At 57.9% G+C, this 66,678-nt stretch overlaps 2 protein-coding genes and 1 long non-coding RNA gene across 8 annotated transcripts; all 3 read left to right on the top strand.

Annotated features, from left to right (window-relative positions):
* The first annotated feature begins 790 nt into the window (after positions 1 to 790).
* Positions 791 to 1,486, top strand: LOC135191572 (uncharacterized). Its single transcript, XR_010308850.1, has 2 exons — positions 791 to 906; positions 1,104 to 1,486. It is a non-coding gene; the product is annotated as an uncharacterized LOC135191572 (long non-coding RNA).
* A 12,159-nt stretch (positions 1,487 to 13,645) lies between these two features.
* LOC135191579 (potassium voltage-gated channel subfamily A member 3-like) lies at positions 13,646 to 26,996 on the top strand. Of its 2 annotated transcripts, none has more exons than XM_064174004.1 (2): positions 13,646 to 15,970; positions 26,870 to 26,996. In XM_064174004.1, exon 1 carries the CDS (start codon positions 13,792 to 13,794, stop codon positions 15,562 to 15,564), a length of 1,773 nt encoding a protein of 590 aa, XP_064030074.1. In that variant the 5' UTR covers positions 13,646 to 13,791; the 3' UTR covers positions 15,565 to 15,970; positions 26,870 to 26,996. The 2 variants fall into 2 exon arrangements, 1 of the variants encoding a protein (XP_064030074.1); XR_010308851.1 differs by lacking the exon at positions 13,646 to 15,970 and adding an exon at positions 17,336 to 18,140.
* Positions 26,997 to 36,211: 9,215 nt separating this feature from the next.
* Positions 36,212 to 57,776, top strand: KCNA2 (potassium voltage-gated channel subfamily A member 2). 5 transcript variants are annotated; one of them, XR_010308845.1, is made up of 4 exons: positions 36,212 to 36,286; positions 37,648 to 37,892; positions 38,823 to 41,845; positions 57,759 to 57,776. XR_010308845.1 is itself a non-coding variant. In XM_064173926.1 (4 exons), the coding sequence occupies exon 4, from the start codon at positions 40,208 to 40,210 to the stop codon at positions 41,705 to 41,707; it is 1,500 nt and encodes a 499-aa protein (XP_064029996.1). In that variant the 5' UTR covers positions 36,212 to 36,286; positions 37,648 to 37,892; positions 38,823 to 39,214; positions 39,913 to 40,207; the 3' UTR covers positions 41,708 to 48,271. The 5 variants fall into 5 exon arrangements, 3 of the variants coding, with proteins under 3 accessions (XP_064029996.1, XP_064029997.1, XP_064029995.1); XR_010308844.1 differs by lacking the exon at positions 57,759 to 57,776 and adding an exon at positions 43,263 to 48,271; XM_064173926.1 differs by lacking the exon at positions 57,759 to 57,776 and having other exon boundaries at positions 38,823 to 39,214; positions 39,913 to 48,271.
* Positions 57,777 to 66,678: the final 8,902 nt, after the last annotated feature.

Raw genomic sequence — 66,678 nt, forward strand, 5'->3', positions numbered from 1 at the left:
GGATTCTGCCCCTCTGCTCTGCTCAGAGCCCACCTGCAGCACTGCCTCCAGTTCTGGGGCCCCCAGCATGAGGATCACAGAGTGGCAGGGGCTGGAAGGGACCTCCAAAGCTCATCCAGCCCAACCCCCCAGCCAGAGCAGGATCTCCTGTACCAGATCACACAGGAACACATCCAGGTGGGTTTGGAGTATCTGCAGAGGGAGACTCCACAGCCCCCCTGGGCAGCCTGCTCCAGGGCTCTGGCACCCTCACAGGGGGAAAAACTCCTCCTCGTGTTTCTGTGAAGCTTCCTCTGCCTCAGCTTCCACCACGGCCTCTTGCCTGGCACTGGGCATCACCCACGGGGCACTTAGTGCCAGGGCTTAGCTAATCAGCAGGTGCTGGGTGATAGGTTGGACTCGGTGATCTGTGAGGTCCTTTCCAGCCTGGTTAGCTCCGTGACTCTGTGGGAGGAGAACCTCTCTGAACCTGCCAATGCACACAGACACACAGAACGCCCAGCAGAGGCTCTCGGTGGCTCCAGGCACCCACCCTGGCACTGCTGTCTCCTGATCAGCATCGCTGTTTGCAGCTCCCTCCCGCCGGGGCGCAGGGCTGGGAGCTCACCCTGCAGGGTTTGGGTTAGGGAGAAGCGGAGCAGCTGCGGGGGAGGGCGGTGGGGAGGGCTGCTCCAGCTGCCTGCCATCCATTCACAAAGTCGCTGTGGCAGCTCCTAAAGACAGAGAGCAGAAAGCAGAAGGGAGCAGCTGAAGGGGCTGTTAGCCAGAGCACATCCCCGAGAGGCTGAGAGCCTCCGGAGCCACCAGCGGCTGCAGAGCAGAGAGAGAAAAGCTTTGAGCTGCCTCTGCCCGAGGCTGGGAACCCAGGCACAGCTGCGGTGGGCTCTGGGCTGCCTCTAGGGTGGGGTAAGTCACGGTGATCCCCACCCATAGCCACGGCTTCCCTGCGTGCCAGGGCGCTCCACAAGGGCATTTAGTGCCGTGGGCTGGTGGATTGGCCAGGGCTGGGGGCTAGGTTGGGCTGGAGGAGCTTGGAGGTCTCCTCCAACCTGGCTGATTCTCTGATTCTAGGGCAAGGTTGATGCCTGCAGCCTCTTTTGCAGCTAAGGAGACCTGAGGCACCTTCCCCTGGCTGCTTGGCCTGGAGCAACCTGAGCTGGTGGAGATGTCCCTGCCCAGTGAAGGGGCTTGGAACTGGATGGTCGTCAAGGTCCCTTCCCAGCCAAACCCTTCTGGGATTCTATGAAGCAGTGCCAGACTTGGCTGCTTGGTGGACTAAGGCAGACACAGGTGTGGGCAGTGGCTGAGCCTCCTGGCTGCTCCCTGACCCGAATTTGCAGTTCAGGTATCTGCAAACAGAGAAGGAGGCTCCAAAAGGCAGATCCTGCTCCCGGCGGCACCTCCGCGCTCGGCACTGCCTTCCCATGGCTCTGGCCAGGAGGGAAAAGCTGTGGGAACAGGCAAAACCCCCAAGGGATTTCCTCTCTCTTAGCTCTTTTGGACCTCATTTTGTGCTTCCCCAAGAGAAGGAGGGGAACAAAGCAGGAGGGGAAGCACAGGATTGGTGTTTAAAAAGCAGAGCAGCAGCAGAGGAGGAAGGTGGAGGGGAGAGACTTGCAGGCATCTGGGGGAGAATTCTCCTTTTAAAGGTCTTCTCATCTTCCCCTCCCTCCCTCACTACCTCCAGGCTGTTAATAATTCAGTGATTTATATTTGCAGCTGAACCTCCTGTGTCAGGAGCCACTGCTGCCTGCAATGACTCCAGGGAATGGATGGTGGCAGCCGCCCCTGGACCCCACATCCTCCCTCCCCCAGCTCAGCTTCCCCTTGGCAGTCACCCGGACTGGTTTCTGGTCTCATCTGTCCTCTCCTAATTGAGGTTTCTTAATTCTTGCTTAAGGGGAGGGTTAGGGAGGAGGAAGAGCAGGAGGACTCTTGCAGCAGTGCTTGCAGGGAAGGCTGAGCTGCCGAAGCCGAGCAGGCAGTGAGTCAGCATCCTCTGCTGCCTCTGCCCGCAGCAGAGCTGTTGCTGGGTGACTGTCACAGGTGACAGAGTGCATCAGCCTCCCTGGTGGCCCCGGGCAGAGCCAGGGCCTCGCTTCTCCTGACATATCAAAGGGAGAAACAGAACCAAACCAACCCCAAACCAACCAACCCAGGCTCCAGGAGGCATCCCCAGCTGCAGAGAGAGCCTCCCCAGGTCACAGAATCCCCCAGGCTGGCACAGCCCCTGGGCAGCACCAAGCCCAGCCCAGAGCCCTGCTCTGCAGCGTTCACCTCGACCCACAGCCCCAAGCACCACATCCCAACCACCCTGGAGCACAGCCAGGCTGGGGGGCTCCAGCACCCCCCTGGGCAGCTCACCCCAGTCCCTGACCACTCTCTCCTGGTGTCCAATCTGAACCTCCCCAGCCGCAGCCTGAGGCCATTCCCCCTTGTGCTGCCTGCAGCTCCTGTGAGCAGAGCCCAGCAGCAGCCTCTGCAGTGTCCCTCCAGGCAGCTGCAGACAGCAGTGAGCTCTGCCCTCAGCCTCCTCTTCCTCACACTACCCATCCCCAGCTCCCTCAGTCTCTCCTCAGCAGATTTATTCTCCAGGCCCTTTCCCAGCTTCGTTGCCCTCCTCTAGACCTGCTCCAGCACCTCCACAGCTCTCTTGTACTGAAGAGAGTGGGTCCTGAAGTGCCCAAAACTGAGCACAACACTGCAGTGTGGCCTCAGCAGAGGGTTGGGGTTGTCTGGGGGGCTGAGAGCAGTGGACAAGAGGCAGGTGGTGGCTTTGGCTTTGGCCTTGGAGGGTGCACAAGAAAATTGACCTGAATGGCTCTTGCAGGAGCTGCCAGCACAACCTGTCTGTCCCTGCCAGCTGTTGCAAAGCAAACCTGGCCCCCCTCAGCCAGCACTGCAGCCTTTGGCCCCAACGGGAGGTCTGAAGGAGGCAGAGCAGTGACTCAGCTGCTCCCTTTGGACCCATTTTTGGTGCCTTCCTCCTTGCAACCCTCCTCCCCTCCCCCCCTGTGGTACAAGGGGATTTCTGAGCAGCTCCTCAGGGTTTCTCAGAAGCCAGCTGAGCTGGAAGGGGGAGCCCAGAGCAGTGCTGCAGCTGAGCAGCAGGAAAGCTGCTCAGAAACAGACCCCAGGGCTGAGCTGCAGAGCTCAGCTCCCTGAGCCCTTCTGCAGGCTCCTCCATGATGCTGCACAGATTGCTCTGCTCCAGCGTTTTGCTGGGTTTGGGTTTCCCAGCATGAAGCCTTTGCCTGTTGGCTGAGAAGTGTTAAGGAGCTCCTGCTCTACCTGCAGGCTTTGCAGCTCTCCCAGCATCCAGATGTTGCAGCTAAATGCAGCTCTGCCAGGATCCAGATGTTACAGCTAAGCACAAACAAAACCATTGCCTGTGCTTGGGAACCACAAATGTGTTGTCCCTGCAGGAGCTTCCAGAGCCTGGGGGGGCTTGGAAGAGGCCTCTGGAGAGCATCAATTCCAGCCCCCTGCAGCTTGCCCAGGGGCACAGTGCCCAGGGGGGTTGGAAGCTCTGCACACAAGGAGGCTCCACAGCCTCTCTGGGCAGCCTGCTCCAGGCTCCAGCACCCTCACACCACACAACTTTCTCCTCCTGGGCTCCAGTCTGTGCCCACTGCCCCTTGGCCTGGCCCTGGGCACCACTGAGCAGAGCCTGGCCCCAGCCTCTTGCCCCCACAGCTGCTTTAGCTCTTGCTGAGCACTGCTCAGCTCCCCTCTGGGGCTGCTCTGCTGCAGGCTCAGCCCCAGGGCTCAGCCTCTGCTCCTGCCAGAGCTGCCTCAGGCCCTGAGCAGCTCAGCAACCTCCTCTGGACTAGCCTGCTCTAGTGTGAGGCTTTCCTGCTCCCTGCCGCTGGGGTGCAGCTCCTCTCCCCCTTTTCACCTTGGTGATGACCATGGGTGAAGGTTGCCCTCTTGTCTCTCTGGCTGTGTGGTTAAATTGCTCTGTCAGATGTAATCTTAGCTCCTCATGGCCAAAGAGTGGAGTGCAACAGGAGCTGCGGAAGAGGTCCTCGGGTATCACTTTGCTGTCCCTGTGGAGGCCTGGGAACTTGATGCCTGTTCCAGTGCAATCTGCACTGACATCGTTTGCCCACCCTAACCCCACCCAGCAAATCACATCTTTAGCACAGTGAAATAGGCCTGAGTGAGTCTCGAGTTGTAAGGGCCAGGTGGGGATTTAGCTCAAGTGGCTCCACTAAAGCCAGCAGAGTCACCAGGGGAAATAAGGGAGGGATGCAGAGGAGCTTGGCTGAGGCACACAGCATCCCCAGCATGGTGGAGACCACCCAGTCCAACCCCCCCTGCCCCAGCAGGGCACCCACAGCAGCCACGGGGGTTGGAAGCTCTGCACACAAGGAGGCTCCACAGCCTCTCTGGGCAGCCTGCTCCAGGCTCCAGCACCCTCACAACAAACAACTTTCTCCTCCTGGGCTCCAGTCTGTGCCCACTGCCCCTTGGCCTGGCCCTGGGCACCACTGAGCAGAGTCTGGCCCCAGCCTCTTGCCCCCACAGCTGCTTTAGCTCTTGCTGAGCACTGCTCAGCTCCCCTCTGGGGCTGCTCTCCTGCAGGCTCAGCCCCAGGGCTCAGCCTCTGCTCCTGCCAGAGCTGCTCCAGGCCCTCAGCAGCTTCGTGGCCCCCACTTGGACTCTCTCCAGCCCTTCCCTGTCTCTCTTGACCTGGTTTGCCCAGAAGTGGACAGAGCTCTTCTCCAGCTTGCACCACCCCAGATCTCTCAGACTCTCCTCACCAGAGAGCTGCTCCAGTCCCCTTTCCTGGCCCAGACACACTCCTGCTCTCTCCACAGCACCGTGGACTTAACACGAGCAGCAGCTGCGCTCTGTGCTCACTGCTTTGGCTCAGCCTTCACTCCCCTCACCCATTCCCACCAAGAGCTGCCATCTAGAGCCATGCTGCCCTCAGTGGCTGGGCTGCAGCAGCGGGAGAGGGTCCTGCTCTGATGCTAGATGCTGAGTACCCCACAGGAGGGAGGTGTCAGTGACCCCTGGGGAGCTGCCCACGATGCTCTGTACCTGAGCTGAGGGCTGAGCAGGCTGCTGTGTTCAGACAGGGCTGAATTTTCCTCCTTCTTCCACATCCCAAAAACTTCCTCATTTTCTGCCACTGTGAGTGCAGCAAAAGGCTTCTGCTGGAGGATTTAAATAGCCTGGAGGTGGGAGGCGAGAAAGAGTCCCTTAAAGTGCAGATGGGAAACTGAGGCACAGAGGGGCTGAGGCAGTCACTCCAGACTGAGTTATCCTGGGAAAGTGACTAAGCCAGGGACAGGAATAGGGACAGAGAGAGAGCACCAAATTCATCCTGGGAAACGAAGGTTTCAGGGGAGGTTGGTGTGAGGTGGGTGTGGGTCTCTCCTCCTGAGTTACCAGAGGCAGAACAAGAGGGAATGGCCTCAGGCTGCACCAGGAGAGGTTTAGGTTGGACCTCAGGAAAGATCTTTTCAGGGAGAGGGTTGTCAGGCACGGGAAGAGGCTGCCCAGGGAGGCAGTGGAGTCACCATCTCCTTGGAGATGAGGTGCCTGGGGATGGGCTCAGTGGTGGAGATGGTAGAGTAGGAGCAGAGGTTGGACCTGATGGTCTGGAAGAGCTTTTCCAACCTGACTGATCCTATGATTCCATGATTCAGTTCCCACTCCTCCTGCTGCCTTCCTGAGTGGTGCTGGTGGAGAATCATCACTCCACTGAGGGGTAGCTCTCATCAGATGCTCCTGGGGCTTGGTTGGGACACAAGCTGGGATCCCTGATTTCTGGGAATGGGGTCAGTGACCTCATTTTGCTGCATCCTGGCTCTGCTGGAAGGCTGAGAGCCTCAGGGACTGCAGGCTGCCCCCGGGAGGAAGAAGGGCAGGAGGGCAGGACTGGGCAGCCTGGAGCTGGAGGTCTCTTTGTTTTCCTCAATCCCTGAGCAAATCATCCCAATCAAATCAGAAGTCTTCTGGATGGGAAGGACCAGTTGAAAGGCGCAGGGAGGGCAAGCAGCTGGATGTGGCTGAAGCAAGCTGGGCAGAGCAGAGTCAGAGCATCTGCTCAGCTGGCTTAGCTGCACCACTGTGCTCCAGCTGTGCAGCTCAGCTCTGCAAGCCAGGAGTTAGCTATGGGATGCATATTTTAGCTCTGTGATACATAATTTACCTGGCTGACACAGGTTTTACCCAGATAAGGTACATTTTTACCTAGATACTGTGTATTTTACCTCCACAATGCATATTTTACCTGGATACTGTGTATTTTACCTAGATATTGTGTATTTTACCTCCACAATGCACATTTTACCTAGAAAATGCATATTTCACTCAGAATAGATACATGTATTTTACCTAGATGTGTATTTTTCCCTAGCTAATGTGCATTTTACCTAGAATAGATATATATTACCTAGATAATGTGTGGGTTTGCCTAGAAAATCTATATTTTAACCTATATAATATGTATTTTTACCTAGATAATGCATATTTTTACCTAGACAATGTATTTTTTCACCTGGGAAATGTGTATATTTACCTAGGTAATGTATATTTTACTTAGATAATGCATTTTTTACCTAGACAATGTGTATTTTTCCCTAGCTAATGTGTATTTTACCTAGAATAGATATATATTACCTAGATAATGTGTAGTTTTGCCTAGAAAATGTATATTTTAACCTATAAAATATATATTTTTACCTAGACAATGCATATTTTACCTAGATAATGTATTTTTTACCTGGACAATGTCTATTTTTCCCTAGTTAATGTGTATTTTACCTAGAATATATCTATATATTACCTAGATAATATCTATTTTACCTAGAAAATACATCTTTTACCTAGATAATATATTTCTTACCTAGATAATGTATGCTTTAACCTAGACAATGTGTGGTTTTACCTGGAAAATGTACATTTTAACCTAGATAATGTGTTTTTTTACCTAGATAATGTGCTTTTTTACCTAATGTGCTTTTTTACCTAGATAATGTGTATTTTTTACCTAGATAACGTGCTTTTTTACCTAGAAAATGTAGCTTTTCCTTAGATAATGTATCTTTTACCTAGAATATGCATATATTTTACAAAGATGTGCATTTTTCCCTAGCTAATCTGTATTTTACCTAGAATATACATATACATTACCTAGATAATGTGTGGTTTTACCAAGAAAAGCTGTATTTTTACCCAGACAATGCATTTTTTACCCAGATAATGCATTTTTTACTCAGACAATGTATTTTTTACCCAGATAACATCTTTTTTACCCAGATAATGCATTTTTTTACCTACATAATGCATATTTTAACCTAGATAATGTGTGGTTTTACCTGGAAAATGTATTTTTTACCTAGAAGAGGTATATTTTACCTAGAAAATGTGTATTTTAACCTAGATAATGTATATTTTAACCCAGATAATGTGTATTTTTACCTAGAAAATGTATATTTTACCTAGAAAATGTGTATTTTAACCTAGATAATGTATATTTTAACCCAGATAATGTGTATTTTTACCTAGAAAATGTATATTTTACCTAGAAAATGTATATTTTAACCCAGATAATGTGTATTTTTACCTAGAAAATGTATATTTTACCTAGAAAATGTGTATTTTAACCTAGATAATGTGTATATTTACCTAGATGGTGTGTCTTTTCCCCCAGATAATGTGTCTTTTCCCCTAGAAGATGTCTATTTTAACCTAGATAATGTGTGGTTTTACCTAGAAAATGTGTATTTTCCCTAGCTAGTGTGTTTTTTACCTAGAAAATGCATATTTGAGCTCAGATAATGTGTATATTTCCCTAGATGCTGTATTTTTCCCTAGATGATGCATATTTCCCCTAGATAATCTCTTTTTTCCCTAGAAAAATGTGCTTTTTCCCCCAGAATCTGTGTGTTTCCCCCCGAAGCTGCCTATTGTCACCTCGATACTGTGTTTTCCCTAGCGCATACCGATAGGAGCTGGGGGGGCAGTGTTCTCCCTCCACCATGTGCATCCCCCCCCCCTCCCCAGAGGGTCCGAGCTCTACCAGCCACGTTTCAGCCCTACAGAAGGGGACTCGCCCCACGTTAACCTCGGGGACTCAGCTCCTGAGCTCCCCTTCTGCTGCTGACCTTCCCTGCGGAGCTGCCAGGCGCTGCTCAGTGCCCCAGGTGCTGCCCCCCCTGCCTGCTTTGCCCACCCGGTGAGCTCCGGGTGCCCAGATGCCAGGGGGAAGCTCTGCGGCCGGTGGGGTCTGCGCTGCCCGCGGGCAGCAGCTGGCGCCTTGCGCGGTCCCCGAGGCGGGCGGGGGGCAGGCAGCGCAGCCGCTGCGGTAAGGGATTACCCTTCCAGCCCTGGCGCTGGGGGGGCTCTGATCCCCCCGCTCAGGAGCGGCTGCTCTGCCCTGGATTTCTCAATGGAAGCTGCTTCCCGTTCAGCCGCCAGGGAGGAGCGCAGGGGAGATGCTGCTCGCCGCAGCAGCCGGGCTGGACCCGGACCCGGACCCAGCCTCCTGGGGCTACGGGAGGGCAAAAAAGGGACTGGCGGGAGAAAGACCCCCCCGAAAATGCTGCTCGAGAGGTGATGGCGACCAGGTGGAGCCACAGACTCACAGAATCGGTTTGGTTGGAAATGACCTTCACAACCCTTGGGTCCAACCATCAGCTGACTGTGCCAGTCCTGGTGCTAAACCCTGGCCCCCAGCACCACAGCTCCAGGGCTCTGAAACCCCTTCAGGGCTGGGGACTCCACCACCACTCTGGGCCAGACTTTGAGAACCCTCTCAGGGAAGGAGTTTCGTCTCATATCCAATTTAAACCTCTGGTGCAACCTGAGGCCATTTCTCTCATCCCATCACTTCTTACCTGGGAGCAGAGCCCAGCCCCCAGCTGGCTCCAACAACTCCCTGAAAGGAGGCAGAGAGCAATGAGGTCTCCTCTCAGCCTCCTCCAGGCTGAACCCCCCCAGCTCCCCCAGCTGCTGCTCCCCAGCTCTGTTCTCCAGACCCTTCCCCACCTTTGTTGCCCTTCTCTGGACCTGCTCCAGCCTCTCAATGTCCTTCTTGCAATGAGGACCTCAAAACTGAGCCCAGCACTCAAGGTGTGGCCTCTGCAGTGCTGAGTGCAGGAGGACAATCCCTGCCCTGCTCCTGCTGGCCACACTCTTGCTGATCCAGGGCAGGATGCTTAAGGCAGCCTCATGCCTGGGAAGAGCTGAGGGTCAGGGTGAAGGTGCTGAGCTGTTTTGTGCAGCCTGTGTTCCCCTGGGGAGAGATGCTGGAGGGGGTTCCCCTCATGGTCTGGGTCTGGTTGTGGGAGGAGGGAAGTTTGTGTCCCCTCTGCTTGGAAGTCTGCCCAGAGGGGGCCACTGAAGAAGGCAAAGTGATGCTTGCTCTGCTCCTTGGCAGGAGCAGCAGCTGCTGCTGCAGGTCAGCCTGCAGAGCATGGCACAGGGGATTTCTCAGATGGGAGTTAGGAGTGAAATTGAATTTGCTGAGAGCAGATGCAGCAGAAGAGACGGATGAAGAACACAGAGGGAGGACAGGGTCGTCTGGTGTGAGACAGGAAAGCCACAGCCCTGAGCAGCTTCCAAGCTGCACCTTGCCCAGCTTGCTCCTGCCTGGCAGCAAAGTGCTGCCCAGGTTGTGCACCACAGAGATGTCCCTTCCTGTGGGCTTGAATCCCCTGCCCCTTGTGCTCAGATCTCCTGGCTTTGGGACATGATCCAGGCCACCTCTGCCTGCCTGATTTTGGGTCTGGGGCAGTGCCTGGAGCCAACCCCCCCAGGGGAGCACTCTGGCTGTGGCTGTTGCCAAGCAGGATGCGATGCTGTGGCTGTGTCCACAGTGCTGAACCAAACCTTGGCTGGGGACCTCAGCAGAAGGATGGAGCTGAGCAGACTTGGCAGGGAGGGAGGAGGTGATCTGCCCCCGGGGCTCTCTGCCTGCAGCGACGCTGCTGGCCTGGCACAGCTTAATTGGCTTTGATAGGATTACAGGGAAGCAGCACAGGGGGAGCCAGGGCCAGGAGGCCACTCCGTGTCTGGGGCTGCTGAAATCCTCTGAGCCAGCACAAGGCTGGGTCAAAGCTACCCAGAGCTCAAGGGTTAATGTCTGCAGCCGATGGGGGGGATTAACCCTCCTCCTCCTCTTGGTTTTCCTAGCAGCATCCCCAAGGATCCTCCTGCTCCACCTCCTGAATTTCCTGGTTTATGGCTGGAGAGCAGCCAGGCAGAGAGGGCCCTGGGGGTGCTGGGAGAGAGGAGCTGAAGCTGAGGCAGCAGTGCCCAGGTGGGCAGCAGAGCCAAGGGCATCCTGGGCTGGCTCAGGAGCAGTGTGGGCAGCAGGACAAGGGAGGTTCTTCTGCCCCTGTGCTCAGCACTGCTCAGGCCACCCCTGCAGTGCTGTGTCCAGCTCTGGGCTCCTCCATTGCAGAGAGATGTTGAGGTGCTGGAAGGTGTCCAGAGCAGGGCAGCAAGGCTGGGGAGGGGCCTGGAGCACAGCCCTGTGAGGAGAGGCTGAGGGAGCTGGGGGGGTGCAGCCTGCAGCAGAGGAGGCTCAGGGCAGAGCTCATTGCTGCCTGCAGCTGCCTGCAGGGAGGCTGTAGCCAGGTGGGGTTGGGCTCTGCTGCCAGGCAGCCAGCAACAGAAGAAGGGGACACAGCCTGAAGTTGTGCCAGGGCAGGTCTAGGCTGGATGTTAGGAAGTTGTTGTCAGAGAGAGTGATTGGCACTGGAATGGGCTGCCCAGGGAGGTGGTGCAGTGCCCATGCCTGGAGGTGTTCAAGGAATGAGTGGATTTGGCTTTTGTTCTGCTTGCAGAAGTGATTTTAAGCTTTGCCTTGGGTTTGCTGCATGGAAGTTGGCTGTGGGACATGGTTTGGTGGCAGTGGTGGGGCTGGGTTGGTAGTTGGACTCAGTGGTCTTAGAGGTCTTCTCCAGTCTTAATGGTTCAGGGATTGGAAAAGGCTGCCCAGGGGAGGCCTCAAAAATGGTCAGAGGGCTGCAGAACCTCCCCTGTGGGGACAGGCTGGAGAGGAAAAGGCTCCAGATAGACCTCAGTGCAGCCTTCCAGTACCTGAAGGGGCTCCAGGAGGGCTGGGGAGGGACTTCTGACAAGGGCTGGCAGTGCCAGGATGAGGGACAATGGTTTGAAGCTCGAGGAGGGGAGATTTAGCTCTGAAACTGGGAGGAAGTTCTTTGCTCTGAGGGTGGTGGAACCCTGGAACACATTGCCCAGGGAGGTGGTGGAGGCCTCGTTCCTGAGTGCATTCAGGGCCAGGCTTGGGGGGGCTCTGAGGAGCCTGCTCTGCTGGCAGGTCCCTGCTGACTGCAGAGGGGCAGGGCTGGATGACCTCTGAATGTCCTTTCCAACCCGATGCATTCTATGGCTGTGTGGTTCTGTGTGTCTGGGCAGGACCTGGAGAGGAGTGTGTCTGTGTGTGACCCTGGATGGATGAATGCTGCCCTCCTGCTGGTGTGGCAGAGCCAGCACTGGCTGTGCCAGCCCCGGGGGGCAGAGCAGGCAGTTTGCCTAAGGGCAAGGCTGGGCTGGGTCCCACAGCCAGGTCTGCCTTTGGGTCTCAGGACCTTGCTGAAGCTCACTGAGCCAGGGCATGCCCTTGACCTCTGGTGGCAGAGGGTTTTGCCACCCCTCTCACCACTGAGGAAGGAGGGCTCAGGTTGTTCCAACCTTGTCCATGCTCTTAATGATAGAATCGTTTGGGTTGGAAGAGACCTTTCAGATTATGGGGTGCAAGCCCCAGCCCAGCAGTGCCAGGACAGCACCAACCCATGCCCCTCTGCACTGCATCTCCACAGCTTTGAAACCCCTCTAGGGCTGGGGACTCCACCACTGTCCTGGGCAGCCTGGGCCAGGCCTTGACAACCCTCAAGGGGAAGAAATTGTTCCTCATGGCCAACCCAAACCTCCCCTGGGGTGACTGGAGGCTGTTTCCTCTTGTCCCTGGGAGAAGAGCCCAACCCCCAACCTGGCTCCAGCCTCCTTGCAGGGAGCTGTAGAGAGCCAGAAGGTCTCCCCTCAGCCTCCTTTTCTGCAGGCTGGACCCCCCCCCCAAGCTCCCTCAGTTGCTCCTCCCCAGCCCTCTTCTCCAGATCCCTTAACCAGCTTTGCTGCCCTACTCTGGACCTGCTCCAGCCCCTCAGTCAGCCAGTTACAGCCTGGAGTCATCTCTCACACCAACATTTATTGGTGTTTTCCCCCAGGATTGTGTATTTCCTGCAGCTTGTTTCTAATTTAACATTTAAATAAGTTTGATCTTTTCATCTGTTTTTCTCCTGCCTTCTGGAGGCTGTGCTGGGTTAAAAATAACTGTGGTGATGAGCTGCAGTGGGGCTGGTGGAGGGAGCCAACCTCCATCCTGGTGGGACCATGGAGGAGAGGAGAGGAGAGGAGAGGAGAGGAGAGGAGAGGAGAGGAGAGGAGAGGAGAGGAGAGGAGAGGAGAGGAGAGGAGAGGAGAGGAGAGGAGAGGAGAGGAGAGGAGAGGAGAGGAGAGGAGAGGAGAGGAGAGGAGAGGAGAGGAGAGGAGAGGAGAGGAGAGGAGAGGAGAGGAGAGGAGAGGAGAGGAGAGGAGAGGAGAGGAGAGGAGAGGAGAGGAGAGGAATGGCTGGGGTGGGAATGGCTGTGCTGTCTCACTGCTCACCTCTCCCAGTCCCCTGTGGTTGGGCTGCTTCCCAAGCCAGGAAATCCCTGGATTCCCTAATGCCCATATGGCACATGGCTGGGGCTTAGAGAGCTGCGGGGGTGGGGGGTGGGAAAACGGAGACCCATCCTGGGGGACACAACCGAGTGAGGAGCTGAGAGGTTGTCCTTGATGCACATCTCCTGGGGACAAGAGTTTTCCAGCACCCCACTTGGAGACTTCTGCCCCCAAACGAATCCCTTTGGACCCAAAGGGAGCCACTTCCATCGGAGCAAGGATGGAAAACCTGGAGCCCTTTGGCCTTCTTGCAGGAAAGTCTGGAGTGCAGATTTTGGGCTGTGGCTGAAGGTGCTCGGGTGAGGGCTGGCTGAGGCTTGGCTCTGTGTTCGGCTGGGGGAGGGGCTGCACAGGCACACACACGTGTGCGCCCCCCCGGCACACACATGTGCACACACAGACACCCCCACAGCAGCTCTGCCTCCTGCTCCGAAAGCAAAAAATCCCAGCTCCAGCCCAAACACTGATTCAAAACAACTGTTGGCAGCTCCGACCGCCGCCGCCGTCTGCTTCCCATTGCCCACAGCCTCGCCGCGGCGTGAGACGGCGACGGGAACCGAGCAGGAAAACCCCCGAATTGAGACCGAAAAAATGGAATTTCCCTTTCCTCAGGGAAGGGCAGAGGAAAAAAAAACAAAACACTTTCTAGGCAAGGGGGGAGAAAAACCTCAAAACCAAACCAAACCCAAACAACTCTCCCTGCTTGCAACCCGCTGGGCGTCAAAGGATGCTCCCGGGAGGGGACCGGAGCCATCGGCGTGTGGCTGCCTGGGTTGTGTCCGCAGCCTGGTTAAGGGCTGGGAAGGGGATGCCCGCAGCTGGCCGGGGGGCTGCGGGGCAGGGCTGGGGGGGCTGGTGGGTGTCTCCGGCAGCGGTGACTGAGCGAGGCGGTGCCAGGGCTGGGGGCGGATTTTTTGAGAAGCTCCTCAGAGCAGCAGCGGCAGCCGCCGGAGGAGTCAGGCGCTGGTTCTGCCTCTCCGCCCGGAGGAGGAGGAAGAAGAAGAAGAGGCTTCGGCTGCCGCCTCTCCGATCCTGCCCCCCCTCCCCTCCCCTTTCCCCTTCCCCCTTCCACCCCACACCTTTATGGACGAGCGCCGGAGCTTGCTCTACTCTCCAGCTGCGTCCTCCACCAGCCGGCATCCTCGGGGAGGCTCAACCGGCAGCCACCACAACCTGGGCTACGCCGAGCAGCTGCCCCCCGCCGCCTCCCAGGCGGTCCCCGACCAAGAAGAGGAAGAAGGTGAAGAAGGGGAGGAAGGCAGCATGACGGTGGTGGGGGGCGGAGGCGGCGGAGACCCTTTGCTAGAAGAACCACAGCATCCTCAGCCCGCGCTCGGGGGGGACCGCTACGACCAGCCCCCAACTCCGGCCGCGGTCCCTGCCGGCCAGGCGGCGGAGGGCGGGGAGCACGAATGCTGCGAGCGGGTGGTGATCAACATCTCGGGCTTGAGGTTCGAGACCCAGCTGAAGACCTTGGCGCAGTTCCCCGAGACGCTGCTGGGGGACCCCCGTAAGCGGATGCGCTACTTCGACCCCCTCCGCAACGAGTACTTCTTCGACCGCAACCGGCCCAGCTTCGACGCCATCCTCTACTACTACCAGTCGGGGGGGCGCATCCGGAGACCTGTCAACGTCCCCATCGACATCTTCTCCGAGGAGATCCGCTTCTACCAGCTGGGGGAGGAGGCCATGGAGAAGTTTCGGGAGGATGAGGGCTTCATCCGGGAGGAGCAGCGGCCGCTTCCCGACAAGGAGTTTCAGCGCCAAGTGTGGCTCCTCTTTGAGTACCCGGAGAGCTCCGGGCCGGCCCGAGGCATTGCCATCGTCTCTGTGCTGGTCATCCTCATCTCTATTGTCATCTTCTGTCTGGAGACCCTGCCTGAATTCAGGGAGGATCATGACTATGAGGGAACCGGAGGGCCCTTTGGGACGGGTGCTGGTGCTGGTGCTGGTGGCCCTCTCCCGCCTGACGTCTTCACCAACTCTTCATCCTCGGCTGCTTCCGTGGTGTCGTCCTTCACCGACCCTTTCTTCGTGGTGGAGACTTTGTGCATCATCTGGTTCTCCTTCGAGCTGTTGGTTCGCTTCTTTGCCTGCCCCAGCAAGGCCACCTTCTCCAAGAACATCATGAACATCATTGACATTGTGGCCATCATCCCCTACTTCATCACGCTGGGCACGGAGCTGGCCGAGAGGCAAGGCAACGGCCAGCAAGCCATGTCCTTGGCCATCCTCCGAGTCATCCGCCTGGTCAGGGTCTTCCGCATCTTCAAGCTCTCCCGGCACTCCAAGGGGCTGCAGATCCTGGGCCAGACCCTCAAGGCCAGCATGCGGGAGCTGGGCCTGCTCATCTTCTTCCTCTTCATCGGCGTCATCCTCTTCTCCAGCGCCGTCTACTTCGCGGAAGCTGACGACCCCAGCTCGGGCTTCAGCAGCATCCCCGACGCCTTCTGGTGGGCCGTGGTGACCATGACCACGGTGGGCTACGGGGACATGCACCCCATCACCATCGGGGGCAAGATCGTGGGCTCCCTCTGCGCCATCGCGGGGGTGCTGACCATCGCCCTGCCCGTGCCTGTCATCGTCTCCAACTTCAACTACTTCTACCACCGGGAGACGGAAGGTGAGGAGCAGGCTCAGTACCTGCACGTCGGCAGCTGCCAGCACCTCTCCTCCAGCGAGGAGATGAGGAAGGCTCGCAGCAATTCCACCCTCAGCAAGTCCGAGTACATGGTGATCGAGGAAGGGGGCATCAACCACAGTGCATTCAAACAGGCTGCCTTTAAGGCGGGCAACTGCACCAGCACGAACAATCCCAACTGCGTGAACATCAAAAAGGTCTTCACGGACGTTTGAAAAGGCACACCCAGGCCAAACCCAACCCAGCCCTGGGGCTGTGGTGGGAAAAGCGAACAAACAACCAAACAAAGAACCGACAACGACCACCAACGACCACCAGAACTGATGCCAAGTGATTGTGTGCTCGGTGTTGCTGTGGACCATGCACTGCACCATCGTCGGTCTCTGTGTCTGTGCCCTCCTTTGGATACCTTTATTTTTTTACATCTTTCCTTTCTAAAGATCCAAAAAGAAACCTCACCAAAAAAAAGCCAACCCCCACCCCCGGCCAAAACAACCCCCCCCCAAAACCAAACCAAACAGCAAGAAAAAAAGAGAAGGATTAAAAATTGTCAGCAGCAGAGGACAGCTGAAGGGTAAAGAGAAGGAAGAGGAAGACAAAAAGGCACTGACGGCCAAACAGGTGTTTGTTCTGCAACGTGTTGCAGGGGGCTGCTTTTGTTTGCGTTGGGCCCGGGGGGGGACACGACGACTTCTTGCTTGGCTCTTGAATTTCTCCCCCCCCCCCCACCCTAACCTCACCACCTCCTCTCCCCTTCCCCTACCGGCAGCGTGGAGCCCGTGTCCCTTCCACCCCACCAGCTCACTTGTTGGATTAACAGCCCCTGGATTGGGGTGGGGAGGAAAACCGCGTTGCAGAGTGTAGTGGAAGGTGGTGTGGGGGGTTGGGAGTGGGGGTTGGGAGGAAAGAAGCATTTAATTTCGAGGGAGTCTCTGTTACCACCTCGTTAAGTGATGTTTAATAGCGAAACGTCTGGCATGCCCTTCCGGGCACGGCACTGGTTCCTTCCCACCCCGAGTTAGATCATTTATGAGATTCCGAGCTGGACAAAGATCGATGCTGATTTAAAGAGACAGAGAAAACAACCCCAAACCCTCATTTCCTAGTCTTAAAGAGAGAAAAAAAACCCAAACCCTCGTTTTCTAGTCTTAAACAGAGGAAATACAACCTCAAATTCTCCCTTTCTAGACTTAAAGGGGGAAAAAAACAACCCCAAACACTCATTTTCTAGCCTCGAAGAGAGAGAAAACAACCCTGAACCCTTTCTAGTCTCAACGAGAGGAAAACAACCCCAAACTCTCCTTTCCTGCTCTTAAAGGGGGAGAAAACAACCCCAAAGCCTCCTTTTCTAGTCTTAAGGAGGGAAAAAACCAACCCCAAAGCCTCCTTTTTAAATCTTAAAGAGAGAAAACCCACCCCAAAGCCTCATTTTCTGGTCTTAAAGAAGGAAAAATCAACCTCAAAGCCTCATTTTTTTAGACATAAAGAAGGGGGAAAAAAAAACCCACCCCCAAACCCTCACTTTCAAGTCTTGAAGAGGGAAAATCCCACCCCCCACCCCTCGTTTTCTAGCCTAAATTCACTTCCCCTGCCACCCTCCAGCGTTATTCCGTCCAAGATCAGGTTTGCGGCCGTGCAGGGGAGGAAGGAGGCAGCAAGGGGAGGAAGGAGGCAGAGAGGGAAGGAAAGAGGCAGCGAGGGAAGGTTGTTTGCAGAAGGCAGCGAGGGAAGGTCTCAGGAGGCAGCAAGGGAAGGATTCAGGAGGCACCAAAAGGAGGTTTCAGGAGGTAGCAAGGGAAGGTTTCAGGAGGCAGCAAGGGAAGGTTTCAGGAGGCACCAAAGGGAGGTTTCAGGAGGCAGCAAGGGAAGGATTCAGGAGGCACCAAAGGGAGGTTTCAGGAGGCACCAAAGGGAGGTTTCAGGAGCCCAGGGGTGCTGCGGGGAGCGCTGCAGGCTCGGAGCAGGGGGCGGGGGGGATGCAGGATCCGCAGTGGGCTCCTGGCTGCGGACGTGCAGCCTCCAAGCACAGGCAGCTGGAGACAAAAGGATGTTTCCTTCCCTGGGTTTGGGGGTTTTTGGGGGTGTGTGTTGTGTGTCTCTGGGAGAGAAGCAGCCGCCCAGCGCGGGGAAATGGAGGCTCCGAGCACTCCTTCCCGCGGAAGTCACTAATTGGGAGCGGAGCCATGCGGTTGCCATGGCGACCCCCCCCCCCCGGTTTCCTGGGAAACCCCCAAAGGTTGTCATGGCATCCCTGCTCCCATCCCCCTTGGTCCTCTCTCTTCGTGCACAAAACAAAACAAAAGAAACCACCCCCCAAAAAACCCCAAACCCTTTCCAGACCGTTCCAACCGCATCGACCCCACAGGTGGCCCTGCCCCACCGGTGGAAGCCCATCCTGGTACCCCATCCTCCCCCCTCCCCAGGCCACGTCCCCTGTGCCTAACAAAGAGCCCACAGGCAATGAGCACAGTCCAAAGCCACCTCTCCCTGGCAGAGGAGCTCACACCTTGGCACTGAAACTTGGGGCTGGAGGCTCAGCTGCCAGCAGGGGCACCTGCTCCACCAAGGACCACCCCACGCTGCGCCTGCACCCCCTGCACCCAGGTGGTTACCCCAAACCCAACGCGGAGCAGCCCCTGGGAAAGCTCAGCTGGGAAATCCCTGCCAGTTCTTGGAACCAAGTGGGACAGAGCCCTTAAAGAGTGGGACTGAGAAGTGACCAAGAGCCCAGCAGGGAGGACACATCAGGCTCAGCTTCACGCCGGGGCCGTGGGACATCTGATGGCATCAGGTGAGCTTGGCTTGGGGTGCAGCTTAATGGCTCCAAGAGGTTGCATTTTTGGGGGTGAACCTCTTGTTTTCCACTGCTTGGTTTGATGCTCCCAGCTCACCCTGCTGCTCTTAGGCACCTGTGTGTGTGAGGTGGGATAGCATCCTCCAGCTCCTCGCCTTGGATCTGCTTTCACTTAGCCCTTTTGTTCTGTGCACAAGAGGGAACTCTGCTGGGCTTGGGGTTGGAGCTGCATTTCTTTAGGTCCCTGCTGAAAACGGGGAGGGGAAAAAGGTTTTTTGCAGCACTTTGAGGGCAACAAAGATGGAGAAAGACCTGGAGAACAAATTTTAGGAGGAGCAGTTGAAGGAACTGAGGTGGTTCAGCCTGGAGACCTCACTGCTCTCTTCAGCTCACTGAAAGGAGGTTGGAGCCAGGTGGGGTCAGGCTCTTCTCCCTGGGATTGGTTGGCAGGAGAGGAACTGGCCTGAAATTGTGCCAGGGGAGGGTTAGGTTGAAGAAGAGGAAAAAAATTCTTTGCTGCAAGAGTGCTCAGGGATTGGCAGAGGCTGCCCAGGGAGATGGTGGAGTCCTCATCCCTGGAGGAGCTCAAGAAAGGTGTGGCCATGACAGCTGGGGACAGGGTTTGGTAGCTGTGGTGGGGTTGAAGGTTGGGCAGAAAAGCCTGGATGAGGCACTTAGTGCCATGGTCTTGTTGACTGGATAGGGCTGGGGGATAGGTTGGACTGGATGAGCTTGGAGGTCTCTTCCAACCAGCTTGATTCTGTGATTCTAAGCTTGGACTGGATGGTCTTAGAGGGCTTCACCAGCCTTAATGAACGATGCTTCAGCCCAGCCCCTGCCATGGATGCAGGCTGAAGGCAGGTCCTGGCTGCTCAGCCTTGAGCACATCAGCAATGAAAGCTGGATTTGGGGTGAAATGACCTCAGAGTCCTTCGAGGCAGGGAATTGCAGAGGTGTGCTGCTAGAGACCTCCTGCCACAAGGAGATTTGGCCCCCAGCTGTGCGAGTCAGCCCCTGCCTGGCTGTGTGGGAAATGGGCACTGTGCTGGGAGGTGCCAGCCAGGCTGAAATGGGATTTGAGCTGGGATTTTGCCCAGGTTTAAAAGGCTCAGGACAGTTCGTGGCACTCTAAAGGCTCAGGACAGTTTGTGGCACTTCGCCTCAGCCCCAGGTGCTAAAAGCCTTTTAGCCAAGACAAGCATCAGAGCAGCCTCTGGGCTAATGACCTGTGACAGCTTCCCTGTCACATCCCATTGACTGCCCAATGGTCTTCATTAGGGAGATGCTCCGGAGCGTCCCGGAGATGACAAACCACACAGTCCCTCCTGCAGGAAAACCGGGATGCCTCCTCTGGGAACACTGTCCACGAGGACTGGGATCTCTTGTCCCGCTTAACTGGGATCTCTTGTCTGGGATCCTTGTCCAGGGTATCTGGGATCCTCCTCCTGGGATAACTCTGATCTCTTGTCTGTGATAACTTGAATCCTTTGTCTGGGATCCTTTCCCAGAGTGTCTGGGATAACCTAGATGCCTTGTCTGGGATTGGTGTCCAGGATCTGAGCTGCTGGAGTGAGGCCAGAGGAGGCCACAAAGATGCTGCCAGGGCTGGAGCAGCTCTGCTGTGAGCTCAGGCTGAGGGACCTGGGGGAGTGCAGCCTGCAGAGGAGAAGTCTCCAGGGGCACCTCAAAGCTACTGCCAGTGCCTGAAAGCATCCTGCAGGAAGGCTGCAGAGAGACTTTGGCTGAGGGTATCTGAGCCAGGCCAAGGGGGAATGGTTTGGAGCTGAGGCAGAGCAGGCTGAGAGTGGAGCTGAGGAAGAAGTTCTTCAGCATGAGGGTGGTGAGAGCCTGGCACAGGCTGCCCAGGGAGGTTATGGATTTCCCTCCCCTAGAGGTGTTCAGGGCCAGGCTGGATGAAGCCTTGAGCAGCTGAGTCTAGCTGAGAGGTGTCCCTGCCCACTGCAGGGGGAGTGGAGCAGAGGAGCTGTGAGGTCCCTTCCAACCTGAGCCTGACTCTAGGGAAGCAGCCAAGTGCCACTGCTCTGCCTTGAAGATACACCCGAAAAATCCTGCAAGTGGGGGGGAACAAAAGGGAGTGGGGCCCGGGGGGGTCTGTCCTGCCAGCACTGTGCCCCATTTCTGTCTGCTGCCTCCTTAGGCAGGTCTCAGGGAGACGAATCCTCTCTGGTAGCACAGAGGCTGAAGGCTTCCCTGGAGCTGCTGCAAGCCTTGTGCCAGGGACTGGAGACCCCCAGAAGATTGCTGCTCTGCTTGCAGCCAGCTGCTGCCTCAACTGACTTTGCTCTCCTGCAGTGTGCCTCCTCGTAGGGCTCTGGACTGTGTGAGCAGCCGCTGGGGAGCTGGAGGCTGAGCCTCAGGCTACTGCAGCCCCTTGGACTCAGTGTGCTTAGAGCAGGGCAGCGCTGAGGGATTAGCAGGCAGTGCCTGCTGCTGCCTGGCAGCCTGCTGAGAGCCTTCCAAAGCGAGGCCAAGGGCTTGCCTAGCCTCAGCTTGTTGCATTAGATGGGGGAAAGTGCATTACTGAGAGCTGCTCCTGACTCCTAGGATGGTGCAGGAAGCAAAGCAGGGGAAAGGCTTCGTCCCCAGGTGCTCCCCAGCCTGCACTCTCCAGCTCGTTGCCTGCGTGCTCAGTGTGGCAGGGATGCTCCCTGAAATCTCCTCCTCCTTGGGGCCCTGAGCAACCTGACCTAGTTGGAGGGGAGGGTTGGCCAAGATGGTCTTCGAGGGTCCCTTCCAACTGTGTGCTTCTCCCTGTCCTTTGTGCCTGACAGCTGTGAGACAAAGGGACGCTGCTGGGAGGGGAACAAGGACGGCAGCAGGCAGCTCCTGGCCAGGCAGCCCTGGGAGGCTGGAGCTGCCTCTCCAGATCCTAGATTAGGCTTGTTTAGGGGCACTGGGTGCTGCAGAGCCTTGTCCAGCCTCCTACCCTCTCTCCCAGCCTCCTTTCCCTTTCCCTCTGCTTGTCTTTGAGGACCTGACCCCTTCCCCCATTCCAGCCCTGGAAACACACAGAGGGCAGCAGGGGCCAGGCAGCAGCCCTAGCCCTGGCCTTTCCACTTGGTACTTTGCCACCACCACCACCTTTATCCCCTGCTGACTTGCCCCCTATTTTGTGTGTTTGCCCAGAAGCCCTTCAGGGAGCTTGGGGTAGCTGGAGGAGCAGAGCAGCATCCATCCCACCCTACCTGTGGGCACACACGAGGGCTGCAGGTATCTCCTTCCCGCAGGAGGGTTGAGTTTCTTCCCAGGCAATTGTTCCTGCTCCATCACTCGGCAGACAGCAGTCAGCTTTTATTCTTAACTGCGGGTTGATGCCCGGTGAAGAGGGGGCAAAGGGCAGCCCAGCAGGAGGGCAGCATCCCCCCCCCACACCCCGGCAGCTCCCCAGGGCTGTGTGCTGCAGGGCTGGGGCACAGGCTGAGGGTCTCCTGCGGTGCTGGCTGCGAACCCGGAGCCTTCCCTGGGAATCTCTTTAACTGTGTAGTTTGGAGCCCTCTTCCTGCCAAGCCGTTAAAATATGCATGGCTTGGGGAGAGCAGAGGGAGGCTCCCAGAGCAGCCGAGGGAGGGCAGGCACTTGGCTCTCCCTGCTCTGGAAACCTTTACCCAGTGAGCTCTGGGCTGGCTGCAGACCTCCGAGGGCAAGCAGGGCAGGAAAGGGTTTCAATGTGACTCATTTTGCCCTTTGAGCTCCTGCAAGGGCCTCTACTAGGAAGAAGAGCTCAGGGCATGAGCATCCTCCTGCCAAGACCTGTGCTAGGAAGAAGAGCTCAGGGCATCAGCATCCTCCTGCCAAGGCCTGTGATGGGTGCAAGGAGATGGGGACCTTCTGGGCATTGTCAGATGCCACAGGCAGGAAAACAGAGCCTCAGGGTCCTGCCCTGAGGAGGAACAACCTGCTGGAGAGCAGCTGCAAGGAGAAGGACCTGGCAGTGCTGCAGCACAAGTTCCCCAGGAGCCAGTTCAGGTGTTCAGCACCAGGCTGGATGAGGCCTTGAGTGACCTGTTCCAGTGGGAGCTGTCCCTGCCTCTGGCAGGGGAGTTGGCACTGGCTGAGCTCTGAGGTCCCATCCAACCTGAACCATTCTATGCTGCATACTAATTCCAAGACCTCTTTGCTCTCTACAGCTCCCTGAGTAAGGAGGTTGGAGCCAGGTGAGGGTTGGGCTCTTCTGCATAGCCTCAGGGGATAGAAGGAGAGGAATTGTGCCAGGAAAGAGTTAAGTTGGAGATGAGGAAGAATTTCTTTGCTGCAAGAGTGGTCAGGGACTGGCACAGGCTGCTCAGGGAGGTGCTGGAGTGCCCATCCCAGGAGGAGTGCAAGGCAGGTGTGGCCATGGCAGCTGGGGACAGGGCTTGGTGGCTGTGGTGGTGCTGGGCTGCTGGTTGGAGCCTCAGAGGGCTTTGCCAACCCAAACTGTTCCACGACTCTCTGGTTCTGTGGCCCTGGCTCAGCAGCTCAGACAGCAGCACAGGGTGAAGGATGATTCATTTCCTCCAGACTTGTCACTCAGAAGCTTTTCTGAGCACACTTCAGCCCTGTCACCTCTGTGGCTTTTGCTGCAGCTGTTGCACTTCATTTTCAGCACCTTTAACACATCCCAGGTGGGAAGCTTTGGTTTGGATGCTCACAGGATGAGGTGAGCAAGGGACTGCCTCTGCTCCCCTGGAGAGGATGCACTACACTCAGCCCTGGTTTGATGCTGGCCAGCAGCAGCTGCTCTCTTCTCCTCTGCTCTGCTCTGCTCTCCTCTGCTCTGCTCTGCTTTGCTTTGCTTCCTGCAAAGGACTGTTATGGATAGACATGGAAACTCCTTTGGGCTTGTGTCTGCAGATGGGCCAATGTGTGCCCAGGTAGCCAAGAAGGCTACCACCATCCTGGCATGGACCAGCACCAGTGGGGCCAGCAGGAGTAGGGAAGTGATCCTGCTGAAGTGAAGCTGCTCCACCTGCAGCCCTCAGGGAGGAACCTGGGCAGAGAAACCTTCCAGATGCTTCTTAGATTCCTGGAAGGGTTTGGGTTGGAAGGGGCCTTGGATATCATCCAGTTCCAACCCCCTGCTCCCAGAAGGGAAGTGATGCTGCCCCTGAACCAAGCACTGGGGTCAGTTTTGGGGCCACTTACTCCCCGAAGGACACTGAGGGGCTGGAGCAGGTCCAGAGAAGGGCAACAAAGGTGGGGAAGAGTCTGGGGAACAGGGCTGGGGGGGAGCAGCTGAGGGAGCTGGGGGGGTTCAGCCTGGGGAAGAGGAGGCTGAGAGGAGACCTCACTGCTCTCTGCAGCTCCCTGAGAGGAGGTTGCAGCCAGGTGGGGGTTGCTCTGCAGGTCACTTTGCTTGTCCCTTAAGGCCCTGGCCCAGCAGGAGCTATTTTCCAGTCTCCTGGAGTTTCAGCAGGCCCAGGAGCTCAGCACACACTCAGCTCTTGCAGTCCCAGCAGCTGCTTCCCCAGCTCTCAGCACTTGGACAGAAGTTATTTGGCTTGGCTGAGTTTAAACCCAGCTAATTTCTGTGGCTGCTGCTTGATGTCCTCTGTTCCTCGTGGAGTGGAGAGGATTTCCTCAGCCCCATATGATGGGAAGACATCTGGAGCCCTTCAGGAGCTGGAGCAGAGATATCTCCTGGATGCTCCTGGCTTCTCACTCCCACTGCTGTTCTTGCTGGGTTTGTTGAGCAGACCTCAGTGCTCCCACCAGGAGCTGGGATTTCCTCCCTCAAGGAGAAGGACACATCCTGGGAAGGCACCAGGGGAGCCCCAAACTCTGCATTACTCTACCCTCTTGGAGGAAATTGCTCTTTCATGTTCTTCACACTGAATCTGCCCAGCCCCAGCTCTGCCATCCCCTTCCTGGCCAAGCCAGTGACGTTCCCCAGGCTGGGCTGAGCTGGAGGAGCTCTTGGGGCTTTATTTGTGTGATAATCCAGGGCTGCTGCAGGAGCCTGACCACTGCTTTGTGAAGCAGCAGCAGCCCCACAGGTGGCAGGGGGATGTAATCCCCTCCCCAGCAAGCCCAGTCCCATAAAGCCTAAACCTCAGTTAGCTTTAAGCCCATGAGTAGTGCTTCTGCACTTCAGGATAAGCTGCTGAGCTGAGACCCCTGCAAGGAGCACTAAGTCCCTCTGGCAGCTTCTCTTCCTCTGAGTGCCACACTGCCTTGCCAGGGGATCTCTGCTCCTCCTGGGAATTCCCACATTCCCACCCCTGGCCTTTATTTGCCTGCTTTTAGCAGCTCTGCAGCATCAGGCCTGTAAAATCAGCCCTGTAGCATCAGCCTTGCAGCATCAACCCTGCAGCATCAGCCCTGCATGAGCAGCCCTGCAGCATCAGCCCTGCAACCTCAGCCTTTCAGCATCATCCTTACAACATCAACCCTGCAGCATCACCTATGCATTAGCAGCCCTGCAGCATTGTCCATGCAACATCAGACCTGTAGCATCAGCCCTGCAACCTCAGCCTTACAACTTCATCCCTGTAGCACCATCCTTGCAACCTCAGCCCTGCAACCTCAGCCCTGCAGCATCAGCCCTGCAACCTCAGCCCTGCAGCCTCAGCCCTGCAGCACCATCCCTGCAATATCATCTCTGCAGCCTCAGCCCTGCAACCTCAGCCCTGCAGCCTCAGCCCTGCAGCACCATCCCTGCAATATCATCTCTGCAGCCTCAGCCCTGCAACCTCAGCCCTGCAGCATCCTCCCAGCAACATCCAGGGAGCAGCTCTCCCCCTCCTTGGTGCACAGATCCCATCCCATCTTGCCTGTTCTGACTCTCCCTGAGCATAAACCAGGCTCATTCTGGGGGATGAGCTGGGGCCAGGCAGCCCTGGCCCATGGCTGTGGATGCTTCCTCCCCTTGCCTCATCACCGGCTGCTAATGAAGCATCCTGCTCACCTAATCTGATTTGGTGGTTGTGCTCATCTCATTAGTCTGCTCCACACACTCTTCTTAATGACCTTAATGAAGGTCGTTATGGGAAGCTCTTCTAATTCCCACTTGAAGAATCACCACCAAGGAGCCCTGCAGCAGGACAGGTGAGGGGGGACCTGCTGGAGAGCAGCTCCCCAGAGAAGGACCTGGAGGTACTGGGGGACAAGAAGTTCCCCAGGAGCCAGCAAGATGCCCTCATGGCCAACAATGGTGTTCTGGGAGGGGGTTGATGAAGACTGTGGGCAGCAGGGCAAGGAAGGTTCTCCTCTTCCTCTACTTCATCCAGTTCTGGGCTGCCCAGTTCCAGAGAGACAGGGAAGGGCTGGAGATGGCCAATGTGAGGGCCATGAAGGTGCTGAGGGGCCTGGAGCAGCTCTGGCAGGAGCAGAGGCTGAGCCCTGGGGCTGAGCCTGCAGGAGAGCAGCCCCAGAGGGGAGCTGAGCAGTGCTCAGCAAGAGCTGAAGGATGGGGAGCAAGAGGCTGGGGCCAGACTCTGCTCAGTGGTGCCCAGAGGCAGACCAAGGGGCAGTGGGCACAGACTGGAGCCCAGGAGGAGAAAGTTGTTTGTTGTGAGGGTGCTGGAGCCTGGAGCAGGCTGCCCAGAGAGGCTGTGGAGCCTCCTTGTGTGCAGAGCTTCCAACCCCCCTGGGCACTGTGCCCCTGGGCAGGCTGCTGTGGGTGCCCTGCTTGGGCAGGGGTTGGGCTGGTCCCTTCCAACCTCACCGTGCTGGGACTCTGGGATCCTGTAATCTGTGTGTGAGGCTCCCACTGGAGTTCAACCCCTGTGGGCTGGCAGGCAGGTGCAGGGCCCAGGCTGGGGAGGGGCAGGCACTGGGATGTTGCCAATGCCAGGCTGTGAGCTGAGGGCAGAGGCTGTGAAAACAGAGAGGGATGTGAGCTGCTCCTGGGAATTCCAGGATCTTAAAGGCAGAGCAGAGCACCTGCCTGTGGCACAACAGGAGCCAGGATGAGTCCCTGCATGCTGAGGGGTTCCAAAGCTGAAGGCTGCTTGCACCAGCTGGGCTCCTGCACTCCAGAGGCTCAGCACCACAGAGCTTGGGTTGGGTTTTTCCCTTGCTAGGAAGCAGAGGATGATTGCATTGTTAATGCTGGGAACAGGGATGAGGAGGACTGAGGACATGAATCCACTTCCCCCTCTTTGTTTAAGGGAGAAAGGGCTGTGGAGGTGGAAGGACTAAGGATGACCTTGGAAGGCTCTTCCAACCTTAACAAGGGGAAGGTGTCAGGTGCCCAACCCTGCAGCATCTCCTCTGCTGTGCCTTGCTCACAAGCTGGTGAGAGGCCTGGAACACAAACCCTATGAGGAGAGGCTGAGGGAGCTGGGGATGTTTAGCCTGGAGAAGAGGAGGCTCAGGGGGGACCTCATTGCTGTCTGCAACTACCTGAAAGGAGATTGTAGCCAGGTGGGGGTTGGTCTCTTCTGCCAGGCAAGCAGCAACAGGACAAGGGGACACAGTCTCAAGTGGTGCTGGGGAAAGTATAGGCTGGGTGTGAGGAGGAAGCTGTTGGCAGAGAGAGTGATTGGCATTGGAATGGGCTGCCCAGGGAGGTGGTGGAGTGGCTGTGCCTGGAGGTGTTCAAGAGAGGACTGGATGAGGCACTCAGTGCCATGGTCTGGTTGACTGGATGGGACTGGGGGATAGGTTGGACTGGATGATCTTGGAGGTCTCTTCCACCTGGTTGATTCTATGATTCTAAGAACCTGTTGCTTGTTTTCCAGCCCAGGCTCTGCCTAAAAGTGATTCTTTGCTCTGCCCAACAGATAGCAGAAGAAGCTGCAAGCTTCAGACCTTCAGAGACGAAGCTCCTGCGAGGAAATGGCAAAGACCTTGGACCCCCCAACTGCTGGAGCTGCCCAGCCAGGGGTCTGCCCTCCCTCCCCCTCCCCACTTCAACCCATTTCATCTTTCATAGCTCTATGGACAGCTGACCACATTCTCTGTGCTCTCTACCAAGTGCTTTATGTCCAAGGGAACATCTCTGGAGCTGGGAGACGATCCTGGAGTCATGTGCAATATGATGGGACTGAGCAAAGCCAGCAGGAGGAGGAGGAGGAGGGGAGGAGGGAATCATTTGGACACTATTTTGGTATTTTTAGTATTTTTTTAACTGATTATTATGTAAAAGAACTTCTCTTGGAAGAGGAAGCAGGCAGCAAGGAAACGCTAACCAGAGCTGCTGGGGAAGAGCCCAAGGGGGTTGGCTCGGGGTTGGGAGGGAGGAGGAGGAGGAGGAGGACATTTGGTGGCTCTCACTGTTCCCTCCCGAGGGCCACAGGTTGTTGGCAGCACTGAGATGTGAATAATTCCTGTTCCACTCTCCTGGCTTCACAGTGAATGCTTCTCCTGAGCAGCTACGAGCAGCAGCATCAGCTGGGGCTGCAAGCTGGAGAGAGTCCAAGGGCAGGCTATGAGGATGAGGAGGGGACTGCAGCACTGCCTGGGGAGCAGAGGCTGAGGGGCCTGGGGCTGAGTGTCTGGAGAAGAGAAGACTCAGAGGGGATTGAAGCAATGTCTGTAACTGGCTGAGGGCTGAGGGTCAGGATGGGGGGGACAGGCTCTGCTCACTGCTCCCTGGGACAGGACAAGCAGCAGTGGATGGAAAAGGAGCAGAGGTTGGAAGCTGCAGCACAGGAGGCTCCAGCTCAACACAAGGGGGAACTTCTTGGCTGGAAGGGTCCCAGAGCCCTGGCACAGGCTGCCCAGAGAGGTTGTGGAGTCTCCTTCCCTGGAGCCTTCCCAGGCCTGTCTGGATGTGTTGCTGTGTGCCCTGAGCTGGCTTGGATGCTCCTGCTCTGGCAGGGGGCTTGGACTGGATGAGCTCTTTGGGTCCTTTCCAGCCCCTGACATCTTCTGCCCCTGGGAGCAGCTCCCCCAGGGCTGGGGTTGAGCAGCCACAAGCTGTGCCTTGCTCTCAGCATCACTCCATGGAATGCTGCAGGGGAAAATGGATTTCAGGGCTGGGGAAGGTCTGAAACTCCTCAATCCTGGCTGGCTGTGCCCCTGCTACACTCCCTGAGAGCCCAGCTGAGCTCTGCCCTGCCCCAGGACTTCAGTCCCAGGGCAGTATTATGGGTTGCCTTGCTCACACTGTAAGCAGCAGGAAGCTCAACCTTCCCCTGGTGCATTTTGTACACTGAGGGCTTCATCCTGGAAGGTGAAGAGCTGAGAGCAGCCTGCAGTGGGCTGTGAAGCTGGGGTGAAGGGGCTGGGAGCTCTCTGCTGTGGGGCCAGGCTGAGAGTTGGGGGTGGTCAGGCTGGAGCAGAGAAGGCTCCAGGGAGACCTTCTGGTGGCCTTGCAGTGCTTAAAGCAGCTGAGAAGAAAGCTGGGGACAGAGCTTTGAGCAGGGCCTGTTGGGAGAGGACAAGGGGGGAGGGTTTGGAACTGAAAGAGGCAGATTCAGACAGGGGAGAAGGGAGAATCTCCTTATGCTGAGGGTGGGGAGAGCCTGGCCCAGGCTGCCCAGAGAGCTGGAAGCTGCCCCATGGCTGGCACCACCCCAGGCCAGGGTGTGTGGGGCTGTGAGCAGCCTGCTCTGGCTGCAGAGGGCAGAAGCCCTGTGGCCACTGGAGCTGTGGCTGGAGGCATTAGCCAGGGCTGCTGCTGCTGCCTCCTGGTTCCACTGTGGCTTTTGCAGCAGGAGGTGCAGAGGGCTTGGGGCCAGCACTGCTGGAAGAGCCCAGGAAGGTCTCCAAGCTCATGGGCATGAGCTAGGGATGCCAAAGCTCAGCAGAGGCTGCTGGGGAACCGGGGAGGTGGAGCCCTCCGTGGTGTGAAATCGATCTGCTGTGAAAGCCCAGGGCACAAATTAGAGCTGATTGGAGTCTCTCATTAGCTCCACGATTGGCCACGCTCTGCCCTGCAGCTGAGGGAGCTGCTCCTGGGCTCTGCTGGCAGATCCCCGTGGGGCTGGCAGCCTCCGAGGGGCTGGGGCTGGGCTTGCAGAGCCTTTTGCCTCAGGTCTGGCTGTGCCTTTAGGTGGCATGGCCAAAGCCACCTCCCGGGCAGCCATCCCCTGCCTGCTGCAGGGGGCAGCTGTGCCCTCCCCAGGCTGTCTCACCCTGCAGCACCCAAACCAATGTATGCCCAGGGCAGAAAAGTCTGAACTCGAAAAGACCTAAAGAGACCTCTTGAAAAAGACCATAAATAGCCCCCAGTGTCTGGGGAGTGAGGCCTGAGCCTGTCCCCCTCTCTGGGAACCCCAAATAGCTGAGCAGGGGGCACGGGTGGTGCTGCCAGCAGGCTGGGGCAGTTGGGGCTGGGCTTGTTTTGAGAGGTCTCCCACCCAAAACCACTGAGGAACTGCTTCCCTGGAGCATGATGGCTTTGGACCACGACCTTGAGGCAGCAGGGGAGACTGAACCAAAGCTTCAGCAACTCTGGAACCCTGAGGAGCTGCCCCAGAACTTGGTCAGGGCTGGGAGGTTCTCCTCCCACACTGCTCTGCCCTGCCAAGGCCACAGAGCCTGGCCCCAGCCTCTTGCCCCCACAGCTGCTTCAGCTCTTGCTGAGCACTGCTCAGCTCCCCTCTGGGGCTGCTCTCCTGCAGGCTCAGCCCCAGGGCTCAGCCTCTGCTCCTGCCAGTGGTGCCCAGGGCCAGGCCAAGGGGTAATGGGCACAGACTGGAACCCAGGAGGGTTCCTGCAGCTGAGCAGGAGGAGAAAGTTGTTTAGTGTGAGGGTGCTGGAGCCTGGAGCTGTGGAGCCTCCTTGTGTGGTGAGCCAGACCCCTCTGCAGCAGCCTCAGCACCACCAGCATCAAATCAGCTCAGAGTGGCTCTGCTGGGTGGGACCAAACTGGATCCTGAGCAGTGTTGGTGCAGGGGGCTGGGAGGAAGGATCCTCTCTGGGTCAGGGGTGCTCAGAGCTGGGGCAGGAGCTGCAATCAACTCTTGGTGCCTGCCTCAAGTCCCCCGGGGGCTGTGGTGCCGCCAGCTGCAGGTGGCAGTTGGGGAGTGGTTACCCGAGAGGATGCTCTGTGACAAGCAGGATGCTCCTCAGACCTCTTTCTAAGGAGGCCTCTTTCTGGAGGCTTTGCTTCCTCTTTCTCACACAGACCACAGGATCTGTGACAAACAGGATGTTGCAAAGCCTGAGCTGCTGCTCCTGGCGGGGGACACCACCCCCCAGACCAGCCCCAGCAGCCAAAAGCAGCTCTGGGGGCAGCTGGCACAGGGCCTGTGGCTGGCACATATTGAGGAACAGGAGCAGAGCCCTTCTGTGGCACCACTGACGAGCAGAGGTTGGCATTCCCACACCCAACTCTTCAGCAGCACCCAGGGGCTGGGCCTTGGCTTGAGCCCCCGTGGGTTTGGCAGGGTCTGCAGCCCATGGCTGGGGTGGGAAATGCATGGAGGAGACCTTGCACAAAGAGCTGCAGCAGGACTGGCCCTGGGCAGTGCTGGGAGCTCATCTCCTGCCAGCTGGAGCTGGTTTGCCAACTTACTTTTGGAGGGAGGAGCAGAGAGGCTGCAGGATGCAGAGCAGCCCGGGGGTGGGGGCAGTGTGGCAGCAGGATGGAGGCCTTGGGCTTCCTCTCCTGAGGCAGAGGAGAGGGCAGTGGGGAGGTGGCACCGAGGCAGCAACACAGCCGAGAGGGTCTGGAGCTGTACATGGAACAAGCACCTGAGCTGCCTGGCTTGGGGCTGGATGAATCCAGCCCAGCACAAGGCTCTGGAGCAGCCTGCTGAAGGGCTGTGCTCTGCTGTCCTGCAGGCTGCTGGTGCTGCCTCAGCTCCACACCCACCTGAGCACCATTTGGCTGTGGCAGCCTCAAGCTCTGCACCCCACAGGGTCAGAGGATGGCAGAGGCTGGAAGGGACCCAAAGAGCTCATCCAGTCCAAGCCCCTGCCAGAGCAGGAGCATCCAACCCAGCTCAGGGCACACAGAACACATCCAGACAGGCCTGGGAAGGCTCCAGGGAAGGAGACTCCACAACCTCTCTGGGCAGCCTGTGCCAGGCTCTGGGACCCTTCCAGCCAAGAAGTTCCCCTTGTGCTGAGCTGGAGCCTCCTGTGCTGCAGCTTCCATCCACTGCTCCTTGTCCTGTCCCAGGGAGCAGTGAGCAGAGCCTGTCCCCCCCCTGCTGCCCCCCAGCCCTCAGCCAGTTACAGACATTGCTTCAATCCCCTTTGAGTCTTCTCAGCCCCAGGCCCCTCAGCCTCTCCTGCTCAGGCAGTGCTGCAGTCCCCTCCTCATCCTCACAGCCCTCCCTTGGACCCTCTCCAGCAGATCCCTGTCCCTCTGCCACTGAAGGCAGCACTCAAGATGAGGTCTCCCCAGGGCAGAGCAGGAGGGGAGGAGAACCTCCCTGGATCTGCTGGACACCCTCTGCTGAATGCCCCTGGGCCCCATTGGCCTCCTGGCCAGCAGGGCACATTGCTGTGCCAGGGGCAGCTCAGCCAGCACAGCAAATCCTCCCCTGGCTGCCTCTGGAGTTTACTGCTTAGAGCTGCCCCTGGCTGCCATTTCCTCCCTGCCTGAGGAAGAAATACTGAGGAGCTGCTTCCCTCCCCCCTCTCTGGGCAGGAGGTTAATGACCTGTGCCATCCCTCTTGCCAAGCCAGAGCAGCTCTGCCAGCCCTGACTTTCCCAGGGGGGCTGCAGGGAGCTCCTCCCAGCCCTGGAGCCAGGCTCCTGCTGGGTGCTTAACACAGCAGCTTTGGCTGGAAGAGACCTGCAAGATCCAGTCCCAGCTTTGACCCAGCACTGCAAGGTCACCTCTAAACCTTATCCTCTCTCCTCAGCCCACCTCTGGCTGAGGAGGTCTCACAGCAGAGGCTTCACTTCCTATTTTGCACACAGCTGTTGGCACCCAAAGGATTCTCCTCCCTGTGCCAGGCAGGAGCTGCAGGAGCTCTTTGCCATTCCTCTGCTCTGACACCCACCCGGGGGTGGTTGAGGTTATTGTGTCCCCTGTGGGAGTCTCTTTACTCATCACCACCACAGAGGTTCACAGGATGGGTTGGGTTGCAGTGACCTCAAAGCTCAGCCAGTGCCAACCTCCTGGCTGGGGCAGTGCCATGGTCTGGGTGAGTGGGCAGGGCTGGGGGCTAGGTTGGGCTGGAGGAGCTTGGAGCTCTCTTCAGCCTGGGAGATTTTGTGGTTCTGGGATTCTGGGAAAGGCAGAAATGGGCAGAGGCAGCCTGGAGGTGAGGAGGAGGTTGTTCAGCATGAGGGTGGTGAGAGCCTGGAAGCTCAGGGCGGTGGTGGAAGCCTCATCCCTGGAGGTGTTTGAGGCCAGGCTGGCTGAGGCTGTGGCAGCCTGCTCTAGGGTAGGGTGTCCCTGGGCATGGCAGGGGGTTGGAGCTGCCTGATCCCTGTGCTCCCTTCCAGCCCTGCCTGATTCCATGACTGTAGGATTCCAGGACTATTTCCTTGGTACCCCAAACATTTCCACAGGGGAATTCAGCACAGGTGAGAGGAGCCACCAGGGTCCAGCCCATGGACCCAAGCAGGGAATGAGGCTGCTCTGAGCCCAGCAAAGCCACCAGGCATGCAGGTGGTGCCACATCTCCCGTGGGTGCTGCCAGTGAGGGTGGCAGCTCGGGTGGGGGCTGCTGGTCGGGGAATGTGTGAGCTGAGAGCACAGAGTGGGGAGGGGGAGAAGGGGAAGCCAGAGCTAAAAATAGCAAATTTTGAAAGGAAGAGATGAAAACCTCTGTGCAGGAAGGAGGGGAGAAGGGGAAGGTTGCCATGGCAACGGGGAAGTCTGGCTCTTCCCAAACGAGGGGGTGGGAGATGTGGAATAGTAAATACAGCAGAGAAAGGGCAGGGAGGAGGACACTGGCAGCTGGGAGGGGGCTGAAGGGTCCCAGCATGGGTCCTGTGGAGCTATGGGGCTCTGACACTGCCAGCCTGGGCAGCCTTGGGCATGGAATCACAGAGCTGGTTGGGCTGCAAAAGCTCCCTAAGGTCATCCAGGCCAACCCCACCATGGCCACCAAGCCCTGTCCCCAGGTGCCATGGCCACACCTTTCTTGCCCACCTGCAGGGATGGGCACTCCACTACCTCCCTGGGCAGCCTGTGCCAGTCCCTGCCCACTCTTGCAGCAAAGCACTGTCTCCTTGGCCTGCCACCACAAGGGCAGGTCACCTTTGTACCCTTCCCATGCCACCTGCAGCCCTGTGGCTGTCACCAGTAGGAACAGACAGGTCCTGAGCTGCTGGGGACATGCTCCTGGGGCCAGGTCAGTGTCACCACCATGGGACACCTCCAGCTGCTCCCAGCACTGCTGATCCAACAACCAATTGCCTCCAAATCTTGGCTGCTTCTTCTAGGGGTGGCCACCATGGCATGGCCATGCCAAGGAGAGACCATGCAGGGAGCAGAGTTGTGCTGAGGAACACACACATGGGGGCTTGGTGAGAGGGGCAGGGCCACCAGGGCCATATGGAGGGGCTGAGGACCAAGCTGGGGCAGGCTGGCATGGCAAGCAGTCTGGCATGGCTCCCAGCCTGGCACAATCCACATCTTGGCACAGCTCTCCACCTGTTGCAGTCCAAAGTTTGGCACAGCTCAGGGTTTGGCACTGCTCACCACCAGGCAGAGCCCAAGGCTTGGCCTGCCCCATGGTTGGAGAGTGCCTCACAGCCTGGCACGGCCACGGGGCTGGCATGCTCCATGGCTTGGCCCAGCCCAGGATTTGCCCCCCTGGGATGGTGCTTTTTAGAATCGTTGAGGCTGGAGAAGATCTCCAGGTCCAAGCACCAGCCCAGCCCCCCCTGCCCACTGCACCCTGTGCAGAGGCCTCCACCTTGTCTAAGCAGGTTTTGGCCACCTCCAGAGCTGGCAACTGCACCACTTTGTGCCATGCCATGCAGTGCCATCTCGTGGCTAAAGCTTCCACAGTGCCACTGTGCCCACACGGACCAGCTGTGGGAAGGTGCTCCCCAGCCTCACCATCCCCCACCTGCGGCCATGTGGGAGGAAGAGGAGGCTCAACCATCCCCCCAGAGGGCTTCTCCTCCCACCTTGCTGCCAGTCCTGCTGCTGCCCAGGGAGGAGTGAACCTCTGGCTTGATGGGGACACCTCACAGTGACCTTCAGTGCCTCTTGGCCTCTACCCAGCACCAGCAGGCACTTGGCCTGAGACCCACAGCCTCTGAAACTGGCAGCTCTGGGACTGCTGTCCCCAGATGCCGTCCTCAGATGCTGCTGGGGAGGTGAAACATCTCTGGACCTGCTGGAGTGGTCCAGAGGAGGCCACACAGGTGGTCAGAGGACTGAAGAACCTCTGCTGTGAGCACAGGCTGGGGAAGTTTGGGCTGCTCAGCCTGGAGAAGAGAAGGCTCTGAGGAGCCCTCAGAGCAGCATTTCACCCTCTGAAGGGGACCTACAGGAGGGTTGGGCAGGGACTGGTCAGAAGGGACTGTGGGGATAGGATGAGGGTTGATGGTTTGGACCTGGAGCAGGGCAGAGTTGGGTTGGACTTCAGGAGGGAGTTGTGCAGAGTGAGGGTGGTGAGACCCTGGCACAGGCTGCCCAGGGGAGGTGGTGGAGGTCCCATCCCTGTGGACATTCAAGATCAGCCTGGATGTGACCCTGGGCAGCCTGCTCTAGCTGGAGGAGTCTCTGCTGCCTGCAAGATGACCTTGGAGGGTCCCTTCCAACCTGCTGCAATCTGTGCTCTGTGTGTGAGTGTCCCTGGAGAGGCAGCAGCAGCCAGGAGCACGCTGGGCACTCAGCTGTGCTTCAGCCCTGCTCTGCCCAGCCTCAGTTTCTGCACATTGCATAAGGATCAGCCCCAGGCAAATCATTCTCTGGATTCAGCCGACCCTGCTGTGGCAGATCTGCCTTCAGAAAAGGCCAAAGTGATGCAGCTGACATTAAAGCCTCATCCAGGGTAGCCTCCTGCCCAGCTGGATGCAGGCAGGAAGGGAACTCCTCCGTGCAAGGGAGCGAAGGGTTCCCAGCTCCGCCCTAGGGTTGGAAATTCAGCCTCAGGGGTGGGATCTGGGGGGGAGGGGGGGTTGGATTTGGGGTTACTTCAGCATAAAGGGGGTTGTGGGGAGCAGCAGCAGCAGATGACAGCATCCCCCTGGTGTTACTCTCACTCTCTGGTTCAGAGACTCACAGACTGCCTCAGGTTGGAAGGGACTCTCCAAGCTCATCTTGTCCAACCCCCTGCAGTCAGCAGAGACTTCCCCAGCCAGGGCAGGCTGCCACATCAGGGCTGATTGCCAGGGATGGGACCTCCACCACCTCCCCTGGGCAGCCTGTGCCAGGGTCTCACCACCCTCACTCTGCACAGCTTCCTCCTGGTGTTCCATCTCTGCCCTGCTCCAGGTGCAAACCATTGACCCTCGTCCTATCCCCACAGCCCCTTCTGACCAGTCCCTGCCCAACCCTCCTGTAGTCCCCTTCAGAGAGTGAAATGCTGCTCTGAGGGCTCCTCAGAGCCTTCTCTTCTCCAGGCTGAGCAGCCCAAACTTCCCCAGCCTGTGCTCACAGCAGAGGCTCTCCTGCCCTCTGACCATCTGCTCCAGTGTTCCACCACCCTCACTGTGCACAACTTCCTCCCCATGGCCAACCTGAATCTCTCCTGCTCCAGTTTCAAACCATTCTCCCTCATCCTGTTGCCTCTTCTCCAGCCCCACACAGCTCTATCCTTCCATCATCCTCACATGCCAAGTCTCTGGAAGCTTGGCCGTGCCCCTGGTGCGCAGATGGGAGATGCCCCCACGCGAAGGGAGCTCTGCAGACACTAAGTGGACGCAGATCGTTGCCTTTCGCACCCAGCCAAGCGCGGAGCGCTGTGGCCCCTGCCCCCCTCCAGCTTCCCTCATCTCCTTCCCCCGAGGAGCTGCCTGGAGCTGGTGGTTCTCCACCCTCCCACCTCAGATGTCCCCCGGGCAGCCCCAGGCTGCGGCGGGGAAGGTGGCAGGGAGCGGCGCGGCGCGGCCAGGCGGCATCCTGTATCCAGGGACACGCTCACTTCCCAGTGGCTGGAATCTAGGTCTCTCCTGCTCGGGGGGAGGGAGGCGGGTTTTGGGGAGGGGGGGGAAGGAAAGACGCTGCTATTAATCTCATGAATATTCATGAGAAGCTTTGCCGCCTTCCGCGGCTGACTCCGGGGGTAGGAGTTTGGGGGGCTGGAGGTGAGAGGTGCCGGCAGCGGCGCAGAGCAGAGCGGTTGCTGCTTGTGCATTCGCCGCATGCCTGACTGCAGAGCCGAGTGTAAGTTGGTGCCTTTTTCTCTGTCCCCCCACCTCCGCCGCCTCCCTCCCCATCTTTGCATCCTTTTCCACCCCTCCCTTCCCCATCACTGCCCTGCTTAAACGCAGCTTGGCCAGAGCCTCTGCAAGCGGAGGGGACCTGCGCTTTGGTCTCCACCGTGACCTTGTCCTCAAGCCTGTGCCCCCCTGCCGAAACCCAGGCACGGCTCCTGCCCGCGGGCTGGGACGGCTGGGAGGCGTCTGATGGTCTCGGGGCAAATCTTCTTCACTTCTCCCTTCCCAGCCCCCAGATTTGCATGAACTAACCCCAAAGATGCTTGAAGCAGCGTGGGGGATGTTTGGGGCAAATCTTTTTCACTTCTCCCTTCCCAGCCCCCAAATTTGCATGAATTAACCCCGAAGATGCTTGAAGCAGTGGTGAGGGAGGGTGTTTGGGGTAAATCTTCACTTCTCCCTTCCCAACCTTCAAATTTGCATGAATTAACCCCGAAGATGCTGGGAGCAGCTGTGGGAGAGTGTGTCTGGGGCAAATCTTCTTCACTTCTCCCTTCCCGAACCCCAAATTTGCATGAATTAACCCCAAAGATGCTGGGAGCAGCTGTGGGAGAGTGTGTCTGGGGCAAATCTTCTTCACTTCTCCCTTCCCGAACCCCAAATTTGCATGAATTAACCCCAAAGATGATGGGAGCAGCAGGGAATGTTTGCCTGGAGAGCATCTGCTGGGGAGAAAGTAGGAGAAACTGAGAGCTGGGCTGTGTGATGCCAACGGAGATGATGCTGTACCCACCTCTGCTGAGCACCAGGCATCACCTCTCGGGTTTGGGCTCAGCCTGGTCCTCATGCCAAATAAAAACCACCATGTCAAAGCCAACAGGAAGGGAACTGTGCTGTTAAACAAGCCTGGGGAGGGAGAAACAGGGAGGAGAGAGCTCACAGGCAGGGGGAAAAGTGTCTTGAGAGGGACAGAAAAAAAGCCCAACCCAAACCCACCTTCCAAAATTGGTTGAGTTTTGGTGAAACTGGGAGCTGTGATTCCTTGATGCTGCAGCTGTTGGATAATTTGGTTTGGGGTTGTTTTTTTTTTCCTCCTGGTAGCATCACCAAGATGGTGTTTGAGATGTTTTGCTGTGGTGGTTGGAGGAGTCAGGGAAGGCTGAATCCGGCTGGACCCTTGAGGAGCGAGCGGTGGAGGGAGGTCTGGGGAGGGGGTGGAGGGAGGGGAGGGAAATGCAGGGAAAGGAGGAATAAAAAAACCCAAATTGGGACAAATAGGAGCTCCTCTGCTGCAGGCCTGGCAGGAAAAGGGTTAAGTGAAGCAGTTGAATGCTGCAAGCCCTGTCAGGGTTGTACTATTTTTTCTAGTGCATAAGGAGAAGGGAGAGGAGGGCTGCACGGAGAGGGGAAATTACCCAGAAAAGAGGGATCTGCGGCAAGCTCTGCGCCTCGGGGGATGAAGAGAGGAACCTGCAGGCATAAATGGCCTGGAGATGGCTGAAATCTTTCCCGAGGAGATCGGGACCGTGGGGTTATTTTCCACCTGCCTCCCCTACCCGGTTCTGTAAGCCTGGCTCAAAGTAGACAAGTCGAGTTGGAGCAGCAGAAGGGAGGTTAGAGGGGTTTTTATGGTGGTTCGTGGGTTGGGGGGGTTGGGGTTTTTGTTGTTGTTTGTGGGTTTTTTTCTTTCCCTTTGGGGGGAGGAGGGGAGGGAGAGGGATGAATAAAAAAAAGAGGCTGGTTGGACCTCTGTGGGTTGAGCATCCCCTTGGTGTGAGGCAGTGTGGGGTGATCTGGGCAGGAGCAGGGATGCTGATGACCCCACTGGGGATATGAGCCTCGGCATCCCCGTGAGACGTCCCCGCGGGGGTGGCCTAGCCAGAGGGCTGGCTTTTGGGAGGATGAGGAGGGCAGAGTCGCGTGGGTCCCACCACAGTTGGGCCCACGATGCCTGGGGCTCCTCGGAGCCGTCTAGGGGAGGGGGCAGGTGGTCTTTGGGGGGAGGGGGGGGGGAGAGGGACAGACAGAAACCAGTGTGTGGGGGTTCAGTCTGGCGGATGGAGCCGGAGCCTTCTTGAATCACCCGGGAACGCGACGGCGTGGGCGCTGCTCCCAGTGGGTACCACCAACTCCTGGGTGCTTCGGCGGTGCTGGGAACCCATCAGGGCTTTGCAGAGCTTCAGCGGCCAGGGTGGGGGCTGTGTCGTTTTCCACACCACCCTCCCCCCCCCGCCTTGCTTTCCGTCGGCTGGCACCGGCTCCCCGGGCAGCTCGTCCCTGGCGCTGAGCGCAGGCAGAAGGAGCTCTGGCTCTGGTTTTTTCCGCCTTGCCGCTAGCGCACTCTCGCCCTGCTCTCGTGTTGCAGTGCAGGTTGGCCAGGCAGAGGGCAAGCAGCTCGCAGGGAGAAGCGAGAGAAGCCACCCCCCCACCCCCCCACCCCCCCACCAAACCACCAACCCGAGGGGTGCCCGGAGGAGCTGAAGCTTTGCAGATGTTCCTTGCGAACCCCCAGCAGCTCGCTACCTTCTGGGTGTTTTTTGCAGGCGATGCCACACCTCCCGAGGACACAGGGGACATCGGCTGCTGCTGAGCTTGGCATCTCCCCACCGGCGGACCGAAGGCATCAGCCAGACGCTCCTCTGCCCTGAAGTGCGGATCCGCGACAGCTCCCGGGAAGATTCTGTCTCTCTGTCTCTCTGTCTCTCTTTCTCTCTCTCTCCAGTCCAAACCATTACAAGACCTGACTTCCACCATCTGGGAATCTAACCCCTTTTATGTCCCTTCTCCTCTTTTTTTCTGCGATGACTCACCATTATTTTTAACTTTGAAGAGAGAGGAAATTATGGGGATCTTGGAAGCCTCTCCTTCTCTCTAGGATTTCCCCAGGGTCAGATATTCGGTGTTACTAAGAGACACTAAGATTTGGCTTCTCCAGGTAATGTGATTCGTTTTCTGTGTGCCATGGTGGTTTGCAGAGGATGACAGGAGCCGGGACACCAGCGGTCGAGGAGGGGGACTGCAGTGGCCCGCGGGGCAGCTGCCACCGGCGGCTCCGAGCCAAGGCGGCCCGGCCGGCTGCAGGCAGGGAGGGCAGCATGTCACCCGGCTGGGGCGAGAGGAGTGGGAAGGTGTCCAGCTTAAACCCAGAGCCCTCCTGGAGGGTTTAGGCTGCCTGAGCCTGCACGGTTCAGCCTGGTTAACCCTTAGCTGCATGTCTGCAGAGGAGCCGAGCCTGGGCTGCCCTCTCCCCGGCGCCCCGCGGGCTTCCCTCAGCACGGGGTTATTTTTCCTCCTGCCTTTCCCATCCCTTCCCTCCCCTCCTTTCCTCCCTCCTCTCTTTCTGTTCTTTATAAATTAAATAGGAATTTGGGTGGGTTTTTTTTTTTAAGCCAACACAAAGTTGTGTTTTGCCCGGGCCAGGTTTGTCTGCATGGGTTTAGAAGAGGTGATGCTTCCTCAGGTGTTTGCTCTCTCCCACCTGATGGGTTTAGCTGGGAGGTTTTGAGCTCCCGTCCCGACGAAGGTAAATCAACCCCCCCAGCCCCCGAGGAAAGGGATAGGCAAGGCTAGTGAAGGGATCTGCTCTCCTCTTGCCTCCTCCCCCCAACTTTATTCCATCTCTCTCTTTCTCAGCAGGGCTGATTTCCTTTCTTCGTTTTTTTGTTTTCTTTCCTTTCATTTTTTTTCCCTTTTCTTTTTCTTTTCTCTTTTAATTTTTCTTCTTCTTTGTCTTTTTTTGTTATCGTTGTTGTTTTGGTTTCTTTTGTGTTCCCACATCTCCTCCCTTCGCCTTTTCATGAGACACTTCCAAACCTACGTCCCTGTCCTTCCGCAGGATAGTAACCCTGCCCTGAATCCGACCCCACCACCACCACCACCACCACCGGGAAGAGTTTAGCATCTCAGGCTTTCTCTTTAAAGGCCAATTATGACAGTGGCTACAGGAGATCCTGCAGACGAAGCTGCAGCTCTTCCCGGCCACCCGCAGGACACCTATAACCCCGAGGCCGACCATGAGTGCTGCGAGAGGGTGGTCATCAACATCTCGGGGCTGCGCTTCGAGACGCAGCTCAAGACGCTGGCCCAGTTCCCAGAGACCTTGCTAGGGGATCCCAAAAAGAGGATGAGATACTTTGACCCTCTCCGGAACGAGTATTTCTTTGACAGGAACAGACCCAGCTTCGATGCCATCCTCTACTACTACCAGTCCGGCGGCAGGCTGCGGAGGCCTGTCAATGTGCCCCTGGACATCTTCTCCGAGGAGATTCGCTTCTACGAGCTGGGGGAAGAGGCGATGGAGATGTTCCGGGAGGACGAAGGCTACATCAAAGAAGAGGAGAGGCCCTTGCCTGAGAACGAGTTCCAGAGACAAGTGTGGCTGCTCTTCGAGTACCCCGAGAGCTCAGGCCCCGCCAGGATCATCGCCATCGTCTCCGTCATGGTGATTCTGATCTCCATCGTCAGCTTCTGCCTGGAGACGTTGCCCATCTTTCGGGACGAGAACGAAGACATGCACGGCAGTGGGCTGAGCCACCCCCCCTACTCCAACAGCAGCATGGGCTACCAGCAGTCCACCTCCTTCACCGACCCCTTCTTCATCGTGGAGACCCTCTGCATCATCTGGTTCTCCTTCGAGTTCCTGGTGAGGTTCTTTGCCTGCCCCAGCAAGGCTGGCTTCTTTACCAACATCATGAACATCATCGACATCGTGGCCATCATCCCCTACTTCATCACGCTGGGCACGGAGCTGGCCGAGAAGCCGGAGGATGGGCAGCAGGGCCAGCAAGCCATGTCCTTGGCCATCCTCAGAGTCATCCGCCTGGTCAGGGTCTTCAGGATCTTCAAGCTCTCCCGGCACTCCAAGGGGCTGCAGATCCTGGGCCAGACCCTCAAGGCCAGCATGCGGGAGTTGGGCCTCTTGATCTTCTTCCTCTTCATCGGCGTCATCCTCTTCTCCAGCGCCGTCTACTTCGCCGAGGCCGACGAGAGCGAGTCGCAGTTCCCCAGCATCCCCGACGCCTTCTGGTGGGCCGTGGTTTCCATGACGACCGTGGGCTACGGGGACATGGTCCCCACCACCATCGGGGGCAAAATAGTGGGGTCCTTGTGTGCCATCGCCGGCGTCCTAACGATTGCCTTACCAGTGCCCGTCATAGTCTCTAACTTCAACTACTTCTACCACCGGGAGACGGAGGGAGAGGAGCAGGCTCAGTATCTGCAAGTAACCAGCTGCCCAAAGATCCCCTCTTCCCCTGACCTAAAGAAAAGCAGAAGTGCCTCTACCATTAGTAAGTCTGACTACATGGAGATTCAGGAAGGCGTAAACAATAGCAATGAGGACTTTAGGGAGGAGAACTTGAAGACAGCCAATTGCACCCTGGCTAACACAAACTATGTGAACATCACCAAGATGCTCACTGACGTCTAAAGCGCGCTCCAGACCCCGGCCCCTGCCCTGCCGAGCCCGAGTGGAACAAGCGCAGCTCCCGAGCGCTGCTCCGCGGCGTAGCTACCACAGCTCTTTTCTACGGTGTACATTCGGTTCTGCATGGGAAGCAGTAGCTGTGTAAGTGACTCTTCAACCTTTGATTTTCCACACTGAGTAAGCATCCCTGTGAGAAAAACATGCAAAGAAACAGAACCAAAACCAACCAACCCAACCCACCAACCCAACCCCACCAACCCCAACCCAACAAACCAGCTAACCCAAACCAACCAACTAACCCAATCCAATCAACTAACCCAACCCCACCAACCCCAACCCAACAAACCAGCTAACCCAAACCAACCAACTAACCCAAACCAATCAACTAACCCAACCAACCCCAACCCAACAAACCAATCAACCCAAAAAACCCCAACCAATCCAATCCGACCCAACACAACCCAACCAACCCAACCCAATCCCCCCCAACAGACCAACCAACCCCAACCAAACCAACCAACCCAATCAACCAACCCCAACCAAACTAACCCAACCAGCCCTAGCCAAACCAAACCAATCAACCCAACCCACCCTAACAAACCACCCCCAACCAACCCCAACCAAACTAACCCAACCAACCCTAACCAAACCAACCAAACCAACCCCACCCACCCTAACAAACCAACCCCAACCAACCCCAACCAAACCACACCAACCCAACCCACCCTAACCAACCCCAACCAAACTAACCCAACCTAACCAATCAACCCCAACCAACCCAACCACCCCAACCAAACCATTTTGTTTCCCTTCTTCCCATCCCAAGCTGGTCTGGAGGGGAGCAGCAGGATGGGGATGTTGGTGGAGTGGTAACTCCGAGGTCATCTCGGGGTAGCCTGATGGAGCTGAGTGGGGGTGGGTGGGGATGGGAGGAGATTTCTCAGCTTCCAGGGATGGGGGTTAAAAAAAAAACCAACAACCCAACCCCAAACCAAACCAAACCAAACAATCAAAGGTCAGGCAGAGCTCAGCGAAGGGAAGCTGCAGTGGTGCGCCCGAGCCACCTGCAGGCTCAGGTTGCCAGCGCCGGGGAGCGCCGAGCGCCAGCGCAGCGCCGAGGCTCGCGTTTCGTAACGGAAAATGCTGCATGCTGCAACAGTCTCAGCCACTGCAGTGTGCCAGGGTGAGGCCCAGGGGAAGGCTCATTAGTGTGACAAGCACATTATTTATTAAGTCTTAAATTTTCAATGCTAGGCATCGGGAGAAGAAAGGTTAAGGGGCATGGAGGGGGGAGGAAGGAGGAGGAGGAGGAGGAGGAGTAAATAAATCAAGCGCTTGGGGTTTTGCTTATTTATTTTAGCCATCGATCTGCCACCCCCCAGGCCCCCTTCAAGAGTTGTTGTTGTTTTCTTTCCTGATGAACCAAAGGCACCTGAGTTGGGGGAAAACAAAGAAACAAACCCACAGACACAGACACACAGAAGGGGGTGGGAAAGCATCTCTGGGGGCTTTTGTGTTGGTTTTAAATCTCTCTCTCTCTCTCTCTCTAAAACTGGAGCAACTCTGCTGTGGCCTATGATATATTTATGCTGCAGTGCCATGTAACCAGTCGTACAGCTGCATGGGTAGGTGTTGCATGAGTCTGAGTAGTTAATACACACACCAATAATCTCTTTTCCTTAGTAGCCTCTCTGCAGTAGTCCTGTCTGTAGCGTTTAGAGATGCTCTGGCAGCTCGGGGGGGTGGAGGTTACCCGAAAGGAAGGAAAAAAGCAAAGAACAAAAGCAAGACAATAACCTCCCTGCTTAGTTAGGCTCCCTGGCTGGGGAAGTTGTGGGCTGAGAAAGGGGGAGGAGAGAGAAAGGAGGCAAAGAGCTGGAGCAGGCAGACACCAGAGAGCCTGCTCAGGCAAGGTGAGCTGAAAGTTAAACACCTGCGCTCATTATGGGGTGAGTAATTAGTCATTAAGCTGAGTGTCAGGAGCAGAACACAGGGTGGAGCAGGGAGGGCAGGTGGAAGAGCAGGTAGCAGCTCTCCTGGCTTGTTTGGTCAGCAGTCTCCAGCTCTTTCCCAGCCAGTTCTTGTCTGTGTGTGTAGAGATACTTAGAGAGAGAGAGCGCAGAGCCCCAGCCCTCGGCTGCCCAGCTCAGGGCTGCTGGGGTGGTGGCACAGGGGCTGCAGCCCCACGGTGCCCAGCTCAGGGCTGCTGGGGTGGTGGCACAGGGGCTGCAGCCCCACGGTGCCCAGCTCAGGGCTGCTGGGGTGGTGGCACAGGGGCTGCAGCCCCACGGTGCCCAGCTCAGGGCTGCTGGGGTGGTGGCACAGGGGCTGCAGCCCCACGGTGCCCAGCTCAGGGCTGCTGGGGTGGTGGCACAGGGGCTGCAGCCCCACGGTGCCCAGCTCAGGGCTGCTGGGGTGGTGGCACAGGGGCTGCAGCCCCACGGTGCCCACAGCAGCATAGAACCACAGAGCTGCCTGGCTGGAAGAGACCTCCAGATCACAGATTCCAGCCACGAAGAGTTCATTGTCAGAAGGGAATTTGAAGGGCATCTACCCCAGCCCCTGAAGCTCACCTGGGATCCTTCTGGGGTCACCAGGGCAGGCTGTGTTTGAGGGGGGAAATCTCCTTCCCAGCTGTGCAGAGCCTCGGGGCTGGTGGTTTATTGCTTTGTGGCAGAGAGGGCACCTCCTGAGGGAGGGCTGGGTCCAAGCTGGTGCCTTCGAGCCTTTGCTTTGCCTTCTCCCGGGGGTGTTAGCAGGTGAGGAGTGAAGGTGCAGAGACCCTGAGGCTGCCTCTGCTTCTTCACCCTTGCTGCTGTCTGGGATGGGTGGGAGCTGGCCCAGGGCATCTCATTTGCTTTCTCCATCCCTGCCTGCACTTCCTTGCACTTCTCCCCACTGCAGACTAACCCTTGGGATGGGCACCTCTGCCAGGTCAAAGGAGAGAGATGCAAGCCTCTTGCAAGGTGGTGGTTGAGCAGACCCTCTCTGGGGTGCAGGGTGGGGCTCATTAGGTTTTTGAGCTGAGGGCTGAGCTGGGGTGCAGCTGGGGCACAGTCTGTGCTGTGCCACTGCAGTGATGTGGGCACCAGGAGGGAGCTCCACTGCAGAGAGAGCAAGGGTGGGCAGCCAGCCCCTCCCTGAGGTCAGAGAGGGCAACCATAGTAATAACAATCAAACCAAGGGTGCTAGCCTATTCTACAGCAATGGTCCAATGCTGCTCTGGGGCTGGACCCACCTCTGGTGCTGATGCAGCTCCCCTCAGTCTGCTGGAATCACTCCTGGCTTTTATCTGATTGATTAATTGATTTATTCCAGCCTGGCTCAAACCAGTACCAAGTGTCCATGATCAGTGCACAAGAGTCCTGGCTTCTGTCTGGGGCACAGGACCAGCAGCATCCACACCTTGGGTCTCAAAGGTGCTCAGCACCACGCAGCATGGGACCCCAGCCTGTCTTTAATGATACTGGGAATCTTCTCCTCCCTCTGTGCTGCTGCAGCTCTGCAGTGGAGGCTCCTGGAGCCCACTGACAGCTGAGACACATTCAAAAAAGCAATAAAGCTCTGCCCCTGAAGCTGGACCCATGGAGCAGGGTGGGGCTGGTGGCCAACTGCCACCCATCCTGCTCCTGGTGGGTCCAGGGCAGTGTGAGCCTGCATGGGGAAGCTGCCTCAGGCACCAGGATGCTGCCTGCCCACCCGTGGGCACTCTGGGTGACCCCATCTCGGGTGTGGGGGAAGGCACCAAGGCTGAGGACAAGTTGTTGGAGGTTCTTTGTGGTGGATGGTGGCACCCAAGGGGACTGGCAGCTGCTGGGGGTTCTTTGGGTGGGTGGTGGCACCCAAGGGGACTTGGCAACTGCTGGGGGTTCTTTGGGTGGGTGGTGGCAATCAGTGAGGCTTTGAAGTTGTTGGTTCTTTGTGAGGATGGTGGCACTCAGTTGGACTTGGCAGCTGTTGCAGGTCCTTTGGGAGGATGGTGGCACTCAGTGGGGCTTTGCAAAGCCTCTGGTGGTTTAATGCCTGTGGGCTTTGAATGATGTGGAGGGAGTGCTCTGGGTGCATCCTGGGAGCATGAGCTCTGCTGTGGTTCAGGAAGATGACAGTTTTGGGGGGCAGGTTGGTGGTGTCCTGGGCATGGTGTCCCCCATGGGCCTTCTGGAGCCAGGCAGGGGGTGAGAGTGGGTCTGTGAGCTGGGTCAGGCACATACAAACCCACTCAGCAAGCTGGAGAGGGACCCTTTGGAAGCCCCAGAGCCACATCTCAGGGATGAACAGAGCTGAGGAGCACAAGGCCACATTCCTCCTGCCACCACCAACAGGAGCTGACTTCTGTCCCCACAGCAGGGGCCAGCAGCCAGTCCCTTCCTCTGTGCAAGGAGCCCAGGATCTGTCCTGACCCAGGCAGATGTTCCTGAGGACAACAAGCCCTGGGGGAAGAGCATCTCTGGGCTGCCCTTGGCACCATGCTTGGGAAGTGAGGCAATAAACAGCCAGAGAAGTGCTCAGGTGTTTGGTTCAGGGCAAAGAAAAAGAAGGTCCATGGGGGCCCTGGCTGGAGGGAGCCATTGGGCTGCAGGGAGCAGAAGGGTCCAGGCTGCTCTCCCACGCAGAGGAGTGGTTCCCCCATAGCTCTGTGATGGGATTTGTGCCTGCAGGTCGCAGCTCCAGTGCTATTTCTGGCTTTGCTTCTGACTCACTGATGTGATCTTGAACCAGTTTCTCAGGAGGAGGCTGTGGGGTTTGCTGGGCTGGGTTTGGGGTTCTTTATTCTCTCCTTTTTTTGGGGGTGTATTTTTTTTTCCTTGAGGAATTTACTCTGAGGGACTCTGAGCCTCTTTCCATGGAGATGTCGAGCACCCAAAACTCCTCCTGACTCTAAAAGGTGCAAAAATGACTCTGCCAAGTGACTCTGGCTGGGAAGGTTGAATTGAGGACTGGGGAAGGGTCCCATCCTCTCCTCTGATTGTACCAAGCCACTTCGTGTAGGTGGTTTTGTTTCTCTCCTCTTCCCTTGGAGGTGTTTGCCCATCTCCAGGGCTGGAACAGAGGTCTGAAGCTGTTTTGCTCTCTGGAGGTGCTGCTGGGTTGGCACCCAGAGGATTCAGCTCCTGTATTTCAGTTTCACCCTTTGTGCCCTGGGTCTGCAGAGAGTGAAACTGGTGGCTGCAGCCTGGACTGCCTCCTGCCACCAAGCCTGTGGGCAGCACATCAGCCCTTGAACATCCTCCCAGATCCTCTGCTGAGGGCACTGTGGTGAGGCTCCAGTGCTGGTTGGACACCACCAAGTGATGAAGGCTGCTAGGCAAAAATTACCTATGTGGGGCAGTGTTTTTTTTTTGCTGGGGGACACCAAATCTCTGCAGTGCTGCTTGGTTCTTGCTGGGGGACACCAAATCTCTGCAGTGCTGCTTGGTTCTTGCTGGGGGACAGCAGATCTCTGCAGTGCTGCTTGGTTCTTGCTGGGGGACACCAAATCTCTGCAGTGCTGCTTGGTTCTTGCTGGGGGACAGCAGATCTCTGCAGTGCTGCTTGGTTCTTGCTGGGGGACAGCAGATCTCTGCAGTGCTGCTTGGTTCTTGCTGGGGGACACCAAATCTCTGCAGTGCTGCTTGGTTCTTGCTGGGGGACAGCAGATCTCTGCAGTGCTGCTTGGTTCTTGCTGGGGGACAGCAGATCTCTGCAGTGCTGCTTGATTCTTGCTGGGGGACAGCAGATCTCTGCAGTGCTGCTTGGTTCTTGCTGGGGGACAGCAGATCTCTGCAGTGCTGCTTGGTCTCTGCTGGGGCACAGCAGATCTCTGCAGTGCTGCTTGGTTTCTGCTGGGGGACAGCAGATCTCTGCAGTGCTGCTTGGTTCTTGCTGGGGGACAGCAGATCTCTGCAGTGCTGCTTGGTTCTTGCTGGGGGACAGCAGATCTCTGCAGTGCTGCTTGGTTCTTGCTGGGGGACAGCAGATCTCTGCAGTGCTGCTTGGTCTCTGCTGGGGCACAGCAGATCTCTGCAGTGCTGCTTGGTGCCCAGGTCCTCCAGCTCCGTGTGCTGAGCCATAGCAAGAGAAGGATCCCTGGATTGGCACTCAGTGTGGCACGTGGGTGTATAAATATGGGCATATTTGTGCATAAATACACAGAAGGAGAGAAAAAGACAGAGGAGGAGGAGGAGGTATTTCAGGAAGGGCCTTGCTTTGTTATCAGATAATTCCTGGGTCAGACCTGGAAATCGCTGCCAAAGTCTTGTAGCTTTCCCAGAGCTTGCAGTGCACTCAGGGATGGATCTGGGTGAAGAGAGAGATTCAGCTCTGGTCTTGGCACTGAAAGCATCCTGAGGGGCTGGTGGCATCCAGCTGTAGGCATCCCTCTGCCAGCCAGCAGCTCTGCTCTGGGTCCTGAAGCCCCCAGCTTGGATCTGTCCCCAGGGTGCTGTGGCTGAGCAGGGAAAGCCAAGCAGGAGGGGAAGGGATTGGTTTGTGCTGCACCAGGTGGGGCTTTGCCAGGTTGGTTTGGGTGGGTTTGAAGCCCCTTGAGCCGTGCTGGCTTTTGGGCCCAGGCTGGTGCCAAGGAGCATCTGTGGGGCTGAGCTGGGTTGATCTCAAGGTCTGCATCCATGGAGGGGGTCTCAGGGGTTCTTCACTCGGTGGGGCCTGAGCAGTGTCCTGCTAGGGAGGAAGGGGCTGAGGGTAGGAGGAGTCAGCCCCAAACCACTTTGTTTTGCCCCTCAAAAATGGCTGTGGCTCCATCCTCAGATCCCTGGCAGCAATCAAGCTCCTCCATGCCCAGCACATCCCTCAGTCCCTCCTGTTGGGGACCAGCTGCTGCCCTCACCATGAGTCCCAGGGCAGGGAGGTGTGAGAGGTGTCCCTGCCTATGGCAGGGGGTTGGAACTGCCTGATCCTTGAGGGCCCTTCCAACCTAAACCATTCTAAGATCCTATGCTTCTCTAAGTCCCCCCCCCAAGCCCCAGCCACTGCCCTGCTCTGGCCAAAGCACTGCTGCCCACCACAGCCTTGCTCTCTTCCCGGTGATGTCACTGCCTTTGCCTGCCCAAAGCTCATCCTCCCGTTCTGGGCACTGTGTGCTGTGACCCCACCGCATCCCACAGTGGGCATGAGGGAGCAGCCCCTGGTGGCAGAAAGCATCCCTGAGAGCACAGCATCCACCCGCCCTGGGAGCAGAGCAGCCCCAGCCCAGCTCCGTGCGGCGGCAGAGAGGTTCCTTCTCCTTCTTTCTCTTCTCCTTCCCCTCCCTCAAGAGGAACAATTTGGCTTGGAGAAGCTGCTGGATGTGATGTAACCAACCCGGGGGCCACACACATGGGTGCTCACAGGGCCTCCATCTCCTCTCCAGCCTTCTTTGGGTGTCCCGAGCTTGGGGCTGGTCTTTAGGTTTGGTTTATTGTTTTGGGGGGAGGGTTTGGTGGTTTTTTGGGGGGTTGTTTTGTTTTGCTTTTAATTCTTGATTGGATTTTTCCCTTCCCTTCCCCTGCTGCCTGCCAGCAGCCTTCCACCCCCTGCTTTGCACTCGCTCCCTCCTCGCTTGAGCTCTTCTTTGGCCTCCCCTTGAAGAGCAAAGAGAAGAGGGAGGCAAAAAAATCCAACCCAATCACAACCAAACAAATAAAACCCCAACAAAAGGATCTTGGATCGACCCCCACCCTCCCCCCAACCCCTCCCACGGGGGGGTGCCTAAATCTGAGCCAATCCATAGGAAGAGGAAAGCCAAGAAGGACTCATCCTAAGGATGCTGGAGCTGAACCTTTTTGTTTCTATGGTTACGAGAGGAACTGGGACCAGGAACGAGGAGAGGTCTGCAAACGGTTGGAGGAGGACTCCTGGGAATTCCCAAGCATCTCACCATGCTAGGCACAAAAGTAGACACCAGCTGTACCCTCCCCCCCCTCCCCCACCCCTACCACCGACCTTCTTGCTCCCTATTGACCACACAGGGGTGTCCTGGCTTGGGGGAAGGGGGTGGGGGGAGTTTGGGGAGGGGGGAGGGGGTCAATAGGGCTGATTGTTGTACATAGGTTATACAGAGCTGTGTACATACCTCTGCCAAAGGAGAGTTTGCTGTCTGGGCCCTCCTGGGGGTGTATCATTTCCTCCTCACACAGGAGTGCCAGGAGTTGTTTTTCTCTTTTTGTAAATATGGGCACTGAGGACAGAATAAATCTGTGACTATTGAGGAGCTGTGCTGGGAGCCCTTCTGTGGGGGGAGGGAAGCAGAGGAACACAGAGCCAGGCAGGTTGGCAGAGAGCCCCAAGCTCCTCCAGCCCAACCTAGCACCCAGCCCTGCCCAAGCAACCAGACCATGGCACTCAGTGCCCAGCCAGGCTTGGCTTCAGCACCTCCAGCCGTGGGCACTGCACCACCTCCCTGGGCAGCCCATTCCAGTGCCAATCACTCTCTCTGCCAACAACTTCCTCCCAATATCCAGCCTGAACCTCCCCTGGCACAGCCTGGGGCTGTGCAGTTTTGGTGGGTTGGGTGACTTGAGTTTATTTCCTCTACATAGGAACCTCCTTACAGAATTCCAAGCATGGCAGGGGCTGGCAGGGACCTCTGGAGGGTATCCAATCCAACTCAGATCCCTGGAGATCATCCTGCACCCACAGCAGCTTGCCCAGGGGCACAATGCCACAGGGAGGGTTGAAAGCTCTGCACACAAGGAGGCTCCACAGCCTCTCTGGGCAGCCTGCTCCAGGCTCCAGCACCCTCACACCAAGGAAGTTTCTCCTTCTGCCCAGCTGCAACCTCCTGGGCTCCAGTCTGTGCCCATTGCCGCTTGGTGTGTCCCTGGGCATCACTGAGCAGAGCCTGGCCCCAGCCTCTTGCCCCCCACAGCTGCTTTAGCTCTTGCTGAGCACTGCTCAGCTCCCCTCTGGGACTGCTCTCCTGCAGGCTCAGGGCTCAGCCTCTGCTCCTGCCAGAGCTACTCCAGGCCCTCCAGCATCTTCCCAGCCTCCACTGGACTCCCTCCAGCAGTTCCCTGCCTCTTCCCTGAGCAGATCAGCAGCCTGTACCAACTCGAGCTCCACACTGGGACAGCAAAGCCGCGCACAAGGGCGGCTGAAGCCTCCTGGCTGGATGCTGTTGTGGAGGGAGGAGAAGTTTCAGAGCAGCCAATTCTCAACATTTAAATATGGAAAAGCATTTGAGAGCAGGGAAATTAGCAGAAGTATTTATGAGCAATGCTCCTGAGTGAAATGTCACAGCATTTGCTGGAGCACTGAGTGGGAGCAAGCTCCAAACTGGGCTGCTTTGTGCTCCTCAGCCCCAGTTCCAAACCCAGGAGAGAAGCTCCAGACAGCTTCAGCAGATGCCAAACCTTTTCTTTCCCTTATCTGTGTCCCCTTTGGCCTCTGGGCTCATAAATATCTCCCACACGAAGTGGGAGGAGGATTTTTCTTGCTGAGTGCTCTGCTCTGCACAGGCTCTGGGAGGTGCTGGCAGGGGCAGGCAGTGAGGCAGCCACGGGAATGCTTTTCACTTGCTGGGCTCTCAGCCTGCTCCTGCAGCCCAGCCACGTTTGGGAGGTGCAGGAGATGCCATCAGGAGTGCTGCAGCCTGCAGAGAGGGGAGAAGAAGGATGGTGGTGAGGGAGGGGATTGAAGCTTGAGGAGGGGAGATGAGGAAGAAGTTCCTTCTGGTGAGGGTGGTGAGACCCTGGCACAGGCTGCTCAGGGAGGTTGTGGAGCACAGAATCACCCAATGTGATCAAAGATCACATTGGGTGATTCTGTGCTCCACAGCCTCCCTGGAGGTGTTCAGGACCAGGCTGGATGAGGCCTTGAGCAACCTGTGCTGGTGGAGGTGTGGGAAGTGTCCCCTGCCTGTGGCAGGTGAGGGGGGATGGAGCTGGCTGAGCTTTAAGGTCCCTTCCTACCCAACCCATTCTATGAACCTATGAATTGCACCTTCCAAGGTGGAGCCCTCCCCATGCTTGGGCAGCCCTTTCAGCCCCAGCTGATCCCAGTGATCCTGAGCAGGGTGAGCAGCTGAGCCCTGCTGAGCACGACCTGGCTGGCTACCCCCAGTGCTGAGTGACCTACTTTCCTCTGCTTGCTTTGCTGAGTGGTGCCTCTCTGCCTGGTGAAGCCCCACCAAAAACCCTCCCAGAGCTTCTCTGCAGCTCCTCAATTAAAGACAGCTCCAAGGTGGCCCAGGGATGCTCTTGTCACGGGGAGGATCACACCACACAGCTCTGCAGATGCTCCTCTGCCTGATGAGGGGGCTCAGCCTCGCCAAGTGCTGCTTGTTTACATCAAGGGAGGAATCTTAGGATCAGGATCATAGAATAAAAGAATGGAGAGGGTTGGAAGCACCTCTGGAGGTCACCCAGTCCAATTCCCCTGCTCAGGCAGGGGCAGCCAGGGCAGGTCACACAGGAATGGGGCTTGAAAGTCTCCAGAGAAGGAGACTCCACAGCCTCTCTGGGCAGCCTGCTCCTGGCCTCCAGCCCCCTCACACTGAACAACCTCCTCCTGCTCACATGGGACCTTCTGGGCTCCAGTTTGTGCCCCTTGGCCTGCCCCTGAGCATCACTGAGCAGAGTCTGGCCCCAGCCTCTTGCCCCCCACCCTTTATCTCTTGCTGAGCACTGAGCAGATCCCCTCTGGGGCTGCTCTTGTGCAGGCTCAGCCTCAAAGCTTTGCTCCTCACAGAGCTGCTCCAGTGCAGGCAAAGATCCAAGCTCCAAGAGAGCTCTGCCCTTGGTCCTCAACCTGGAAAGCTCAGGATGCTCCATCCCATTACAGCCCCAGGCACCAGTGGAGACTTTTAGCCCTGGCTGCTTGTGAGCAAATCTGCCTCCATTTGGCAAAGTGGGCACTTGGCTGCTGGCAGCACCTCCTGGGCTGGAGCTGGGAAGAGCTCATTAAGTGGAATGCTGAGAGTGGGGAAGGGAAAGAGGCTCCCTGCCCTGGGACCCTGCTGCCCTCCCACTGATGCTCTGAGGAGCTGACAAAGTGGAGCCATGGCTGCTGCAGAGCTGCTGATCTGGAGTAGCCTCAGCCAAGCCTGCAAGTGCAAGGCATGGTGAGGGTGGGGGTGTGAAGCAGAGCCCCCACAGCCTATCTTTAGGTAACCTCCAGGCAAAGGTTTGGAGCTTGCAGAGCTCTCGTGGAGATGCACATTTATCCCACAGCTCTGGAAACCAGGCCAGGTCCTGCTTTCTCCTTCCCACTTTCTCCTTGCTCCTTCTCCTCCCTCCTCTGGGTGCTGCAAAGCCTGTTCCTGGGAGCAGTGCTCTCAGCTGCACCCCAGCACGGGGCAGGGGCAGGGGAGCTTGGGCAGACAGGAGCAGTGCCTGGGTGGAGAAAGAGGAACCTGCCCTGGTGCAGAGTGGAGGCTGCTGAGGCTCTGCTGGGACCAGACTCAGAGCTGTGAGGCAAGGATCAAAGCCAGCCCTACCCAGAGGCCTTGAGCCAGCCCAACATTTGCTCACTGCATCTCTTCTACCCCAGAATCCCAGCACAGGATGGAAGGGACCTCTGGAGACCAGTCCAAGGGAGAAGTTGGAGAAGTGGTTTGTGGCTCTCCAGTGGCTCAGACTGGGAATGCTGCAGGGCAGAGCCCTCTGACAGAGCCCCAGCGTGGTGGGGGCTGGAAGGGACCTCTGGAGAGCATCCAGTCCAACCCCCCCTGCCCATGCAGGGCACCCACAGCAGCTTGTCCAGGGGCACAATGCCCAGGGTGGGGTTGGAAACTCTCCAGAGAAGGAGACTCCACAGCCTCTCCTGGCAACCTGCTCCAGGCTCAAGCACCCTAACACCAAACAAGTCTCTCCTCCTGCTCAGCTGCAACCTCCTGGGGTCCAGTCTGTGCCCATTGCCCCTTCATGAGACCCTGTCCCAGGCTGCCCAGAGAGGTGCCCCATTCCTGGCACCATCCCAGACCAGGCTGTTTGTGGCTCTGAGCATCCTGCTCCAGGTGTGAGTGTCCCTGGTGACTGCAGGGGGTTGGGCTGGGTGAGCTGCTCAGGTCTCCACCTCACGTTGCTGCGGTTCTGTGAGCATGGAAGCCTCTTCCTGCAGTGTCAGCGTTTCATGAGACAGGAGACCACCCTGGAGCCTTCCTCAGCCCAGTGTGCTGAGGTCCTGCTTGACCACTCCAGTGCCCTGTGCTGGAGAGATGCAGAAGGAGCCTTGCTGAGAGTGCTTCAGCTTTGGATCCTGCACACAGGTGGCAGAATGCAGGTCCAGGCAGTCTGGGAGGTCCTGAAGGCTCAGCAGGAGCTTTGCCTCACTCCTGCCTTGACACTGGGGGGGCAAAGCTTGGATAGGCAGAGGAGAGGGAGGCTCTGGTCCAGGGCCTGACCTGCAGGAGGCTCCACAGCTGAGCCTTTGGGAGGCTTTGAGTTTGGGGGATGAGCTCAGAGAGCCCCAAAGGCTTGGGGGCACTGCAGGCTCAGGCTTAGCAGGAGGAAACCCAAAGGGCTGCTGAGAACCAGAGGAGTTTGTCTTGCTGCTGCTTTAATGCAGCCAAAATAAACCCAAACCCCAGCTCCTGGCAAGAGCAGCTCCAGGCTGGGGGTGGCTGAGGATGCCAAGGCCAAGCTGCTCCTGGCACGGCCCCAGCCCACCCCTGCCTGCCCCCGCACCGCCCTCCCTGCGCCTCCTCTCCGGGCAGGATCAGGCCCCCAGGCCGTGTGGGTTTGGTGGGCTGGGTTTTGGTGTGTGTGTGCTGTTGCTTTACCCATGGAGAGGTGAAGGTGGGAGGCAAGCAAGGGAAGCAGAACTAATCCCTTCTGCCAGGCACCTGCTCCCTGCCTGCACAGCAGTGCCGAGGGCGCAGGCTCTGGGAGCAGCCTTTCGCGCCCGGGCGTGGGGGTTGTCTTCCACTGTCCTTTTATCCTTGGCTAATTAAAGGCAAATCTCTGCTGAAGGAACAGAGTTCTTCAGCCTTAATAACTAGAAAGTGGCTGCAAATGCTGGGAGGCAGCTGCAGAAATCCTGGGCAGAAATAGCATTTTGATCTCACAGCATCACCAGCTTTGACTGCAGGGATAATAAACCTCTGAGCTGGGGAGAAGGAGGCAGCAGCAGCTACAGCCCCCACGGTGGGGGAGTTTACAGCAGGGATCAGCTGGATGGGCTGGCTGGAAAATCAAAACTCCCAAGTCATCCTTTGGGGAGGACCTGGGGAGGTTGGATGGGGCTGGGGTGAGGTCCCAGCGATGGCTGGCGCGCGGTGGGCAAGCAGAGGGGCAGGGAAGCAGAGAATAGAGAATCAGAGAAGAGAATCAGAGTCAGAGAATCAGTCACAGAGTCAGAGAGTCAGAGATGCACAGAATCAGAGATGCACAGAATCAGAGAATCAGGGAAGCACAGAACCACAGAATGGCAGAATCAGAGAGTCACAGAATCACTGCATCAGAGAAGCAGAGAGTGACAGAATCAGTCAGAGAATCACAGAACCAGAGAATCAGAGCCACAGAATCACAGAACCTCAGAGCCAGAGAATCAGAGAACCACAGAATGGCAGAATCAGAGAGTCACAGAACCAGAGAACCACAGAGCCAGAGAGTCACAGAATCAGAGCCACAGAATCAGAGTCACAGAATCACTGAATCAGGGAACAAGAGAATCAGAGCCACAGAATCAGAGTCACAGAATTAACCAGGTTGGAAGAGGCCTCTGAGCTCCTCGATCCTTCCTGTCACCCAACAGACCCCAGGGAATCACAGAGTGGTTTAGCTTGGGAGGGACCTGACAGGTCAGCTAGCTGCAGCCCCAGCCCCACCACCCCCCTGCCATGGGCAGCGACACCTCCTCATGTCTCAGGGGTCACACTGTCAGGAGACAGAGATCAGGCTGACAGAGGGGTAGGGTTGGAAGGGGCCTCTGGAGATCATCCCCTCTGACCCCCCTGCCAAGCAGGCTCTCCTAGAGAGGGGCACCCAGGAGCACATCCAGGTGGGTTTGGAGTGGCTCCAGGGATGGAGATTCCAGCACCTCTCAGGGCAGCCTGCCCCAGGGCTCTGCCTCCCTTCAATTGAAGAAGCTCATGTTCAGATGGAACTTCTCACCTTCCAGTCTGTGCCCATCACCCCTGGTCCTGCCACTGCCTGGCCCCATCCTCCTGACCCCCACCCTGGAAGTATTGATCAGCATTGATGAGACCCCCCTCAGGCTGCCCTTCCTCAGGCTGAACAGCCCCAACTCTCTCAGTGACTCCCACCAGAGCTCTTCCAGTCCCCTCAGCATCTTCCTGGCCCTTTGCTGTGCCCTCTCCAGCAAGTCCCTGTCCTCCTCGGACTGGGGAGCCCAAAACTGGACCCCCCAGGGCAGAGTAGAGGAAGAGGAGAACCTTCCTCAGCTGCTGGCCACACTCGTCTTGGTGCCTCTGCAGACACCATTTGCCTTCTTGGCCACAGGGGCTGATTGCTGGCTCATGGTCACCCTCCTGAGCCCTTTTCTCCTGAGCTGCTCTGTTCCTTGCCTCAGCCTTCACAAGGAAGGTCTCAGGTCCCTCTGCCTGGAGAGGTGGCTCAAGGGGGGTGACAGCAGCAGAAGAGAACTGGCAGGGATCTCTTTAGTGATAGCTCTGCCCACAGAAGTCCTCCAGAGCAGACAGGACACACTGCAGGGTGCTGGCAGAATTGGTCTCTGTCACTGTGAGACTGCTCAGCAGCAGGTTTGGGAGCTGCTGGAAACCAGGGCAGGTCTCTCACACCTGGAGAGAGGCAAATCTTTAACCTCCAAAGAGGAAAAAGGACAATCCAGGCAAGTCCAGGCTGGACCTCCCCTTGGTAGATGGGAAAGCCACAGAATGATGGAGGCTGGAAGGGGATGACCTTGAGATCATCTCATCCAGGCCCCTGCTCATGCAGGGCTTGGGTGAACTGCCTCTGAGCAGACAAAGCTGTTTGCTGGTCCCTGGGCAGGTGGTGCCAGGTCCAGGTTCTCTCATCCCCAAGGAGATGGCTACAGACAGGTGAATCCCACCTGGAAAGGGCCTTGCCCTGCTGCAGCAGCTGTAGAGGAAGGAGAGAGAGGTTGGTCCTTGGTCTCTGATGCTGAGTGAGATCTTTGGGATGTTTCCTTGGGAGCCCAAAACAAGGCTGGGAAGGTGGAAAGGATGGAGGGAAGGTGGAGCAAGGCATTTGCTCTGCCCCCTGGCAGCACTGCACGGCGGAGAGGCTTTGCTCCAACCCTCAGGGCTTATCCCCATGACAGGGCTGGGAAGACAGAGGGCAGAGGAGCAGGGCTGGAAGCTGATTCTTTAGCTTCAGCTGTCCACAAGCAAGCAGTCTGGACTGCTGGGGTCATCTGTGCTCGGTGGAGGGACTGGCACTTGTGAGGGATGGAGGGATGAGACTCCCCTGGGCTGTTGGCCTCCCTCCAGCCACTGCACAGGGGGTCCAGATGGCTGCAACTTCTTCCACTTCCAGCCTGAGCCCCATCCATGCTCTTGAGAATTCACAGGCTGCTTATGCCCACTCTTTAAAAGGCAGCAGGAGGCTTTAACCCTGAAGGACCTCCAGCAACCAACACGAAAGCTCTGTCCTTGTATAACATCTCCTGCCCAGGCCAGCCCACAGCACTTTGCTCACAAGTGTGGTTTTGCAAGGTTTTGGGTTACTGTAATGCCCTCAGACCCTTGGAGAGGGAAAAAATCCCCAACCCCAGCCCAGCAGAGCCCTTGGGAGGGCAGGGCAAAACTCCAACCCCAGCCCAGCAGAGCCCTTGCAGAGCAGGGCAAAAGCTCAACCCCAGCCCAGCAGAGCCCTTGCTAGAGCAGGGAATCTGACACAGGCAGAAGGAGGGGAGGGAAGCAAAGAGGTTGTGGCATGCAGTAAGGCTGGCAAGGAGCTGGCACTGATAGTAGCTATCATTACTCTGCTCTTGCTCAGTGCTTTTCATCAGGAGCTCCAAAGTGCTTTAGGAGAGAGCAGATTCAGAGGTCTCAGCTGTCCGTGGCGGTTTCGGCGAGGAGCACAGGAGATGATGGGCTTAGGCAGAAGGCTCTTACTGCAGCTTTACTGGTTGCAGGGCTAAAGGCCTCCTCTGCTCAGCTCCCAGCCACCCTAATGGCCTTTGATTTATTATTCAGCTTCTGGAAGCCTCCCTGAGCTGCCAAATCCAGGGATGTGATGCTGACAAGCCAGCGTGGAGCTGAGAGCAGGACACATCCATCTCCAGGAGCAACTCCTTCCCTCACAGCCCTTCCAGCAGCCCCATTCCACCTGCAAGGAATGCAGCAAAGAGCTGCTCTGCTCCCAGTGGTTTTGGCCAGTGGAACCAGTGCAGAACTGGGATGGGGACACATCCACCTACAGGAGCAACTTCTTCCCTCACAGCCCCTCCAGCAGCCCCATTCCACCTGCACTGACAGCAGGAAGCTGATGCCAAAAGCCCAGTGAACACTGCTGGCAGCAGCAGCAGCATTGCCACCATGGGGAGGGCTGCAAGGTGCCTTGAGGGAGGGCACCCCCATGGCTTTGGCCTGCCAGCCTGGCAGGGTTTGCTCTGCACCAGCTGCGCAAGGACGGACACAGAGGGCATCAGAAGAGCTTCCTGGCACAGCTCTGCAGTGCACATTCTCCTCCTGTCCTCCTCCCCGCGCTGGCTGGGGGCCAGGCAGGTAACATTAGCTGCCCTCCACCACAGCCCTGCGGATGCTGCTGCGAGCTCAGGCTCCAGGCAACCTGGGCTGCTCCCTGGAGCAGCAGCAGCTCCACCCCGGCAGTGCTGGGCAGAGCAGACTCCTCTGAGAAGCTCCATCCTCGCCTTCAGGCTGCCTGCAGCACTCCTGGGCAGGGGAGAGAGGCTGAAGATGAGCTGAGCTCAGGTGCTGGGAAAGTTCTCCTCTGAAAGCAGTGAAAGCCCAGCCCGAGGCAGCTGCTGCCTGTGTCTTGCTGGGGGGGCCTTGGGTGCACTCCAAAGCCACCTGAGTGCTCCTGAGTGCTGCTGGATCACACAGCCATGGGATGGGTTGGGTTGGAAGGGACCTTCAGAGGTCACCCAGCCCAGCCCCTCCAGTCATAGAACCACAGAACCAGTCAGGGCTGGAAGGCACCACAGGGCTCAGCCAGCTCCAATCCCCCTGCCATGGCAGGGACACCTCACACCAGAGCAGGCTGCCCACAGCCTCAGCCAGCCTGGCCTTGAACACCTCCAGGGATGAAGCTTCCACCACCAACCTGGGCAACCCCTGCCAGGCTCTCACCACCCCCATGCTGAGGAACTTCTTCCTGACATCCAGGCTGCCTCTCCCCATTTCCAGCTTGGTTCCATCCCCCCCAGTCCTATCACTGCCTGACAGCCTAAAAAGTTCCTCCACAGCTTTCTTGTAGCCCCTTTAAGATACTGCAAGGTCCACTCAGAGCCTTCTCCTCTCCAGACTCAACCCCCTCAGTCTCTCCTCCTAGGAGGGGCTGCTTGAGCACTTCCCTGCTGCTTCAGCACTGCCACCTCCTCCCCAGGGGAGCTGCACTCTGGTACCATCTAGAAGAGTCTGGAGAAGTGTCAGGTGAAGCCAAGGAAGAGGTGGGGGTGAGAGGGCTGGAGCTGGAGGGCAGTGACTGATCAATGCTCTCATCATGCATTGATCAGCACAGCAGAGGCCAGCAGCAGCCGAAGCGCCGAAGGCAGCAGCCAGCAGCAGGCACTGCAGGAGGCTTCTGTGGAGCAAAAATGGGCAACTGAGGCAATGAGTTCCAGGGAAAGGTCTTATCTGGAGGGTCAGATCGATAGAGAGAAGAGCCATAAGAGACTTCTTGTCTCTGCCAGGGCTCCTGAAACCCATCCCAGCCCTCCCCAAGCTTTTATGGAATGAGGAGGAAGTGGCTGAAGAGAAATGGCTTGGGTCCAGCCTGGAAAGATCCCCAGGGCATGCTGGCCAATGCTCCCCAGTGCTGGCCAATGCTCCCCCATGCTGGCCAATGCTCCCCTGTGTTGGCCAATGCTCCCCAGTGCTGGCCAATGCTCCCCAGTGCTGGCCAATGCTCCCCCATGCTGGCCAATGCTCCCCTGTGTTGGCCAATGCTCCCCAGTGCTGGTCAATGCTCCCCAGTGCTGGCCAATGCTCCCCCACACTGACCAATGCTCCCCCATGCTGGCCAATGCTCTGCTCCCCATGCTGACCATTGCTCCCCCATGCTGGCCATGCCAAGGATTTGTTGTTCCCAAAGAGCTTTCCCACGGTGAGCAGCCCTCAGATTGGGGCTTGGGGGTGGGCACAGGGTGTGAGGGCATCTCTGCTTGGGGAGAGGTGGGAGAGAGGAGGCCAAGGTCGGGGGATCAATAGGAGAGCATCCTCAGTGCAGCAGCAGCTGCTCAGAATCTCTTTCCTAGACTAAAGCACATTTGCCCAGGTTGCTATTTCTGGCACAGGAGCCTCTGGTCCCCGAGCCCCTGTGCAGAGCCTGCACTGCTCTGCCCGCTGGGAGGCAGCTGCAGAGCCCAGCACAGACCAAGCCAGGCAGCACAAGGGCCAACAGCCACAAGCTGGGACCCAGAAGGTTCCATCTGAACAGGAGGAGAAACTTCTTTGGTGTGAGGCTGCTGGAGGCCTGGAGCAGGCTGCCCAGAGAGCTTCTGGAGTTTCTTTCTCTGGAGAGCTTCCAACCCCCCCTGGGCATTGTGCCCCTGGGCAAGCTGCTGTGGGTGCCCTGCTTGGGCAGTGGGGTTGGACTGGATGATCCTGGCCTGGCCAGCAGGGCCAGGGAGGTTCTTCTGCCCCTGTGCTCAGCACTGCTCAGGCCGCACCTCGAGGGCTGTGTCCATCCACACAGCTGGCTCTGGGCTGCCAGTGTCCACTGCCAGCTCCTGCTGAGCTTCCCAGGGCTGCTCTGCTCTCCTACATGAGTTAGAATCTCCATAAAACCAGTGTCAGGATGGGCTTTGTCCCTGGAGGGGATCCCTGCTTCCTGCAGTGAGCTCCTAGATGCTTCCAATCCACTGGGACTGGGTAAGTACCCTCCCAGCTGCTCCTCCTGTCCTGCTTCCACGCTGCACCAGGAGCAGCCTCAGCGCTTCTAACGATGTCAGGAGCTGCTTTCCTGTTCCCCAGGTGGGGAGCAGAGCACAGGGAGCTGCAGGCCCCAGCAGAGGGAATTTGCTGCTCCTGCCTTTTTTTTTTTATCTTTGCAACCACAACTTGGAGTGAAACTCCAGCGAGGGCTGGAGCCAGGGGAAGGCAGAGGAGGAGCGAGGCAGCAGGGTGCTGAAAGCTGAACTGTGTCATTGGATTCTCCTTCCACTAAGCTGCCCACAACTTCCCTCCAGCACAATTCCCTCCCTTTCTGAGCTGCCCTTTTCAGGAGGCCTTGGACCTTTTTCTCCTTCCCAAGATACAATTCAAGTTCTATCCCCCTGGGCCTCGCTGGGCATTCACACAGCCAGGGAAACATCCCCTCCTGGCCCCATGGCATCTCCCCTCCTGCGCCGTGCCCAGCTCGCTGCCCTCCAGGCGGCTGCTCCCCGAGCCAGGAGCTCTGCCCAGGGTTCCTCCTCCTGCAGCTCAGCTCCAGACATCTTGGTGCTCTTTAAATATTTACAGCAGACGGTGGTGAAAAAGATTGAGGCATGAATTATTCACAGCCTCACTTTCCTCTTGGCAGGGGCCCTCGTGTTCAGCAGGGAGGGTGCCTCTGCCGGAGCCACGGACAGAGCGGGGGGGGAAGGTGGTCGAGAAGATGGTTGAGAAGGTGGGGGAGGGAAGGGGGGCCTGGTGGTGGCCAGGGGGAAACCAAGTGGGCACGAAGAGGGTAAGGTGAGATGAAGCTGGCACTGACACCAGGGGTTGTTTTCTCCTCCTGGCACCCCTGAGTGGCACAGGGCTGGTACACAAGGAGGGCAGGTTGGTGCCCTGCAAGTGCACCTGGGCACCTATGCCAGAGGGCTCCAGGTGCAGGAGGTGCTGCAGTGGCTGCAGAGAGCAGTCTCACCTGTATGACCACACAGGAGAGCCCAGCAGCACCCTTGTTGTGAGGGCTGGGGGGGTGGGGGAGGCATGTCCTGACTCCAGCCTTGCCCCAGGTCTGTGTGTCCCTGAGGTGGGCACTTCAACAGGGTCCTCATCCTTCTTCCATCGCTTTGGGCATCCCTGCAGCTGGGCAGACTGGCAGCCCAGCCTGTGCAGCTCAGAAGGCTGCCCAGGGAGGTTGTGGAGTCTGCTTCTCTGGAGGCTTTCAAGCCCCACCTGGATGCTCCCCTGCGTGGCCTGCCCTGGCTGAGCCTGCTGTGGCAGGGGGGTTGGACTGGGTGACCTCTGCAGGTCCCTTCCAGCCCCTGCCATGCTCTGATGCTGTGGTCCCAGCATTTCCCACGGCTAACACTGTCCATGCAAGTGATTTCCAGCATGGGGAACATGCTGCAGTGTCCCCCCCCAGCTCCTCCTCACTCCAAGGATGCTCACAGAAATAACCCAGCCCCCTGCAAGAGCCTTTTCCTGGCCACTCGAGGGCTGCATCACAGCCTCGAGGTAAAAATAAGTGTCAGAAGTGCTCAGAAACCTCAGCTGCAAACCAGGGGGGATGGAAAATCTTCTTTGCCATTCTGTCCCTGGCAGCTTCTCCCCACTGGGACTGACTCCCACCAGCCTGCAGATGGATTTTGGCACCATTTGGGATCTAAAGGGGAGCAGGTGATGGGGACTGGAGCAGGGTGTGGGAGGGGAGGTAGGGGGGGAAATACAGCAACGACAACTCTGCCCAGCCCTCTGCCTCCCGTCCCTGGGATCAGGACTCGTTCTCCAGCTGGCAGCATCTTGTTTGCATCCAAATAAAGCCGAGCCCGGCGCTGGCCCAGCCTCAGCAGCACTGCCGTGCCGAGGGAGCCAGCGGCAGTCCGCAGAGCCCGGGGCAGGGGGAGCGCTGCCAGCAGCCAGACGGCGGCTGCGCCACTGCGGTGCTTTCCCAGGAGCAGGACATCCCTGCTCCCTGGCTCCGCTGCCTCCCCCCGCGGGAGCATCCTGGCCCTCTCCTTGCCCTCTTCCCCAGGCTGTTGCCTTGTCCCTGCCCGCAGCGGGAACGTGGAGCCAGGAGCTTTGGTCTGCAGCTCTGCAGAGCTCCACCTGAGGAGGAGAAGTTCAGAAGGTCCCACTGAGGGCTTGCCCAGCCTGGCAGCTGAGGACTCTCCCTTCCCTGGGAAAGACCTCTCGTTATGTCCTTGCTCCCAGAGGAGAATTAGTCACTGCTGGCCCCAAAAAGGATTCTTCTTCATTCATCCTTCTCACTGCCCAGGAGGATGGACCCTGCCCAGGCAGCTGAGCAAGGGCTCTCCCTGTCCCTCTACCCAAACCAGAGGCAGCTCTGCTTCGATGTGGAATTTCAACCCCCACCCCCAAAGCCAGCCCTTGGCTACCCAGACCTCAGCCTCTCCTCAGGCTTCCAGGGCTGCATTGTCTGGGGGAAAGGTTTAATGTTTGCCCTAAAGTCTTCTTCAAGAAGCCTCCCCCCACCCCCGAGCTGGTGAGGATGGTGGCAGGTGACAGGGCTGGGCAGGGTCAGGGACTGCCATCAGGGCAGGCAGAGCTGGGCTGAAAGGAGCATTTCTCCCTAATGCCAGCAAAAGAAAGGCAGTGCTGGAGAGGAGACACAGCAGGGAGCTGCTTCCCACTCAGGAGCTGCTTCTGGAGGCTCTCCAGGGCTCAGCTGTTCCAGAGGTGCAGCACATCTGGGTGCAAACAGAGACTCATCTGCCTCAGGCTCCTCCAGGATGACCAACATGAGCCACCCAGGGAGAAGAGGGATGGGGCCGGCGTTGGCAGACCCTCCCCACACCCTGCCTCTAGGGATGTGTGCCCTGGGGGCTGTGCTGTAACAGCCCTGGCTGGGGCTGCACGGATTTGTCCCTGCGTGTGTGATCCGTGGGGCTGGGAAGATGGATCAGCCCTCACCGACGGTCCAGCACCTTCCACTGGCGGCCCCAGCACCTCCACTGCTCCTTTTCACCCTCTTAGTAAAGCAGTGGGAAGGGGGAGGGAGGCAGCTGCAAACCAGCGCCGGGGGGCGGGGGGGGTGAGGCAGGCAGGGAGCTGAGCACCACCAGGAGCCTTTTCCTTGCTGTTCCCTGCCCGGTTCCCAGATTCTCGGCCACCTTTTCAGCCCAGCTGGCACATCTGCTCCTGGCCAGCAGGGAAACCTGTTCAGCAGCAGCATCTGGGGAGCTGCAGCATTCCACAGCTGAGGGCTACAAAAGCACCTGAGGAGCGAGGTTGATAACCTGGTGAGCAGCTCCACCTGCCTGAGCTTGGGAAAGGACCTTGGGCAGAGGCAGAGCAGGCTGGGGCCACGGCTGGAGCCGCTGGGACAGTCAGGTACAGTCTGCCCTTGGCTTCAAGCAGCTGCTTGGAAGGGAGCAGAGGTTGTGCTTGGATTATTATACAACCCCAGACTGGATTGGGTGGGAAGAGACCTTCAGAGCTGCTCCAGCCCAAGCCCTGCACTCAGCAGGGACATCTGCAGCCAGAGCAGGCTGCTCACAGCCCCACACAGCCTGGCCTGGGGTGGTGCCAGCCAGGGGGCAGCTCCCAGCTCTCTGGGCAGCCTGGGCCAGAAATGTCTCTCATTTCAGAAAGCCTCAGCTGCCTGCTGGGCTGAGCCCCAGCAATGTGGGCAGCAGGGGCAGGGAGGGGATTCTGCCCCTCTGCTGTGCTTTGCTGAGACCCCCCCTGCAGTGCTGGGGCAGCTCTGGAGCCCTCAGCACAGGCAGGGATCCACTGGAGCAGGGCCAGAGGAGGCCACAGCAGTGCTGGCAGGGCTGGAAGGGCTCTGCTGTGAGGCCAGGCTGGCAGAGCTGGGAGTGTGTGGCCTGGAGAGGAGAAGGCTCCAGGGAGACCTTCTGCTGCCCTTGCAGGATCCGAGGGGAGCTGCAGCAGAGCTGGGGAGGGACCTGTGGAGCCGCAGGAGCAGGGGTGGTGGCCTCAGGCTGCAGGAGGCTGCCTTTAGGTTGTGCCCCCACGAGGGTGCTGAGGAGCTGGAGCTGGCTGCCTGGAGAAGCTGTGGAGGTGCCCAGGGCCAGGCTGGGTGAGGCTTTGGTCAGCCTGCTCCGGCAGGAGCTGTCCCTGCCCATGGCAGGGGGTTGGAGCTGGCTGATCCCTGAGATCCCTTCCGACCCAACCCATTCTGTGACAGCCACTCTGAAGCTGCCTCTTTCAGCTGCTACCCACCCCCCACCCCCGCTGCCCCCTTGTCCTGCCGCCAGGGGCCCTGCTCCAAGCTCTGTCCCCAGCTTTCCCAGGCAGGAGCCAGCCGCAGGAAGCGACTCTGGAAGCTGCGGATCAGCGCTGCGGGCGCGGCAGGTGTTGTGACAGCTCCCTGGCAGCTCCTGTCTGCCTCGTCCTCCCCTGAGGGATGCAGGGAGGGGGAGAGGCTTTGTTCACGGGGAGGGTGGGGGGAGGTGGGCTCCCGTGCGTGGGTTTGTTTCTACCCCGGTGCATGTCGCTGCCTCGCCGCAGGGCACGCAGCGGCGGAGCGGGGGTGAGGAGCTGGCTGCTGAGCTGGCAGCAGCGGGGCGGAGGGGCTGGGGAGGGGAAGGTTGGGAGGGGCTGGAGGGGACCCTTCTTAGGGCAGCAGTGAGGAAGCAGCACCCCCAGGAGCTGGCTGCAGAGAGCAGCAAGCAGCAGTTTACCCTTTTTAAATGCTGCTTTTTGATGTCCCCCCCCCAGGAGGGCTGTGGGGGGCAAAGGCTGTGGCTGAGAGCTTCAGGGAGCAGCATCAGGGAGCTGCTCATCCAGCCTGGCCTTGGACACCCCCAGGCAGGCAGCATCCCAAACCTGCCTGGGCAGCCTGTGCCAGGCTCTCCCCACCCTCACTGCCAGGAATTTCTGCCTCATCTCCACTCTGTCTCCCCCCTGCCAGCTCAGAGCCACTGTCCCTGCCCTGGCACTCCCAGCCCTTATCCAGAGTCCCTCCCCAGCTCTCCTGGAGCCCCTTCAGCTACTGGAGGCTGCTCTCAGGTCTCCCTGGAGCCTTCTCCTCTCCAGGCTGCTCAGCCCCAGCTCTCCCAGCCTGTCCCACAGGGGAGCTTCTCCAGCCCTCTGACCACCTTGGTGGCCTCCTCTGGCCCCTCTCCAGCAGCAAGAGGCCCTCCTTGTGCTGGGGGCTCCAGGACTGGACTCAGTGCTCCAGGCATGACCTGGAGCCCACCGTGCCCTGCCTGTGCGTGCTGCAAAGAGCAATGTGAACAGTGCAGAGGGGGACAAGAGCCCCTGAAGTCCCTCCCGGTGCCTGCGTGCCCACTGCTGGCACATCCCTGCCTAAAGCACGGGCACCACTGTCCTCTTCTGGCCGGAGCTGTGCTGGCACAGCTGCTGGCCAAGACCTGCAGAGGGTTAAGCTCCCCCGGCACCCCCCACCCCCCCCCTCCCTCCCTGCTGCAGAGGATGGGGTGGGGGAGCTGGGGAGGGGTTCAGCAGCAGCACAGTGCAGGGCTGGGGGCCGCTGGGTGCAAGCCTCAGGTCCCGCAGCCCCTGGGTGCCAAGCTGGGTGCAGCTCCAGCCCGGGGAGGCTGCCGGAGGAGCTGCGGCTCGCTGCGAGGACGCAGCCTGGCGGATCTCAGCTGCTCTGCTGCCGTCCCCCGGGCAGGGGCACTGTTGGACCTCAGTCCTGCTGCAAGAGCTCTGGCGGTGCTGCTGCGCTTTATGGTCCCCTAAAGCTGCCCCGGGAGGGGCACGAATCGCCCTGCGAAGTGGAGTTAGGATTGCTGGCAGTGACTGCAACTCTCTTGGTCCTCTTTTCAGAGCCACCCTGAGCCAGCGAGACCCAGGAACCGCAGAGCAGGCACAAACAGCTGCGCCGGAGGCACCAGCAAGGACTTTGTGCTGCTGCAGGGACTTGATTTGGAGGCTCAGGTGGAGACCTTCTGGTGGCCTCTCACTGCTTCGAGGGGACAATCAGAAAGCTGAGGACTGTCGTGCCAGGACAAGGAGGGGATGGAACTGAAAGAGGCAGATTCAGAGTGGAGAGAAGGGAGAAATGTTTGGCACTGAGGGTGGGGAGAGCCTGGCCCAGGCTGCCCAGAGAGCT

This window comes from Pogoniulus pusillus, chromosome 39 (genome assembly GCF_015220805.1).
Source record: "Pogoniulus pusillus isolate bPogPus1 chromosome 39, bPogPus1.pri, whole genome shotgun sequence".
NCBI lineage: Eukaryota > Metazoa > Chordata > Aves > Piciformes > Lybiidae > Pogoniulus > Pogoniulus pusillus.

What these genes read in the sequence shown, in the direction of transcription:
- LOC135191579 (XM_064174004.1), top strand. Translation starts at nt 13,792, where the DNA reads ATGGACGAGCGCCGGAGCTTGCTCTACTCTCCAGCTGCGTCCTCCACC.
- KCNA2 (XM_064173926.1), top strand. Translation starts at nt 40,208, where the DNA reads ATGACAGTGGCTACAGGAGATCCTGCAGACGAAGCTGCAGCTCTTCCC.